Below are 72089 nucleotides of genomic sequence, written 5' to 3' on the forward strand. Positions count from 1 at the left end.
GGGGTAATATGGTACTATAAGCTCTCTAGTGGGGTAATATGGTACTATAAGCTCTCTAGTGGGGTAATATGGTACTATAAGCTCTCTAGTGGGGTAATATGGTACTATAAGCTCTCTAGTGGGGTAATATGGTACTATAAGCTCTCTAGTGGATAATATGGTACTATAAACTCTCTAGTGGGGTAATATGGTACTATAAGCTCTCTAGTGGGTAATATGAGCTCTCTAGTGGGGTAATATGGTACTATACGCTCTCTAGTGGGGTAATATGAGCTCTCTAGTGGGGTAATATGAGCTCTCTAGTGGGGTAATATGGTACTATACGCTCTCTAGTGGGGTAATATGAGCTCTCTAGTGGGGTAATATGGTACTATACGCTCTCTAGTGGGGTAATATGAGCTCTCTAGTGGGGTAATATGGTACTATAAGCTCTCTAGTGGGGTAATATGGTACTATAAGCTCTCTAGTGGGGTAATATGGTACTATAAGCTCTCTAGTGGGGTAATATGGTACTATAAACTCTATAGTGGGGTAATATGGTACTATAAACTCTCTAGTGGGGTAATGTACTATAAGCTCCTTAAGATATGATGGTGCATCACCAATTAAGGCTTTGTATTTTACATTTGATTCTTGATTTTATAGGGAGCCAGTGCAGCTAATGCAGGATTTCTTTTCTTAGTTTTTGTTAGTACACGAGCTGCAGCATTCTGGATCAAGAGAGATTTAAGAGACTTATTAGAGCAGCCTGATCATAAGGAGTTACAGTAACCTAGACTAGAAGTAACAAATGCGTGAACACATTTCTCTGAGACAAGATGTGCCTGATTTTTTAAATGTCATGTTGGTGAAAAAAGGCAGTCCTTGAAGTTATTTGTATTAGTTCAAACAGTCCTCTGAGAGAAAATATCTGAATCCGGTCTGCCAGCCAGCTCAAACGTAGGAGGGAAAACCAGACCAGGTCCACGAGAGTAAACAGCGGAAGCAAGCTAGCACCTTTAGCGTGCATGTGTTTGTCTCACGGCTACTAAATGACCGCCACACCCTGGAGCTGCATGACTCAATCCAAACCCCCGGACAATATAACAGGAGATGTGATAAGAATTTGCAGATAAAGCATTCGTGTGCCACATGTTAGTGTTCCAATAGTTATCATTGACATGCATTTGATGAAGTGCCATACGGCTCCAGAGAGAGGACGAGGACAAAGTGACCTTCTTCCATAGACAAACTGTCCGACACGTTTTCTTTTATTTGACAATACAGGACATCATTAAAGACTGGCACGCGACCAGAGTTCAACAGTTTGCTCTTTTGGCCTCAACACCTATTTTGTCACTTACAGCTTACAGTGAACATCATCAGAACGACCTGTAACTAAGATGCTGGACACATGAAATGAATGGGGCCGTTGAATGGGTTTGTTTGTCACCGACGTCAAGGCAACTCGGATTACTTGGACTGCGAGGATAACAATAAGGCACCCGCTCTGACAGCCTGCTGGTGAGCAGCGATGTCAATGATGATAGCACACATTGAAAGGTTCCACACAGACATTTGAACAATGTCAATACTTTTTTCTTCTTCACACGTTGTGCTTATGAATGCTTGTAACTCTGGGTTAGCAGAGTGACACAGCGTGAAGATGAATTATGAAATATGGATGTATCGTGTGCTGTCTCGGGAGATAATTCAGCACACAGCAGTTCAGGAGGCCCACAAATACAAACGACTCTTCACAACAAACATCATGTATGCATCTCCGGACAGTTACTTCAGGCTCTAGGTTCTATTGTTACCATTACATATCCACGTATTCACAGCAGCAGAACAAATCCCTTCGTTCCACGCCTCAGATCTGTCACTGAAAAACCAGGTCAGAGATCCTCAGAGTTCAGTAGGTAGATATTTCATCAATGCACTGTGGCATGTTTGGCAATGTCTGAAATAAGCTGGAAGTTGATGCCACCTAGTGGCTGCATCATAAACTGTTTCCCTGACAAGATGCACACGGGCCATCGGACTCTTCAGCGTCATGCCTCGGTGTAAATAAGTGAAACGAATGAAAAAAGGACGAATAAATAAGTGGCATGAATCAAAATGTAGTGGTATCGTCTAGTCTCGACTTAAATAGTGTATTCATAATAACTACCAGGTATAAAGGAGTGCAACAAAGCAGGAGGCTGTCTGGTACCTCATCCTCCATTGACGCAAATGGGAAATCTTCCTCTTCAACATGTTGTCTTTGTTAGCTCGCCTATCGACTATCCAGATTTGAACTCCGTCCACCCTCCAAGCTAGCTGCACACATCAGCCACAGGTTGACCCTCCAGATGCAACAAACAGGTTTCTTAACATAACACACCCTGAGAGAGGCTCATGGGGATTCTGTTACAACCCATGAGGGGTTGAGGGGGGGGGGCTATAAAATCGTCATCCCTCACAGATAGATAGATGTGTGCAGTGCCCCTTTAAAGAGTGTGAAAGTGCTTCTCTGTCCACTGAAACCCGAGCTGTTGAAAGTGGTTCGACTGGCTTTGTGTAGCTGGCACATTCTTAACCAGTGTCCTTAAACAACAACACAAGGATCTGTGATAATGCGGAAACTGTGAACATTGCATTTCCTTCTCAAATAGCAAATCCCGGAGTAAATTTCGCAAAGAAAGAAAAGAGGAATTGATCATTCCAGTCTTGGCTTGATTTGAGAGGGGAACTGGGGTAAAGTCAAAATGAAGGAGGGGCGCTTAGTCTAGACCGCTGAGCTGAGCAACAATAACACAGTCTCACTTCCACCGTCTAGTTGGCACTTTCTATCCCATCTGTTGTGTCTAAAAGCAATACAATACTCCCTCAAACGGGATATGACGACCCTGTGTTAAAACTACAAATATGGAAACGTCTCAGTTATACTTAGGGATCTATTTAAATATCTTTAGGCTTCGGAGATTCAAATATGCACGGAATCAAACATACAACAATAAATATGCAAATGGTCCAAGACTGAATAATGACAAAGCTTTCCCTGTTCCCAAGATCTAATGATAATCCCTCCTTCAGTGTGTACCACTGCAGTGGCCTACACATCATATCTGCATTGAAATTGAATGAGCCAATACAAATATTACACTTCAATAAGATTACAGAAAAGTTAATCTAATAAATTGTGAAAAAAAATCTTCCATTTCTTTAAACTGGACTCAGTGCTTTACTGTTCTTAGTCAAATCCCCACAGTGCAGAGCCGAGGGGTCCCTGGGCGGGTGCCTTGGGGTGCACCTGCCCCCTAGCCGTGGTCTGAGTCCCCAGCAGTGGGCATTGGGCAGGTCCCCTGTGCCAATGGTGTCTGGATATGGCAGTCACCGGCCTTCAGTCGGCCCCCGTCCCTTCAGTTCAACTCGTCTTATGTGGATCAATCTGCAACGTGGGCCAAACTCCACAAAGGAACTGGACAGAAAAATAAGTAAATGAATGAAGGAATGCATTTAAATCAAAGCTGCAGTGCATACAGTGGCTGCGGGTTGGACGTACCTTTACATTTGGTCTGTGCTTAAGGTAGGTTGACCGGATCTGCAGGCTAAAAAGAAGAGGAGCATTAGATTGTAAAACGAGTGAGCACGCCTCACGCGCCAACAGTGTAAATCCATGTTTGTCATAAATGGCATCACCTTGTCGTTTTATCCTATTAGACATTCATCGACATTTTTATAATTAGAATATGGATTCTTAAATGATGTCATTAATGTGTCTTGGAGGTCACCTTTCGTGACCACCTGATTCTCGTCAATTCATCCTTGAGTCTAAGTGGAAGTTTGTGCCAAATGTAAAGGTCCATCCTCCTTATGTTTAGGAGGAACAATCCCCCTGCAAACATGATTCCACAGCTGCCGCCGGCGCTTTGCCGTTAGACTCACGGCGGCTGTCTCCTGTTGCTGGAACGGGAGGGCTCACCTGAGAAGTATGTGCAGGTAGGACCCGAGGCCTGTGAAGATGTGCCACCAGGCATGGAACTGTGTCACGACTCCAACACCAGAGGGAAGCGTGTGTCTGCTGGTTCTGAGAGGCAGAAGAAAGTTCAATTAAAATGAATAACAAAAGAAAGAAAACTCCAAAAGTAGGGGATTGACCAGAAGAGGATGCTTATTAACTCTCTTTATAAATGTTTGTACTTTACAAATGCATGCAAACAGGACAACATGACTTGTCCTTGTGATGAGAAGATGATCAAATCTATTGTTATGATGTCACATAAAGGTCAATGTCACTGACTGAACATTTTACACACCGCTGCTGTTAAATGGATGGAAACTCAAATCAAGTATGTTAATAATAACAAGACCCGTGTTGTTTTTCTGCTGCAAACACACACTCACCTCAACGTGTCACAGAAGATGTTGTCAATGTTCCACAGCAGGAACCCCAACAGGAAGACTCCTAAGGAGGTGTAGCACAGCGGTCGGAGCCATGGGTACACCCTAACGTGGAAACAACAGACACAAAGAAGAAACCCTTTCGCTAGTTGTTGCTGCATTAAATATTAATGAGCAAGCATTCCTCTGATAAGGTAATGTTTTCCATTTGAAACGTCCTCTTGGCTAACTTACCATGTAACGATGAAGATAGATCGCATCACTAGGCAAGCTACTAGAGCGCCATACATGACCTAGAGGAAGAGACAGGTATTAGTGGAGAGGTGACCAGAAGAGGAACATTGAGATGCTAACATCAATGCTAACATTAACGCTAACGCAGTCTGCTAGCATAGCCTTTCCAATAAAAGCAAAGTTGTCTTTGTGTTACGACATCCAACAACTTTGTTTCTTTGAGTGTAATGGCCATTAAGACACTCCTCTTTATTAGAGCGGCAGACTTTTAGTCTTTTTACAGGATAGATTATTTGAACTATTTCTCCATCTTCAGGGGTAATAACCCTGAACACAAATCGGTGAAAGAAAAAAGAAAACACTGCACACAACTTTTTTGCACTCTCCTATTGTTTGTTATTGTTTGTTTATTTACACCTCACACACTTAATATACACATACATACAAACTTGCACTTTTGCACTTCTACTGTTTAAGTTTAAGTTTCATTTAATTCCTAAATTAACACTCTGTTCTTTCCTTTCATCCCAGCTATTTTATTTTATTAGTATTATTATTGTATATATCTTTCATCCCTGCTGTTTTGATATCTTATTCTCTGTCTGTAAATTGCTGCTACTCGACACCAAATTTCCCCTTAGGGATTAATAAAGTATATATTCATTCATTCAACTCGTGTTCACATTCAGGTCCTGAGCTGAACCGAGGGGCCACAAGTAGAGATGGCTTGATTACAGTAAAAACACAAGTCTGTACCTGCTACAGTCCACACATCCACATAAATGCTCTATGCTTCCAGTACACTCTCTATTAAAAAGCAGAACAATACTGATACTGATCCCTATGAGCCACCATAGTGATCAGTAAACAAAGTCAGTTCCAAAGATAAAACAAAGGCAGCTTAGTCACAGTGTCCCTACTGCTGTAAAGCAACACGTACACAATGGTAACCCTAAGCAGGCTGCGGGAATCCCGCAAGTGTCTGTCTTTAAAGGTTTATATGGTCAGGATTATGAGATTATGGAAGAATGTCTTCTTTATTTCAAAGAGTATGACACTCTGGGGACATGCCATTAACAGCACAAGCTTTAGCAGGTCCCTTCATTTTGCTGCTGTTATATTTGTTCCTTTTTGGATCTCTGAAAGCAGCACTGAGTTTGGAACATAGCATGTTTAACAAAAACCTCAAATGTTGCATCATTTCGGATACTTGCTTTGGTATGAAACGCTACTGTGTGTCATACAACCAGCGTGCTGCATGCAGCTTGTTGACACAAGGTAAAAGATGAGTGAAGGCACGCTCAGCCCTAAGAGCAAACAATGAGCCAGTTGAGCGTGAGGCTGAGCCCTCCCTTACCTGGTGGAAGACCGGCTCCTGCCACTGCAAGTACACCTGCAGACAGAAGCACAGGAACCACTCAAGAGGAGAGGATGATGGCCTGCTTTCTTTACATCGTGATTCGAGCCAAATGACCCTCGTTATAGTGGGAGTGGATACTCACCAGAGTGACTGAGACACTGAAGATGAACAGTAGTGCGATAGGAAATACACTGATGCTGTTCTCTTGTTTGAAACACTCATATCTGGGGGAAAAAGAAAGAAACAAATGTGATTATCTTACATGTTCGGCTGGAAATAAATAGAGCAAGTAATAACGGAAGGTTAAATGTGTAACCATGGTGCTGAGTAAAACAGGGAGGAGCGGCTTGTCACTAAAATGAGAATAGCTGGTTCACCTTCAAAGTCAGCTCACTTTAGTTAGCAGGTGCCACAGGGACTTAGCTTTGGTCTTATTCCTCAATAAATGATGTGTACACAAACAGCTGTAACGGTGCTGCTACCTTCTCCATCTCTGTGACGCTCTCTAACGTTTAGCGCACAACATACGCACTGATTTCAATTGAAAAAGGTCTTTAAAAAATACATGTTTCCATGCCAGGTCCTGGCCAGTGATGAAATGGACTCATGCCCAGTTTAGAATCAATAGCCACAAGAAGATGATACACGTCTTTCTTGGATTGGACAAAGTGACCAGGAAGGGATTCAGCGGTTCATTTTACAGCCACAAGCACAGAAAGTCTGTTCTCAGTGACAGTCAGCCACTGCTTCAACAGCAATGAATCCAAAAGGTTGAGCCACTTACAGGCAGTAGACAAAGACGCATGTACTGTAAATCATCGGCAACTCGTCCAGTAACTGCAAAGGATAATACAAAGAAAACACATGTTAGTATCACTCTAGGATTGCATGCCAGAACATGTTTGACCTCTTGAATCTATTACAAATATTTGAATTGATCAAAAAAGGCAAGATTCCCTTTTTTGCTGACATAATAATATTTGTATTCACGCTGTATCTCACCTGCATTTCATACAGCAGCGTCATGTGGAAGCACCAGGAACCAACACCGACAGCTGGGCGATGGACAGACAACCACACGAAACATCACATTTGAATATCAGGACGTTCTCGAGTGTACGCAGCGCAGTGTATACTGCACATCATATTCTATTGTCAATAACTACGACGTGGAAAGAAGAGCGAGTGAAACTTGTGATTTTAACGGACTAACCTGCCAGGCCGAGGAAAGAGCAGACGTAGCGAAACTCGAGGCCGTCTCGGTACGTCTGGATGGCCCCATAAATGGGAGGGAGGATCATAATCAGGTTGCTGACAGTGTTCCCTGTTCAAAAAGACAACAGAGACCAATTAGAGCTGGACGATATGACCTGTGTGACACTTGAACGCCTCTGAATTATCACCTCTGTGATTGGGCCACATGACAGCGGTGAGAGTTCAGTGAGACACATGCTGTGATCATCACAACATCTGCATACGTTACAGTATTGTAATTACAGTCTCTCTCTACATTGTTGTTCACAAACCTAAACCCTATTTATAGAGTTTGTGATCTAGTGAGTTAGTGATCTAATTGGTTACAAATGTTTTCACAGGTGCATTATGGGTGCAGGTGATTGATAATTGAGTGTGGTGTTTCAATGGCAGTCTCTAGCACACACACACACACACACATGAGTGTGCGCTAAAGATTACTGTGTGTAGTTATTTGCAAAAAGTGAATTTCAAACTTAGTGTAAAGCATAAACATGTGCTGACGGTCCAGAGAAGCTGGCCACTGGGTAGACTATATGAGTTATAATTGGGCCACAAGTACCAGTTTTTGAGTCTTGAGTCTTGAAAAAAACTGAGTAGTTTGAAAACTGCTGCTGCCACTCTGCCAGTGCTGGCTGGTGTTGACATGCCCTTTATCTGCATGTGTCTGATTATGGCCCACGGGTCGTTGCCAGTTCTTTTTTAAATGGGTGGACTTTGGTTACTGATAACAAATGCACACACCCTAAGAATACTCCAACATATGAGTGTTGTGTTTTTACACATTTCAATGACAACCACAAACATCTGAATGCAATGGGACGCCCCGTGAGAGAGGCTCTTTATGACGGGCCTCTGTGTCTCTGTTTCCTCCTGTGGCCGTGTGCTGATGTAGAGATAGTGCACAAAAACACACATGGAATGAGGATTAAACCCACAGCGGTGTCTCTGGTCTTTTCCCCCTGTGAACGATGCCACATTCCAGCCATTGTAACCTGAATCGACGTTTAAATGCCAATGCAGGGACAGCGCGTGCAAACAAAAGCTTCAACTGTCAGTCGCCTTGATGTGCTTGTGTTTTAGAAACAATGACACGCATGAACGCGGCGGGGCCGGACAACTAGTGGCCTCCAGTAAAAGCTATTAGGACAATAAAATGTAATGTACCATAACAAAGGCGTGACGTGGACGATATACACAGAAGATAAAAGAGCAATAAAATAACTAAACTCTGACCCACTTGGCTTCAGTTTACCTTGACTTCCTCAACATACAAGTGATTGTACTAAAAATAGATTACCTTCTATTCTACAATGAATATATATGAATTATGCACAATACAATCATATTTATTAGCTTAATGCCAATGTATTGTGGCAAGCATTCATTTAAATGTATTATAAATGAATACAAACACTGTCAGGACACATCTTTTGAATGCAAAGCCTATTCTCTTGATCTTCCTGAGCAATAATAAGTAACTTAAAATCATTATTTCCAGTGTGCTGTAGTTTGGCTCAATGCTGACAGAGACGTTTCTGGAACAGCTGACACGAACCATGTCTGAGATAATGGATCCTGAGGAACCCGTTTTTTCTTGTGGTTGTTGTTTTTAATCATGAGACTTTCCCGGCTGGTATGGAGCGAAATGCCCCATCAAGTGTGAACGCACCTCGGGAGGAGAAACGTCCCCAGACAACACGCTCAACCGTCGACAGACTTGAAAACACACGCGCGTGCCGGTGTGGACTAACTGACGTTCCCTGTGATGACGCGATGCAGGTGCAACGGACACCGCGCGCTCCTCTTTTCCCCGTTAGCTCTCGGTGGCGAAACGCCGTCCGCGCTAGTCCTAGCTAACGCGTAGCTTCGGCTACACTCGGTAACGGGCCGCTCCTATTGGCCGAGCGGCCCCTGGAAGCACGAAGCAGTCCATTGTTATCAACCTGCCGCCGCGGCAACTCTTCATGTGTCCGCTCCTCAGGGGCGGCGGTCCGGGCGGACGCGTCCGTCCGTCCGACCGACCCGAGAGATGCGGAGGCGGGGCAGACAATTCACAATTTTCCGTTGGGGGCCGGAGGCAGAACAACAATATGTCAATTGTATTTCACTTACAGAATTCCGCGATGTAAAAAGAGGCGACATAATTCTCCTCGCACCAGTCCAGCGTTGAGGTCGGCCGGCCCCAGTATCCTTGCCTGTCTGCCGAGGGAGCCATGATGGAAGAGGAGGAGGCGGTGGTGCTAACGGGTTAGTAGTCCCATCACCAGCGCGAGCTCTCCTCCTCCTCCTCTTCCTCCTCCTCCTCCTCCTCCTCCTCCTGAACAAAGTCCAGCACAACTGTTGTTACACAGACAGCCTTACAGATAGCAGCCTGCACACTGTGTGATTTAGCTCCACACAGTATCACTCTTTGTGCTCAGTATACAGTCAACAATCAACCTTGTGCAGCACACTAATTGTGCAAAATGATCATTTGAAGGACCCAAATGTTAAATGAAATACCCCTCCATGTTTGTGATGTGTATAGCATGTGTCCCATGGTGACATGTGATAATGATTATTATATGTGCATGACACAAATCGTGTACATTGGCAAACTGCAGCGGCCGAAACATAAAATAGTTTCACACACGCTCTTTATTGTCACATCAGCAATAATTTGACAGATTTTGCCAAGCAGCTTAGACAAAAGTGGAACACGGGCCAACACTCATTATGCAACATAGCAATAGAGTCAAGATAAACATGTCACAAGAACAGGATGTCGGTAATTAATCAGTAATTAAACAACAGGATATAAGACACACAAAAAGAGCAGATGACAGAGTCAGCTTGCTGCATTATGAAATGAAGGATGGCTTCAGGGTAAGCAGTCCTCCACTTCATGCACTTGTATCTTCCTCTGGCAGGTGGCTGGTGCACTTACAGCACTTCATTATAAGGAAGTTTGAAGCCTATACAGTAGCTCACACACCATACAGCTCCTCTCTTCCTCCAGCAGGCTGAGTCATCATTACAGAGCATTTAATAACATCTGAGTCTTTGTGCAGCTCTAGTAAAAACACGGTAAGTACCACGTTTAAGACGTTGATGCCGTATACAACTGTATATATATCCTCTTCCCATACAAATGAAGATAATTTACATTATTTTAAGGCACTCGTTGGAATGGTAGAGGTTTCCTACATTACAATGATCTCAAAGTCATAATAGTAAATATGTTTCTTATATAACAGGATTTGATAAAACATATTGCTGCACATGTTGCCTGATTCGGGTTCCTCTGAATAGTATTTCTGAAACAAGATAAAGGCCTCAAACTGTTCACTTCATGTCTGTCACAGTTCACCCTGTTTACGTTTTACACACATTATTTATACAATTCTCCAATGAATGTCGTATGATGGATTATAAATTATGAAATGTTCCCACCACATGAAAAACAATCATTGTTCTGATGTCATGAACCCAGATGTCCTCTAGGTGGTGTGATACACTAAATAAAGGTCCACTGATGCAACAATACAGGACATTCACTGATGAACAAATACTTTATAAGTGAAGCTATATATGAGTTATTGAACTAACGGTCAGGAGGTTGATGATGTGGCTTTTTACCCAGGGCCTCATTGGAGCAGCTGCTGGACCCATCTGGACGTACGCAAATATTTCTGTTTCGTCTAAACATGCACAGTTTACTGATTACGAGCCCATGTTTACCACGCAGTGTGTACCTTTACAACTCTCCCACATTCCTCGCCCTCGCTGGAATCGTAAGGCCAAGGCCAAGCTGCTCCTGCAGGCAGACACACCAAGAGGCCGACCGGTTCAAGGAGTCAGGGTCTTCTGTGACGGACGATGGCAGCGCCAGAGATCTAAAATGAAGATGACACTTGGGGGGTGTTTTTTTCCCACGCCTTTATTGCAAAAACTGTAACAGTCTGAAACAATTCATGTTTTGAAATTGTCACATTGTGCATGCACACATTGTTTTTTTTATTAAATCTAATAAAAAATGCTTTGGTTTGTTTGCCAGTGTAGGTCAGTGCATTCAGGGAGGATCAATAATAGGAAAACAGCAATGTACCTGGGTTCAAACTAAATGCTTGTCGTGGAAAGCAGTGCAAAGGATGGGCGACACAATTGTAAATATTCTCTGAGTTAAAAAATTAAAAGCAGCTGCTTGACAAACTGAAACATTGTGTTAAATAAACAACGAGCACCATCAAATCTCTGCAGAAGTAAGAGTGTTGTACACATTTTAAGACTTTAACAGAATTTCAGGGAAATCAAACTTAATGTAAGTCTTCAGTCCATATTGTGATCTGCCAATGCAAAATGAAAAAAAACAAAGATATCAAATATTCTTCAAGATAAAAAAGGAAGGGAGTGCACAACGCAAATTTATTGTGGAATGCTGTTGGCATGTGATGTTAAGGAATGCACTTTCATTTCCCGCCGCTCTCGGCATCCCGCAGTAGAAAATACACACACACACACACACACACACACACACAGCCAGGCTTTAGGTGAATGTGGTCACAGCTCATCTCTCATCTTATCGCCCTTCGGCCGGACCATCCTGCCCATGAACAGGATGGAGTTTGTCTTCTGGTCCTTCACGAGGAAGAGGAAAGGGTGGTCGGCGTAGAACAGTTTGGGGTTCTTCAGCTTGTCCGTGCTCAAGATGCTCATGTCCATTTCGTTGCCGTCGGTGTCCCACTCAATGGCGGAGGCGTGGAGCACGCTGGCCAGGTAGAGATCCTTCTTCCCGGACATTCTGGACAAGTCGGCTTTGGATTTGTTCACGGCCTCCGTCAGGCCCAGCTCCCCGAGGTGTTTCTGGACGGGGGGCAGATATTCAGAGTGTGTAAAAGAAGCTAGACGTTAAGACCGAGGTGCCCTTCTTTCGTGCCTCTTACCTGCAGGTTGTGACTGACTTCCATGCTGACTTTGGGCAGAGACACGGCCACCGCCGTCTGCTGCAGCTTGCCCAGCCACGTGTCCAGCTGCTTCTTGGTCAGCATCTTCTCCAGCCTCTGCAGAGGTTCCACCTGGTGGGGCATGATGAGCAGCACCGTGGACTTCTTGTGAGCCAGAGGCATGCTCAGGAGAGTTAACTTGTTGGTTTTGTCAGTGTAGAAGCCATAGAGGCCTGAGGAAGCAAAACAGGTGCATTACAAATATGAGCCATCTCCGTTGTGTGTTGGACTATAACAGACCATCCCATTCACTCTTACATCACTCTATGTAATAGGAACGTCATCACTGACAGTCAACAAGATTGTGTTTTCAGCAGAAAGCAGTGTTTTAGTTCCATGGTAGGAATTTGGGCATTATTTAGTTCATCTCGGATGTTTGACCTGCAATGGTATAGTGCGGGGTATTCAATTCAAATTCAACAGGGTCCAGTTCAAGAAGGTCCTCACAATGATGTCTAATTTGCGCTATAATTTAGTCCCATATGTCTGAAATAGACAATCAGCTGTAGTCAACAACTGTCAAATCAATAAAAGAAAGAAATTGAATAATATTTCATTTATTATCAGTTTTCAAATTGAACTGGATGACACAAGAATGATAAATAATCTATAATCTATTAATACATAAATGTAAAAGAAGGGATGAATTTAAGAATAACATTTTTAATATTAATATATCAAATTGTCTATGTTCTGTCAATATCTAAACTAAGGCCAGAAAAGCTGCGCCGGTTAAAACAGAAGTGTTCCCTCAAAATGTAATAACTCTCAATTATCTCTCGGTTTTAGGTCCAGGTCTGGATACAACGGCTACTGGTTCCTGACCCGGACCGCAGTCCGCCTATTAGTGACCCCTGTTCTAAGGAAAGGATGTTTGTTAAAGGCCACAAAAAACTGTATTAGTGAAACCATTGAGCGAAATTAAATTCCAAGGCTGGCTTTTTGGTTATTTGCATTATTACATGGTAAATGGGAAATGGACTTGTACTTTTCTAGTCTTTCGGCCACTCAAAGTGCTTCACCCACGCACACCCATTCATACACTGACTGATACCACCATGCAAGGTGCAGCCTGCCTATTAAGACTAACTAGCCATTCAAACCATCATAGGAATACGTATATTGTAAATGAGTGCAGTAGGATGACGCATGTTTGTACGCCGACCACGAAATTAGCGTCGCACAAACTGTCTCCATCTACCTGTGCGGTGCATCATCTGCACAGAAATGGTGAAGCTGTTGGGCAACATGAATCCACGGTTGTCCACCATCTTATGATGGAACTGCTCATCCCAGTGAGCTGTGAGAAACAAAGAAAAACTATTAATTCTAAGAGCGTTTCACGAAAGAACACTGCAGGTGCACAGGTGGTATGCGGAGCGGACTCACGTTTGAAAAACATGGCGTTGACGATCATCGCCCCGTCGGTCTGCTCCACCTCCTTGGTGACCTCGGGCAGTTTGCCATCGGTAGACTTGGCCGCCCACTCGTTGATGGAGCTCACGGCGCTCTTCTTGTCTCTGAAGTTGATCTTGGAGTGGTCACAGTTGTAGTGCTTCTTGCTGCTCTTGACAAACTCCTCCACGAAGGTGACGGAGCTGGGTCCGTACAGCCGGCTGCTGATCTTCCAGGTGACATTGCGGGTCTTCGGGTCGCTCACCTCGGCCAGGAGCTCGGCCAGACCGGAGTGCAGCTGCTCGTCTTTGACTTTCGCCGCATTCAGGAGGGTTTTTACCTGAGAGGCCGTGGAGGCTTTGCCCCCGAGAGCCACCAGACCCAGAGAGGAGGCCACGACGACGGGGGAGATGAGGATGTTTTCCAAACCTTTTTCCTTGGCCATGTTTTGGTAGAGCTTGAAAGCCAGCTTGGCGCTGTTGTCAGCCAGGATGGTGGCGTGGTTACTCAGGACCTGGTCTGGAGAGGCCGAGGTGGCAGCGGTAGCTGAGGAGGCCAGGAGGACCAGGGCTGCCAGGTCAGTCACCCACATGGTGTCCCGCTTCAGAGGAAACCTACGAGGACACGAAGACAAGCGTCAGTCATTCATGTCATGTGCTGACCTCAGAGCGGTCATTCAAAATGATTATTTATCGTCTTTCACCCGGATGAAATCACACATCGAGATATCGTGATACACAATTGCATCGTCCAAATTGATAATAATTGATCAGATCAGACCAGCTCAAATTCCTGAGAATCTTAACTAAATGATAAAATACTCATCCATGAGTCAAGTATTTAGTTTACACAGGAGTTTACAAACCCATGTGGTTATTTAATAAAGATTTGATTTACTAGAAAACATGGTGTATCGTGAAATATATTGTTATCGAGATATACAATGATGGATTTTAGACGATGTTGGCCATACTGCCCTAGCCTAAGAAGATAGAAAACTCTTGTCTGGGGTGATGTATGTTCTGTTTTAGACAAATCTCATTCTCCTCACTTTTCCAAACTCGGGGAGCCCATTTGGTGGATTATTTAGGGTTTAGTCTGCAGGGAAGCTGTGAGGTCTCTCCCAGTAGACCTCAAGGAGAGACTTACATAACAGCCACGTAGACAGCTGCAGGATGCAACTAAGCCAAACATGTTGGCCAGCCTCGTCTGAGTTTCTTCACGCCATGGCAACACAAAAGATTTAGGATTATGAAAATGATATAGAGAGGAATATGTGTGGTTGATGCTGATTGGTTCCTCGCGGTGTGGAAGAAGTGACCACGTGCTGACGCACACTCGGCCAATGTCAGCTTTTTATTCCAGTCCACGTATATAGAGAACTCAGAAGAGGGTTTGTGCACGTGGCCAGTTAGGGTTAAAGTAAAAATCCTCACAGATGAATTGGTATCAGCCTCTAAATAAAATGCAATAAGGAAACCACCTAAAAGAGAAGAATGACACACACACAAGGAGTCTCCTCTCAGCAGCTCATGGACATGTTTCTACAGGCTCGCAGAGAAAGAGATGTCTGACCGAGATCTGTGCCTGGGAGAGGTCACTTTTAACAGGCGGAGAGTTTTTGTCTACATCATTCTTCAAATGCTCTGTCGTTGCATGTTTAAAGTACTACTTGACGATGAATCTTTAGTTAGCACAGAATAAATACAGACGTATCAAACGCTGATGCGGTGATCTAAGAAGCATTTGTAAAGTAACACTGCTGTGACCTTTTGAAGTCGTCTCTCTCTCTGACCCGGTGACTAACATTGGTACATTTGGTTTGGATGTCGTTTCGTCCACGTCCTTCAGGACCTTTAGTAGATCCTTAACCAGTTTGAGACTTTGATGAATGATTGATGGGAAACTATCTTATAGTCTTCCAAAGTCTTTTATTTTGGAAAACGTCAGTGTAAAATGTAGACTAAGATAAACAAAATGTCACAGTTTCAATCAGTTTAAAAGTTGCAGTCAACTCTCATTCTTTTCTAACTTTAAGGAAACATATTCCACTTTTTTTCTTATACTTTAATAAGAAAATAACTTGGATACAACACACTGCTTGATTCTGCAACAGAATCTGAAAGCGCTTATTACAGATCTGACTGTGTGGCCTCTTTTCACATGCCTGGGCATTTCCCACCAGTGGAACTCTCCCTTCCCCCTCTTTCTCTCTCCCAGTACTTTGTGTCTTACCTTGTTTGGTTTTCAATAATTCAGCAGCTTCTCCCCGAGCTTGCTTACAAACAGATCCCCCGGCGCTGATCCGCTCTATGTGAAGTCAATGTATGTAATGGTTGGAATCAGAGGTATCTGAGACAGCTGCAGGAATGTCCATGCCCAGTTCACAGAGCATTAACATCTCTGCACTGGGATCTTTCTCCCAGGCCGGTCCCGCCCACAGTATTCAGGACAGAAGAATGTTCCCCCTCCAGGTCCTAAAGCCCTCAGACAGCTACCAGTCAGTGACCCATAATAAAGTTACCCCTCATTACTTACTGATTATGGTTGCACTGAAATACCTGATAGTTCCCTCTTCGGTATCTAGGACAACTCACAATAGAGTCATATTTGTTATGCAAAGTTGGTATTACTTTTGGTTTTCTTTGGGATATTTGTACTTAATAAAATGGAGCTATTCCATTAGAAAAGTTGACATGCTTTTACATTCCTACTTTTATTGTGGTTTCACTTCTGAACTCATCTACGAGGCAAAACAAACTTTTCAGGTTGTGAAAAATGCACGAAACTCGGTGTTACTCAGTGTTAGCATGAATGATCTTTATTTCTACTCTGCCAGTGTTTTTACCTTTTGTTTTCCGTGCCCCGTCCTGAAATTGCCCCTCTCTGACCCTGACACTTGACCTGAGGCAATGCAGGGGTTTAGCACATAGATGGATTACTGAAGGGGCCCACTGGGCACAGGCACAGGGGCCCACATGTCAGGGCCCTCCTTGACCTGAATGCATCTCAAAGAGACACATACCAACCAGGAAGAAACTCAAAATGACCACAAAGACACATTAAACGACTAGAAACCCACTATAAAGAGATGCAAAACAGCTGCAAAGAGACACAAAACCCAAAGAGGCTAAACAACCTGCTCCTGTGTAGAGGTGGTGGACCTTTGGCATGTCTGTGCCCAGGGGCCCATGAGGGAGCCAGAATCCCTCCAGAACTTCCACTATTTAAATGTGTACTTGGCATTGCTGTGGCTCCCCTTCACATTGGTTGTCATAGTGTTTGGTAATGTCGTCACATTTCTTTGACACTTTTTCCCAGGAAAGAGCGACAGTCCAAGGCTGTTTAGAGACGGACACAAACGAGCTGCATGCAGTACATGCAATGTATCAGAATGACAGAAATGCATCCGTTAAGAATCAGTCCAGTCCGTTCAGTCGGCCGTGTGTAGAGCGTTTTCCCTGTAAATGTTTCCTTCTCTTCTTCCTGGTGTCATGTCCCCTCCCTGCTTGGGAGTGGTGTGTGTTGATGTGGGTCAGGCAGCAGGAAGTCACAGTAGGAGCGGATGCATGTCCGCTGTAACGCGGCCCTGTTCTCCAGAGCTACTGGCAGCTGGTGTTGTGTACTTTAGAAGAACGTTCGAATGAATGAAATCCAGTCGTATTTACAATCCAGATATGATGTGGTTTAAGTCAGTTCAACAAAACACCTCGTTCTATTCTAGCAAATCAAATCAGTAAACCTGGTATGGTGTCCCTGTACTGTATTGTGTTGTAACTACAGTACATGTGTCGCACTTTAAAGGAGTTTATTTCCCACCGGTCTCGACACCCACTATACCCACTATGCTTTGGCACACTTTGTATCTACTGTTTCCCACATTATTAGGTGCTCTTGTCATGCTGTGTCTCATACTGTTCTGTTGCTTGCACATCATTCATTACATGCAAAGTGATCCAGTTGTCATATTCTGCTATGACTCATGGACTAACATGGTTATTGATTTATTTACAAGTTCCAGGTGTTCGCAGGTAATCGGTGCTTTTTGTACCAATTGTTTTGAGAAACACACTTGAGATGTGCAAGAAAGCGAACATCTTTTTTTTTTAATCCATAGTCTGCGTTCTTAATGCACATTCCAGTCCACTTCCTGTCTGTGACAATGTTGTGATGCATCTGTTTACAGGACTGTATTGTCCAAACACTAAAGGGCTACACGCTTACTAAGAAACAAGTTCTGTGATGTGTGTTTGAGACATCCTCGTTTGGTGTGTATTCATTTCTGATTGGTATTGAACACGTTTGGATTTTACTTGGATGCTGTGTCGTCCTTCTGCCTTTGTATTCATCATGTTTCCTCACGACTTCCTCTCTCCGGCGTGTCTCCCCATGAATGGACCGAAGGGTCCAGTGTTTCCATGCAGTGTTTATTTATGTTATTGATTCTCTCACATTCATTCGCTGCATCCCGTTTGGGCCTCGCATCATTCCTCCTTTTCATGAACCGGTCATTTTAATTCAATCAAATCTTCATTTTAGGGTAAAGCAGAGTGTGGCTCCATTTCTCTGAGTCCTGAGAACTGGAATACCGAGATGAACAGATTCATTTCTCATGTCCATGATATTATGTTGAGCTTTAGAAGCCAGAGAGGGACCAACAGTCCGGTTGGGACAGACGCCCTCTGCTGGCGGAAGTAGATAAATACTGACTCGTCAGCTGAGCAGTAGCAGTACTTCCTGAGGCCACTAGAGGTCAACGAAGAGCTAACAATGAAGGCAGGAAGCAAAACGGCAGTATACTGTCGATACTAGTGCTGATGCTAGGTTTCTGCCACTATCCTTTATTGTCCATAGAGCTGTTCCAATCACTGCAGCTTTATTGTTAGAATAAATAAAAAGTAAAACAAAAAAAAGTACTTTGAGGCCAAATAGAAAATAGTGCTAATCTGATTTGCTATATGCAGAATCCAGTTTAATCCAAACTGGCTTTAGCAAACTGGCATATCATGCTGCATTACGTTTTGTAACAAATGCAGGCTCACGCGTTCACCAGTGTGTTTTATGTGAGTCAGACAAGCTGCACCTACTTTGATCTCCAGCCTTTTATCCTTCATCATATAGCAACACTGGTCTATAAATTGGTTTCTCTTACATGTCCCCAGGGTGAGCTCAGAGCTTGGAATGGGCTGCTGCAACATGTCAATACCATACGCCCTTCCTTCAATACCATAATAAAGATCTTCTGCAAAGCGCCCTGAAGGAAACATGTGGTCTTTTTCCATAATCCATGACTCAAGTGGAATGTGCCATGGATATCATCGCTATGGTCTGTGTGCCGGTCTTCTTTTAACATGTTCCCATGTGTAGCCTTTATGTTCTAACATGTGAAATTAAAATATGCCGAGTCGTTTGAGTCTCTGGAATAAGATGTCTCGTATCTAAACGGGACATTCCAGGCTAAATAAATAAAGGATCAAATGAACATTTAAATATTATCATCATCATACTTGATTTACACAAATGGCTTTATCGTAGTTCAGCTGTGATGAGTTGAATAACATACATACATGTCATATGGATTGACTCATTATCCAGTCCACATGCCTCTCCTGACATGAGACGCCTTCGCAGGACCAGCATGCATCTCTTCCGCGAGAGAACTTCTAGTCGAGGGCCCCGTCACTGTCACCGCTTAATTGTTTGGGATTAACGGGATCTGACGTAATTATCCCAGGGCCATGGGGTTAATCTCTGACTGCTGGGCCTGGAATAGATCTCTGAGGCTACCAGACGCTCCTCTACCTCCTTGCCAGGTGTTGTACAGGCTCCTGTACGGTCCGGTACAAGCGCTCAGTTCAACGGTTAGTGGCACTAAACTGACGGGAGGAGCACAGCACTGGTATGCTCAAGCCCCATCAGGGTTCAAAGATGCCTCTAACCCGATATGTTGAGAGCGTCGTATGACTACAGCCTGGTGAAAACATGTCTACCCTCATGTCGGCCCCCATGGAAACTCTCCGTCACAGCAAAACCATCCAAACCTCCGCCCTCGTAGTCCTATCTGGTACATTCCAGGAAACACTAACATTTCCTAGAGATGGGGACAATGCCAACGCTCCATGGCGTCTTCAACCCGCCCACCCCCACCCCTGCAGAGAAGTTTAATTAAATTATTTCTCTCTCATCCTTCTGTGACCTCTCCCTCCTGACATCTTCACACTTCAAACTGGCAACATACTCAATTTAACCCTCGAAACACCTCTCAACTCCAGTACGTGACACATATTGCGTCCACAATGGAACAGACCACGGCTGGAGACGGACAGCAGGAAGAGGTACACACCTCGGCTCCGCCCATGTATCTTCTCATGCCTCTTCTCTCCTCCTCTTCCTCTCGTTCTTGATATTGAAAAAGAAGTACCAGTTGAAACACAGGGTTCATACACATTTTGACCAATGGATTTCCATGACTTTTCCATGACTTTAAACCAAATTTACATGACCAAACATTTTGTGAAATCCCGGTGTATACATGAAAAAGTGAGAAAATGTAGTATTTAAACTAACAATGAGAATTCCAAAGCATACAGTATGAATGACACAAATGAACGAGAGACAATAGTTTGATTAAAAGAATAAACATTCATGTTTATTATTTCTCAAAATATAAGCAGGCATATGCTGTATATACCGCGTATGCCTGCTTATATTTTGAGCGTCTTACTTTTATCAGCGTAAATGAACGACATGAACATATGAATATATCACATTTCCATGACTTTTCCAAAACGTTTGGGTTTACATTTTTTTCAAGGACTTTCCCAGGCCTGGAAATAACCATTTTAGCTCGCGCTCCGACTGCTAAGTGATCTAATTGGTTCCAGGTGTGTTTACAGGTGTTGCATTCTGGGTAAAGGTGACACGATTGAGTGTAGTATTCAGTGTTAAGCAACCAACACATGCAAACTTTTGAAATAAAAGTAATTAGCCATTTGTTACAACTTGTATAAAGGGTGCTTTATTATATAAATACAGACTGAAACGTTTATATATATATATATTTTCTTATAGAACCCTCATTCCCCGCTGCGGTCCTTCTACCTGCGACAGACTCGTGCACGCTATAAAAAGTCCCGGTAAACAGGACGTCGTCCCGCGGCTGTCCTCTCACTTTTTTCGTGGGCGGAGTGTTTTTTGCAGCGTGCGCCACAGCTCCACCCACACCGTGCCTGACGGATTACAGCTTTTTGAACTCTTTCTGTGACCGCTGAAGGTACGTCTTTACTCACGGGGAAACTATCCGGTAACAGTTGTCGAACCGGGAAGCAGTGAGTTAACCCGTTAAAGTCGCCGTTCTCCGCCGCGGCGCACCGGAGGCTGATGAGCGGCGCCGCGCAAAGTCACTTCACAGACTTCTGTGAATCCGTAAACTGTGAGGAGAGGACAGTATGTCATCATCCACGGAGATAACTGATTAACCGACAGCTTCCTCGCGTGCCCGACACTGTCCGGGATAAAAAAAAAGAAAGGCAAATAAAAGAGAGGGCTGCCGTGGAGGTAAGGTTCGTGTTTGTGCGCACTTTGTCGGATTATCTTCCTATAATCTGAGTTACTGCCACTTGGCTCTGTGGTGTGTTTAGTGACCAGCTGAGTGGTCTGCCCTCACTGTCGGCGTGTTTTCTTTTCTTTTTTCATATACATGTGACATACATCATTTTTATATTTTCATTCAGGTCTTGTGAAGACCCTCTTTCCTAACTTTAAATGCTGCTGCGTCCATTGCAGCACTGGTCTAATCTGTGACCCGTACTGTCGGCTTTAGTGTGACCGATGTGACGGATTAAAGGCAGCACACGGATGACTACACTGTCCATGTGTTCTCTGGCTGCTTGACAGTTGTGAAACCAGTGAAGCCGCTTCTGTCTGCTGGAGCGGCTTCACTGACACCTGCTGCGGAACCGAGCGCTCGTTTCAGACACGGACCAGCAGCCGCGACTCAGATTGGGCCAGGGGCGTAAAGTAGGAGGCGAGGAGGGGGGGCAATGACTCCTTTACCCATAATGCTGCGTTCACACCAAAAGAGTTGAGAATTTTCGCAACGCTTTTTCGCCTGAGTTTACTCGCTCAACTTTATGTGGTAAATTCGCCTTTTTGCTTTTTCACGGTGGAAAAACAGTTTCCTTTTCCGCCATCCACCATTGAAATAACCACTAGTTCTACTTTATACTTGTTGTGGAAGTCCCACAAACGTCGGAACATCAAATGTTTCTGGGTCAGGGTAGGAAATTTACTTTTTTTTTTTTTTTTTAGGGGGCAATTGCCCCCACCGACTGAAATCCAGGGGCACTTTTTGAAACTTGTGAAATAACGTTTAACCGTTGTTCATCATAATAATAATAATAATAATAATAATAATAATAATAATAATAATAATAATAAAGATACTTATTTAAAGATGTTTTATTGCGACGATCACAACACTCCAATCTCAGAAACGCTGGATCCTCATTTCGCCTACACTTACAGTCACAGGTCTGATCAAGGAGCGCTCCATTTAAAAAAAATAAAAACGTTCCTCGCGCACACGTAACATCAGTAAAGGCGGAAATCAAAAACATTGGCAACTGGACCGGGTCATATAGGCTGCAATATTTGCATTATTAAATAATAATAATAATAATTTCAATTTATATAGCGCTTTTCTAGATACACAAAGACGCTTTACATTATGGACAAGAGACGATGACAAACGGAACAGAACAAAAATGAAAGACAAAACAAACAAACAGGACATTTTTGTGACAAAGAAAGAAAGGAAAGAAAACTGGAGAAGCTGAGGGTCACAGTGGAGGATGGGTGCAGGGTTTTAGCAGGTGAAAGCGAGTTGGAAGAGGTGTGTTTTGAGGGCTTGCTTGAATGATGGTAGGGTGGGAGCCTGACGGATGTGGATGGGGAGAGCGTTCCAGAGGGGGGGGTGCTTCCAGCCCTCCTCCAGGCAGACCAGCAGCAGTGGCAGTGATGATGGGCGGAGCTTCTCAACGCTGATTGGCTTTCGCAACTCGGCGACGCTTTTTCGCCTCATTTGCGCCGCCCTGCGGAGAATTTGCGTCTGTGCATTGACTTTGCATGTAATCTACTCGCGCGCATAATTCGCAACGCTTTTGGTGTGAACGCAGCGTAAATCCGCCGTTGTTTCTCGGACCACGGCCATCATCACCTGTAAAGTTTCATGACTGCATTTTAAACGGTTGTGATGCTGTCGCCGTGTCAGAATCTGTCCACAGACGGACGTATAAACCACTTCAGGGCCATGATTACTTACAGACTCGCAAGATGAAATATCATTGTTACTGTCTTGGCTTGTAACAAGAAATGGTGACCTGAACACATACTGAACTGGATTATTTTGATCATTCATACAACTTTTGGATAATGAGACTTTATTTGCTGGCATGGTGACCACCGAACTAAGGAGGTAGATGGAGGTTCTCTGGTTACTTAAAACATGACAGAAACTAATGCATTGTTTGTCGTGTGTTTCTTGAAGTCGTCGACAAACAAGTGATGACGTCACCATCTTTTGCGAAGCAAATTAATCAAGCTTTAATCACAATGGTCTTGTGTTTTTTTTTCTTTTTTTTCTCCCAAATCTGATTCGGAGAAGGTTTATCCGACTTCCAATTTTTCTCCCCATCTGTACCCCCGGCCTTCCTGCGGCGACAGATATCACCTTCCGTAAATCAGGTCTCCTCCGACCCGGCAGGTGCTGCCCGGCCAACGGTCGCAGCGTCCCATTCCCAAGCTGAAGCCCATGTCGTACGGAGACTTGACGGTTCCGGAGAACATGCATTTATACAAGCTCAAAAAGCAGCTTTGTTTCCAGCTCGCGCCCCCACACCACCACCCCACCCACCCGGGTAATGGATGCGTGGCACTAATGGAAAGTCTATTTATGGCGAAATCCACTGACAGATTAAGGATACTATTAATGCATGCATATGTAAAATTCATGAAGTGAGTGAACGATGGAAGCCTGGAATGAGGCGACAGTGACCGAGATACAAAGGCTAATAATAGACTCTTATGACAGTGTCTCTGCGGCAATCGGTCGGCTGAGATTTAGCGGATTATAATGCATCATCATTTAATGAGCACATGAATCTAACTTCCGCCGACAACTATGACGCAGCGAGGGGCCCTGGAGGCGCGCTGACGGTGACCAGGTTACTTGGCAGGAAGGTGAGGAGAGTAGTAAAGTCCTCTCATGTAAGTGGCAGGTTCCTAAGTGGGAACTGGTCTGAAGCCAGCGGAATGAGAGCCAGAAACGACGGCAAAAGCAAAATGCAAAAGAATAGCACTTTCCACCTGAGGCTCAACAGCCCAGTTGCGACAGCTGACTCCTTGCAGTCCATACACAGGTTCCACAAACAACGTTGGACTTCTGCTTCTGCTAATGCGTATTTTCATCTGGTAAATGCAGGTCCCTGAAAACTCTCATTCATTGAGGTCAAAAGCGTCAGCGTCTAGCTTTCTCAGAACTGTCTGTGTGCGGTTGCTCGCAGTGGTTTGACTGTAAATAGATCGTGTGTTGGAAGACATTCCTTCAAAGGCAAAGGATTTATGTTACACACATGGATTTATGTAGTTTATGCTACACACATGTCTGTCAAGTGTTCATCGAAGTCCTGGATCTCTTTTGATGATTTGTCTTTGTTATCTGCACGTCTTCGCTCTATTGAAAACAGGGCGATATTGAGAACATTTTTACACAATGAGATTTTTGATAAATTATCTTCAGGGTAAAGGCAAATAATAGAACAGCTACAACAGAAAATTACATCAAACCAGCAAAATCACACAAGCCATATTACGATATCCAAAATCTAAGATGATATCCAGTCTCGTATCACAATATTGATGTATGAATATATTGCCCAACCCTTACCAAAACCATCTATCATGGTATTAACTCTGACTACCTGTACATTATTTCCCTGTAATCCACATTAGGGATGGCTTTTTCCCCGTTCTTCCAGATTACGCCCAAAAATAGGCGAATATAGGAAGACCACTGCATCCTGTACCAGACATCATTGATGTGCAGTTATTTTCAGTTATCTCCGTACAGGAGCTTGAAATCACACAGCAATAGAGGAGTGAAGCGTCTCAACCCTTACTGGGCCTAGTTTACCTCATGCTATCCGCAATACTGTGACGATAGCGCCATGGTAAAAAAAAACAACACAATGACACAATAGGCCGACCTGGCTGGAACAGGGCCCCGGTGATTTCAGCTCCAGTTGGCCCTTGTTTTGAGGATGGGGTCAGGATGTGAATGCTGGGAATCTGCCAACTCCTCTGAATCTGGGAGAAGGCTCCCTCGGGCCCGGGAGTTCTCATATAATAACCAGTCGACAGTGAAAGAATGCAGATCTGCAAGGCGGCTGCGTAACAATTTCCCCCTCCTTGAAGATCGTTGTATAGAAGGTTAGCACTGAATCCTACATGAAAGGTCACGCTGGTCCCCGGAGAATACCTGAAAAGGAAGCAGAGCTCAAGTACTATACAGCCTGAGACACAAACAATACCCAATTGTACTGTAGTTTAATGGATCACATAGACACTGAGCCAGATAGGAGCCAAGTAGAGCTTTATGTTTTAAAGCAGTATTTGTATTTTAGCAGTTTCTGTCCGTCAGCAAAAAGAGGCGGTTTATAAAGTACAGTGTATAAAATGACTGCACAAAGTCCACCTCTAGTCCTCAATCTTTGCTGCCAGTGTTTCAAACACCGACCAACTGGAGAGAAGAATATTGGTCAGAATAGTCATTTTCAGTTTTTAAATAATCCAGTGATACTAATAGTAACACAGCAATGCTCCCAACACTTTCATTTGAGAACATTGATAAAGCTATGCTGTATGAAGGAGAAAGCCCAGATTGCTGATTTCAACCAATATTTGATATTTCATGCACTTCTATATCTTCAGCTTCTTTTGATAAATCTGATGTGAATCAGGTTTGTATCACTATTTACCTTCTTTTTTTTTATCTCTAAAAATGGAAAGTGACATGGAAACAGAGTGTTGGCTGTACGCAGACACAGATTTCGCCTGGTCCTCCTGTCATGTAGTAATTCCTGTGCACCGCGATAAGGACAAAGGAGCAGTTTGTTTTGTTAAGGACTGTTCACCAGGAAACACGCCCTTATCTGCCTCCATCGGACTGGGACATTGCCGGTCATTGCCGCCTTTTATCAAAAAAGATACATGGTAAAATGCTACACATTTTATTTCAGACAATACTGCCTCCTCGGCACTATTGTCAGTCCGCCATGTAACCCAACCATAAATACAATTCATTAACTTAACAAGACTAAAAGTCTACAGCCATGCTAGCAGCGCTGTGAGGCAACACATGGGTGGGGATGGCCCATTATTCCGATACCCCAATAGTTCTAAAAAGGCCCCATTGTTACCCCAAAAACAAACGGCCTTTGTGCTAAAGGCCCATTGCTCTGACGATGCACCAAACATGGCTAATTATTCATCAACTTCATGTAGATGGTTGTGGGCAATGTTGTGGCAATATAGGATTTAAGTCATGACACCACTCTGCATTTTCTTACTTGCGCTCGTTTGGTTGGTTGGTTAGGTTTAGGCATGAGGAGTGAGATTAGTCGCGTTTAGGGTAAGACTATCAGGGTAAGCCTATCAGAGGCAGAGTAGGATGGGTCATGTCATTGCAATCGTAAGAAGAAGAAGAAATATTGCAGCCGGTTAAGGATGTCATTCTGCATGAAAATTAGCCATGTGCTACTGTGTGTGGGCTTTCAGTCCAATGGGACATTTTTGGGGGAATAATGGTGTCGAAACAATGACATGACACAACCTTGGCACCGCAACTACTATAAGCATGCTAACGTGCTTACTGTGACAATGCTTACACACTGATATCTAGGCTATATTTACCAGGTTCCTCACCGTACTTGAGATTGTTGGCATGCTAGCATTTACAAGACGTTGTTGGGTATTTACAGGTGTCTGGTTGTACACCAAAATATTGGACAGATTGAAACATTGGCTTGAAGCTGGCGCTAATGTGTCTATAGGAATTTGTCCGGACCAAAGAGGTGGATTGTCATCTACAGTATAAAGCCATGCTACAAAAAAATCTTTGAAAGTCCACATTTTCTCAGGAACTGTCACTCTCCCAGGGCACCGAGGTTTTCTAAACAGAAAGGCCCTGCTCGCACACGTGCTCAGACTGGGAGCGTGTCCCCGGTGTCTAGCTTTATTTTTAGACTTGATACAAACAACCCATACTGTAGGTTACATGATCTACTATTGTGCCGTTCCATAACTTCCGAAATGACGTTGAGAAAAGTAAAAACAAGACCAATAAGGGTCAGGCACAGCACCGTGTCTTCCAGAGAGCCATGGAAAAAAAAATAAAAAATTCTGTGCCAAGACATTTTTACCTGCCACCAAGACAACAAGCTTTTTTTTTTTTTTTTTTTTTGCTCTTTTTTTTTCAGAATTGAGTTTGAGGTCAACACGATGACGCCATCTCACTCTTTTCTCTTTTACCGACTATTCTTATTGTGAAGGCTCAACGATGCCTGTTTTCCACATTTCCACAGTCATAAATCCCGAGACGATAAAGATTGACTCAGTGACTGTAAACCATATACCATATTATTATGTCAGTCCCAGACATGACTCACTATTGAAAAGTGTGTTGACTTCCTCCACCAGGTGTTGTTACTTCCATCAAGAACCAGGACCGTCAACATGTTCAGTGTTTTGTGAAAATATACCTCAGCAACATGACGTGACATGGCGTGTTGATGAAAGACGTAATTGTACGCACAAAGACTGAGCTACTGATTCGAAAGCTTGCTTTAGTAACCCTTTGATTTTCCCCAGGGTTCCCAGTCCTGTGTGGGATGTTAACGGACTGGTGTCGCGTTGAGGCTGAAGGAGCATGGTGAAACACCAACCTTTGCAGGTCTATGAGAAACAGGTCTTTGTGTCCTTTGTCACTGGGATCTATGGTTGCCGCTGGAAACGCTACCAGCGTTCCCAAGACGACAGCTCCAGGGTAAGTCTGATCATTAAGTATGAGTCACGATAATGTACAGTAGTTCAAATGTTATTTGCTTGGTATACTAATGCATTACTTTCTATTCCTGTAGCAACCTTTATGTTGTATTGCTGATGGGTGATCACATCATGGCTCTTTGATGAAAGCTGGTTACTGTTGGGGTGGGCTATTTTAGTCCCAATACAATACTTATTTAAATACCTTACTTTGAGAATGGTCAACGTGTTTTTCTACTAAACCATTCCATTGAACAAAAGTTCGCCGTTCTGCTCTTTTGCTACTTGTTACCTCCATTGTCCCAACCATCGGCCATCGGTCTCACATCGATTTATCCTCTGGGGGAAATGACCAATATTTTAGGTGTTTCGGTGTAGCCAGGACCAAGACTTCCTCTTCTGTGCAACAGTACTTGTTTCCAGTCCTATTAGCAAATGAAGTTGAGGCACAATGTCCAAGACTATACCGTAATAGACGGGTTACAAGCCGCTACTACTTTCGGTGGTTGTCCCCACTGTGGGAAGCTAGCGCTGCTGCTAGCTTCCCACCGCTGCTGCTACTGCCCGCGTCCCCTCTGCCCGAGTCGGACGTCGAGCCGGGGCTGGTCCCGCTACCTTCGGTGGTTGTCGAGGAACTAGCGAGAGCTAGCGGAAGTTAGCACGGAACTAGCAGTAGTGCTAGCTGGCTACAACGGGGAACTAGCGGGGACACCCACCGAACGTAGTAGCGGCTTGTAACCCGACTTTTACGGTATTTATTTAGTTTGGAGCCAATTAGCCTAGCTAATAGCTAATGCGTTCCCAGATTTCATTTGGGCTAATGCTTTACGCCACACAGACTATTTACCTGCATGTCACCAAATCTTGCTTAAGCGTGATTGGTCGATACCACCCAGGAAACCATGGAACGCTTCCGAGACCAAGATCTTGTCACGTTGCCTCCATATTCTTCATTTGTATGCAGATATCCGTATAAAGAAGATTAGTCCTGAAGTGATGTCATCTTTCAACTGCTTATTACACTTGGGCTGTCGTAGCTGTAATAGGCATGAAGAGTGTAGTTATTAAGATGATCATAGGTGCTTCAGCCACAGTAGTTAAGGTGCATCTGCTGTTTTAGTTGTAACCTTTCTTACAACTCAGTCACCACATCTCCGGGGAGGTGAAACAGAAATGTGTACCGCTTCATGAAGGAAATGCAAGTCGCAGTCCTCTCGGTTGTAATAAGAACAAGACACATGATGCCATATGGTAACGGAGTATACATCTATGATACAGCTTCGTCCAAACAGATATCCTTATCTCTAGTTCCACGTATGCTACATGTATGCAGGGATCTTTTTGATTTATGTTTGGAAAGTAGATTGAGTTTGTCCCTTATCTCACTGTACATAATGTACAGTGAGATAAGGGACACAATCCTGCTGACACTGCGCTGAAACCTGATCGCACCTCAGGAATAAATGAGCTATTTTCCATTTTGTGGTTCTGAAGGGCAGAAAATAGGTCAGGCTTTGTGAAAGGCAACACAAAACAGTACCGCAACGTGCATTCAGTCATTTAGATTATGGCATGTGGGGCTCCTATTATGCCCCTGAAAATAGAATCCTGTTGATTTAGAAAATATTTTTTTACCATAACAAGATGTAGGGCAGTGAAGAGCCAAAACTCAAATTATTGTCAAAAACACAAAAAACTGATCCCAGCCTAATCTCTTTTTGTATCTATCTTCTGTGTTTGTAAAGTATCTCATTAATTTGTAGCTTCACTTTAGCAACTCATTAGATAGTTTAGGAATTATCACGCTGAAAAGAGATTTACATTTGAAAGGTTATTTCCAAGACTAATCCATTAGAATCCAATTTTTTTTCTTCTCTTTTTTTTGCTGAATTCCTATGTGACTTCTAGACCAGGCCTTAGTAACTGGGGAAAACGATCCTCACAATGAAGCAAGTAGCAGAAACAGTGCAGTGTTTGGATGTGTAAAGCAGAGCCAGACGCCCAGCTGTGTTGGACACCCACTGGGCAGCCGCAGCCACTGCTGCTGGACGTCGTCTTCATCACAAAGAGCCAGCGGCTCGGCCGTAAATTAGTCCATTTACTGAATGTGTGAGGCGGGCACTGATGATGTGCTGACCAAATGGGGAAAATACAAGCGCACAGCTGCCCCTTTCCCCTCCATTTACACAGATTAACACACACAGTGTATTGGCACTGAAGCAGAGGGGTTAGCATTCATGCACTGAAATGCTGTTTGTTTACACTGCAACACAGTGATGTGTGGCTGATTTTGTCACCCAGGACAGTCTTTTATTAGGAAGGACAGATTACTACCTCAGTGCTTCTTCGGGTTTCAGACTTAACTCTCTCTTCGACATCATCAGCGCACTCTGCTTCTACTTTATGACCGTTTTTTAAAGCTGCCTCAATCAATATATGTATTAACGTATGATCACATGACTACGTTTAATTTTAACCCCTCGGAGAATACAGCTTTTCTTTTTACTCGCGCTTGAGCCTCCGCAGACGGCCTGCGATCTCCGAGCATGAACGGAGATTGTTATGCTCTCTGGTGTTTCGTAGAATTCTGCGGCGAACAACGCAGACACAAGACAACCAGTGTAACTCATAGATGTGCCCGTAGACTGCAGGTGTAACCGGCAAAAAAAGCCTAAACCAAATTAAACAATGCCTGGGAGGGAATGTAATGATTTGCAAACTCGTATCACATATTCATGGACTACTTTATTGCCTTTTGTACTAGCCCTGTATAGAGACACACTTAGTATTACATGCATTATAACGAAACAACGGTTGAATATCCTGTAAATAATTACATTTGGCTGCAAAATATTGACTCAAATGAAGTCTTTTGAGTCAATATTGAATACTTGTTTTTTTAGCCAACTCTGCAGGTCCCGCTTGTCTGGGTCAAGAGCTTCGAATCCACACACAGTTTGAGTTGACAAAGCAATCGAGCCAACTGATAGCCAATTAGCGCTGGAGCGAGACTAACTGTCAGCCAATCAGCGCCAGGGGCGGGTCTAACGCCGTTATCCAGCTGTGCGCCGTAGACTTTGTGTCTTAACATCGGCCGACTTTGTAGTTTGTTTATACCAGTGGCTACGGATGTGTGTGACTAACACTGCCGCGTCCTCATCAGTGCCAGTAAATCTAACGGCGACGCCATTCTCAACTGAGTTTGACTGGGGTCTGTGCCCTATAGATGTTGTTAAGCACGTCAAAAATATTTCGCTTCTGTGCACCAACATTTATTTTTTCAAAGGTTTTACAAAAACACCGGTGGCTGACTTGTTCGACCGTGTGAACATAGCCTCCCTACATGTCCAAAGAATGCCTCTTAGACCCGAATAATATCTAATGTCTCAATGGCAAAATGCTCCATTTGGAATGAGGCCTAAGGATGAGGCCAGAATATGATGTTCCCATAAGCCATGTCAAATTCTGAATACTGTCATATCCAGAATAATAGTGGAATACAAGTGCATTTATCTAACTTACTCCTTTATGTTGAGTCACCCTTTGTTCTCCCATTGCACATGTCCATTTGTAACTCATACCTTACTTTTGCACACCTGCATACACCCAGGTGTACTTGCTTTATCAGGGTCCACGTACCTCTGGCACTGACCTCGTCTGTACAGTATTAATCAGCAGAGGGAAGACTGAGGGGGAGGTTCAAGTCAGCACCTAGATCAGGATTTATGAGCGCTGTCTGAGGTTGTGCACCAGCAGTTCTAATTGGAGAGATGGAGAGACCTTTGAAGGCCATATAGCACTCAGGAGAAAGTGTTGAATATCACGCAGCACGGGTTGTACGGCACAGCGAGAGTGGCCTGCTCAGGGTCGGAATAAGTGGAATGGAGGGAACTACCACACTCTGGACGAGTGGATGAAATGTAGTAAATGTGTTTCGTACTCTACTGACCCGCACAGATATGTCATTTTGTAGATCCCCTCCGACTCTCACGCTTTACTTGCAGAAAACCTTAGAATAACCAGAGCGGGATCATAAGAGACAAACATTTTTGGGTTGGTGGTAAATTGAAATCACTATGTTTCTCAGAGTTCATAAAAGTCGCTTATATTTAGGACGCCCTTCCACTGTTTGGTGCACGAGGTAAATTGTGACTTCGGCTCAGTGCCTCAGGGCCGAATACAGTCACCTGTGACCTCCAGGTCCCTGCTCTACCAGTTTAAAAACAGCCACTGGTACTTGTCATACCTCTACTGCCATGTTGTTACTGGCTGCAGCGGGTTAGAAGGCCTTGCCTGGTGCATGCCCTCTTGGCAAGAAGTGAAACCTCTCACTAGTCTCTCTGTGCCGACTCAACTGCTTCATCGGTGCAGCCATATGCTCTTTACCTGCACACACATCTCATTAGCTCCCAGCCTCTTACATAAGCCAGGCAAGGTGTGGCACAAAGCTGATCACTGCTCATCAAGATTTGTTGAAGGCCTATCATACTTTACACCACCCCTCACATGGCATTAGCTCCTAATCCTGTTAACTACTGAAGGGACGAGTCCTTGAGTGCTGCACAAGCTCTCCTCTGTACTTTTGTTCCACATGTCCTGCCGGTAGACTGTACAGGGCGGGCCAGAAAACATGTATGAGTAGCTGGAAGGGAGAGCGCAGACCTCCACCAAGGCCGTTTCATGAGTTAATAAAAAATGTGTGTAACTGCAGCATTATTTGGATCTGATTCAATGGGTTCTTTCTCGGCTCAGGCTCCACCCTTCCACCAAATGTCATGAAAATCGGGCCAGTAGTTTTTCCATAATCCCAAAAATAGTAGAACTGGGTACACTACTCCACCCGAGGAAGGATATAGTCATCATGACTGACGAGTCACAAAAGGGTTCCAAAATCCAAGGAGGCGTCTGATTTGAAAAGGGATCTCTGGGAAGTGCAGCGCAAAGACACCATAGTGATGGTCACACGTCATTGCATACATATCATCTAAGATCTTATCAAAAACAAGCAAAAGTAATCATTTTATTAATGCAAGAGGCTGAGAAACGCTCTGCTGGAGATCCTAAAAGGGTCTGACGTTATAACGTTTGAATATAATTTGACTATGAGCAAAATTCAAGTTGATTGTGTGGTAACTTTTTCAGCCAAGCTAAAGAAAATACTCTATATCCTTCTATTTGGAGGCAGCACAAACAACATGTGAGCACCACATTGACATTTTGTCCCCCCATTAAGTTGTTATGGTTAACAAGTTAGTCTAATATTCACTCTCCTTTTAAGCTCTGGTTGTAACAGATGGAAAAATCCACTTCTGAAAAGTGAAGCCAGGTGTCTTAAAGCTGCATTCTCTCTCCTGACCACCAGGGGGGGTGACTCCTCTGGTTGTATAGAAGTCTATATAAATTACTCTACTTCTCTCTTCATGTATTCCCTCAGTAAACATTGTAAACATGAGTTTATGTCTCAATCTCTAGTTTCAAGTCTTCTTCAATACAGCATGATGTTCATTTAGTAAATTATGGTCATTTAGAGTCAAACAGATCATAAAGCAGAGTATGCTTTAGGGCGGGGCTTGCTGTGATTGACAGGTCTCTACCACAGCGTTGCGAGTGTTGCCTGTTAGTCTGCTTGCTGTTTGTTGCTGAGCGTGTAGCGCAGAGCAAACGTCATGCTCTCATGAAGTAGTAGTAGAACATGAAGTTGTGTGTGAGTGTGAGATAACTGTTGCTTGTGCTTTCCTTCTCAGTGGGAGTGTACATGGTTCTTCATCTTGTGCACTTCTTTCCTCCTGCTTCTCTTTTGGGCCTACTTCTGGTTGGTGGCTCAAAATGATTTCAACGAGTTCAACTGGTGAGTCGGTTGTGACTGTAAGCTTTTAGTGCCCAGCGTATCTGATGAGGATGAAACCAATTCAGATGATGTGGCGAACAGCAGGGTGCTGACCTTATGGCTCTGGGGCGGCAACCAGACAACACATGTATTTAGAAACTTTACGGAGAACTAAAACCTCACCTGTTGCCTCTCCAGGTTGGTATACAACCGCTCTGGAGAATGGAGGGACGAGACCATCCCCATCCTCGCATCCACCACCGTGGGATTCAGCTACATCACATTCTTATTGGTAACGGTTCCACCCCTAGATGTTAGCAAACTCGTTTATTGCTCAGTCACGATAAAACTGACTGAATGCAGCTTCTCTTTTCAGATCTTAGCACTTTTCCATATATCCTTGGGCCAGCAGCTAAACCTCTACTGGGTCCACAAGGTGCTGTGATTTACTTCTCACATGTTTGCCATGGATTTGCTCCACGGCTCCTTCTAAAATATAAACCTCGTTGTCTCCACAGATAGGAGTGTTGGCTACGTTGCTCACCACGATCTCCGGCGTCATCTCCGTCGATGACATTTGGGGAGATGAGTGGGACATCCTGCTGGTTTCCCTGCAGGTTGGTCCACAATCAGAAGGACATGGCCGTGCAATAGCTGCATGATGTTTTTGTTGTCTTTTACTTCTCCACTTTTGGACAAATGTTACATACAGTATGCACAGTGTAACAGTGAGTTAAAGGGAGGTGTAATAATGACCGCAGTTTCCATGAAACAGCATCCATTAATCCTTTTGATTGAAGGATTTGGTGTATTTTTTGTTCAGAAATGGTACAAAAAAGAGTTGTGAAAGGACAAAATATCTTGCTTTCTTGTCTGCTATCACAATCTTTTCTTTCTTAATTTCATTATTAAGTAACAAGTAACAGTTTTACTGGTTGTTACTTACTTTTTTTGGGAGGGGGTTTCAAGCTTAAAGGAATAGTTTAACAATTTGTAAACACTTTTTTTGCATTGTTACCAGGCGTTAAATGAACCTACAGGAAGTAAGTTAGCTTAGCATAAAGCACTGCTCTCGGGTCGAGAAGTAGTCCTGGCCCATGACGCCTTGTGGTGCGCTTTTATGGGGTCGGTTGGCAGATTTTCTTTATTCCTTCATTCAGAACCAGACCAGCTGTTTTAACTCTTTATGCTAAGCTAAATTAACCAGCTGCTGGATGTAGTTTATTTAACAGGCCATAAGAGTGCTATCAGTCAGTCTGTTTTGGTCATCTAAATCTCTCTGTCCAAACTGATGTTTTGTTAAAACTAAACTTCGGCTCTTAAATATTGAAAGACTACTGTGTGGTGTTTTCGCGATAACACTTCCAGGCTGGAAATGTCTATTTCATCACTGGAAGTGAATTAATGTCACCAACAGCAACACATGATCAAAGACCTACAACTATATTTACTCTATTCCTTCTGCAAGAAGAGCTCCGATCATTTCTGACCCATTTCTGATGTGTATTTATTATCTGAAAGTTGTCCTCTGTTGTACTCTTTCTAATAAGTGACCAGCAATTAACAGCAGTGTTCTCCACTTGTGTTTTGTTACCAGTCCACGGCACCTTTCCTGCACATTGGAGCCCTGGTGACCGTCACAGCTATCAGCTGGTTGGTAGCTGGATATGTGGTCCGCAGAGAGCGATCCAGTGAGTGTTGACTAGCGTTTCTGTTTTTTGTTTTTTTTGTTTTTTTTTGGGCTTTTGTATCCGTTGTGGTCTCGAGACAGGTCTACGGCGGTCTTGGAATGGACCATAACTTGTCTCGGCCTCAGACAAAGAGGATTCTGTATTTTTATTTTTTATAAAAAGACTGATCAAGACCACAACTGAAGGGATCCACTAAACTGATTACAACTACATTGCTTGACTAATTTGATTGTCATCAGTACTGTGATTGCTCATAGGAAACTTCACACGCATCAAATTCACCTCCTGTAATGCCTTTTTGATTATCTAATCAAGACATTTCTCATGCTACACACACATATACAGTATATATGGCAATATAAGAGGTTTTTCTGTTTTGGGAATGTGGATCTTTCAGATCAGTTCCTCATTTTATCTGAGTAATGGTGATAATGTTTTGATGCACTCTGGTCCTGGGCCTGACTCGGTCTTTACGACCACCCTGATACAGAGTTACGAGGACTGGTGGCCCTTTCCCTTTCCATAACGCTGTGTAAACCCCCTCACTCCTCCCTCCTCAGATTTCCAGGTGATGATGCTGCTGCTCTACGTGGTCATCCTCCTGGCTGTGTATTTGGCGCCGCTCACATTCACCTGCCCCTGCATCATGGACCGCCACAGCCTCAGACCGCGACCAGACATCATCGGTCGACGGGGAGCTCCGATGGTGAGTGGGTGCTCGGCCACACCTCCCAGTCTGATCCACTTCATTGCTCTGAGAGAGAACACGTCGCTGCAGAGGCCTGTCAGGTGTCCCCTTTTTCATAGGTGCATAATCCTGCTCATGGATCACTGGATGTTGTTTTTATCTTCATCAGTCCGGAGACTGAGCGCGTGCAGGGCTCTGCACTAATCTAGTACTTCACACGGCAGAGTGGTCTGCAGCTACACAACCACACTGCACTGTCATTCCACAGCTGGGCAAGCACACACTGTTCCACATGACTAGCTGTAAACACATGCTCAGAGATGTTAAAGGGACACACACACACACACACACACACACACAGACACTCAGTCTGTCCACACAAATGTTAGGAAACACATGTAGGCTACATACATAGTGATGGACAGAGGTTTTATACATGCATTTAACATTACATGCATGTTTTATTAGGCTACATTTCTGTCATAATTTAGAGTTACTGCGTTGGATATGAAGAGGTAGTATTGTAGCACATTGATTATGCTGATTCTCTCTTTGACAATGTTTAACTTTAAATCCTGATGAAATAAATGTACTTTTTTTGCATGGCAAAGAACAACAACTGTAACTTTTAGGTTTCACTTTTGATAATTTCCCACAAATGTGTTTTCAATAAATGCCGCCTAAAACTATGTTTTTATTCATCACCTGGAACTAAGAATCTGTGTGTTTTCGTTAGCGTAGAATAAGCCCTTCTTCACGGAGGATTGAGCGAAGGGGCATTCAGTTGTTTGTTCTTGTAACGTTCTCTTGCATCTCATTTCTGCTCTAGCTGGCCCCAGAAAACACCATGGTGTCCTTTAACAGAGCCCTGCAGTATGGAGCCAGCTCCCTGGAGGCAGACGTCACTATCAGGTTATTCACCACATGAAGCCTTTTTAATCCCACGTTATCTATCTTTTAATGAACTGAAGCTCCATATATAGATCCCACAGCTGAGCTATAAGTTGTTTGGTAGAAACTTTGACATTTAATGAGAGAGATGCACATAAATATTGCCATTTGAGGTCGTTATCAACACATTCCACCTCTGCTTTTGATGTGTTTTTTTAGTGAGCTGCTGTTTTGATGTTGGGTTATTATAAAACATTTTTTTTTTTTTTTTACCAAAGTATATTCTAAATCATAATTTCTGACCATTGTGTCTCCTCCAGTGTGGATGGTTTTCCCTTCCTTATGCGGGACCGCACGTTGAAACGAACCACAGACGTCCGTAAGGTCTTTCCAGGCCGACAGTATGAAGACGCCTCTTTCTTCAACTGGACGGAGATTCGCTCTCTAAACGCAGGCCAGTGGTTTTTAGAGGTACGGAAAGAGTTTCCCCTTAAATCAGCCCACCTTATTCACCAGGTTCTGTTTCCACAAAAGTCCTTCAGGAATATCAAATGTTTTAGTTTTTAGGGAGTCCTGGAGGAATTATGGAAGGAGAATAAATTGTCCGTAAGGACCGTTTTGGTTAGATTGTATTTAGGATATGATGCAAAGACATGAACATAACAGTCTGCAAATGCTTCGGTTCAAAATGAAACCAAACTTTTCTCTGGTTGTCAGTTTTTGTGCTCGGACAAAGGTCAAAACGTGTCCTTTAGCAGACTACGTAAGGCTTGTTTTTAGCCTCGCTGATCGCCGGACATGTTACTGAAGCAGTTGTTGATCTCTTTCTCTATTGGTGGTCTTTGAGCATCCTGCCCTAAATGAGCACAAACAGATATTCGGCTGATTCGCCACGACTGAACGCATGATCTCCTCTCAGGCGTATTGCCTGGCGGACACAACAATGTTTGTTCTGGAGATGATTTCTTCTGCTGAATAGTGATGCAAAGACGTAAAAATAAAAAAATGTACTGTCTAAAAAAAAAATAGAACTAACAAATAAGCTTCATACCTAATTGATCAAATTCTAACAGAAGAATATATTGTATACAGAAGAACAGCATGTGTTCCTCTTCTCCAGAGTGACCCCTACTGGACAGTAGAGAGCCTCACAGCGAGGGACCGCAGCAGAATAGGCAACCAGACGGTCTGCAGTCTGGTGGAAATGCTGCGTCTGGCGGCCAGGGCCAACGGCTCGGCACTGCTCAACGTCCGCAGGCCTCCTCCAGAGCACCCGCGCTACCGGAGCTGGTTCATGGACACGCTGTGGGCTGTGCAGAAAGCGGGGATTTCCCAGAAGAGGGTGAGGACTGTAGGTCACTCCATAATCCACCTTTTGATTGCTTGAAGGCGCTGCTTGTAGTACTGTTGAGTTGAGCACACAAACGACCGATGAACAGTTCCCAACATTATATTGATACTTTAAAAGTAGCACCTTCTTTTTTTTTATGCCATGAAAGTGCAACATCTCTGGATATGAGGCGGCATTCTGTCTGACCAGGGTCTGTCCATGTCATATGTGTTTGTGCCAGGTGACGTGGACCCCCGACACGGACAGGGGGCGGGTGCGAGGGCTTCAGCAGAGCGTAAACGAGAAGCTGTCGGTGGAGGAGATAAGGCGGAGGGGAATAACCAGCCTGACCCTCCACTACAGCAAGGCCAGCCACAAAGACCTACAGTAAGCATGCACCGCCAGGCAGCGGGACCGTGATGGAGAGAACGGGGAGCTTTGTTTGTTGCTGAAAGAAAGAACATTAAAAAGACCACTTTGTTGTCCTTTTGACTTAATCCTCATAAAATGAATATTGACATTTAAGAATAACTGTGATGCAACGTCGTCATATTTCTGAACCAGTATGGGAACAAGTTTAAGTCATATCTCCTCAGCAAAAGAGATGTGATATTAGATTGAGTTGCATTGTGGGTAATGCAGGCGCTAAGTTTTGACAATGAAAAAGAATGAGTGGAACAAAAAAGACTATCTTTGGTTCTGCTACATGCATTTTTCTTCTTCTTCTAATTCTCCATCATGAATCTGACAAAATGGTAAAAAAAAAAAAAAAAGACCCCACAAGTTTTCCACAGATTTTGTTTCAAATATTGTTAAACTCTGATTGGTGAATTGAAATGTTCAACGTCACCTTTTTCTCAGGTGATCCTCATCTACCTGAAAGATGGAGAGAAGAGACAAAACTGAAAAAAAAACTGAGAAAATAAAGCCCCATTACCCATGAGCCCGTTTTAGACTTCTCTTTTATACTGAACCAAACAACGGCAGCGTGTGATTTTTAGATCAGATAGATGGATCATCCCGGTGCTGGTGTGTACGGTTCTGCCTTGTGGATAAAATATGGTACCACAGCCCCTTTTCCCTAACCCTAAGGTTTCAGTGGTGTTCGCACCTTTTATCGGCGATGCGGAATACAAGCATAACAGTTGTAATGGGGCTTTACTAACAAACTGATAAGAAAATACGTTTTGGGGCCTTTAATGCATATGTTGTAATGCATAAACAACATGCGTGTATGACTGGTGTACTTTGCAGTCATATGGGACACAACACTGTTTACTGTAGGCTTCACAGTGCATGCTTTTCTGACGCACGAAACACAGTGGAAGGAGCAAAGGATTTAAAAGGGAGACGACCTTTTCTCCTCAGTGCTGACATGGTTGTTTTTCTTCTTCTTTCCCCAGGGAGTATCTGGCCAATAATGTGAGTGTGACTGTCTACCCAGTGAATGAGCCCTGGCTCTACTCCATCCTGTGGTGTAGCGGGGTGCCTTCTGTGTCCTCCGATGCCCCACAAGTCCTCCGAAAGGTGCCTTACCCCATCTGGCTCATGGTAAACAGCTCTCCTCTCCCTGTCTCTCATCTGACGACACACAGACAAGGACACAGACAGACAAGGTCACACAGAGACGAGAGGACAGAGACTGACGAGGGCCCAGCGAGACTCGAGGGCAAGGACGCAGAGAAATGATCGGGAACAACAAGACCCTGGGAAAAGAATGTGAGACAAGGGCAGGGATCTGAAGTAAGAAGCAGCTGTCTAGACTGCTTTTGTGCACTCGGGGCCTTGTGTTAGCGGCTTCAGACGACACGCATGTTAATGGTGACCTCCGGTGGCGTTGACTGGGAACTGCCCTGCTCTTCCCTTCTCTTGCAGAGTCGGAACGCTTACAGCTTCATCTGGATCACCTCCGATCTGGTCTCCATCGCCTTAGTCATAGGGATTTTCTGTTTCCAGAAGTAAGTGCAGTGGTCATGTTGAAGGTCACAAGCGTACATCGACTACGGAACACTCCCTCTTTCAGAAAGAAGGAAAAAAAACTGGTATCAAACGGACATTTTGATCATATTTATTTTCCACGCGTCACTGCATTTAGTTTAAAGCACTAACATGAAACATGTATTTACTTTATGGTACGTAATTGGTGCAGATAGTTTGGGTTTAATTTGTTACAATACAATGTAATGCAGTTGCATTTGTGGAACACACAGTATTGAAACCTTCCATTCACCATCATCAATGTCACGCTTATTCTGAATAATTCACTGAACCGCTGCTTCTATTGGAACTATTGGTTTTAAATTAGAAAACAAGCTCCTGTCACAGAATCAGAAATCATGAATTTTTCACCATTCAGTATCTTATTTTTATATAAGACTGAGTATAATTTAACATTTTGATCTGCTTTAGGAAACACAGTACATGTTGTATTTCTCTTAAGCTTATTATCTATTTTAACTTTAGTGTTTCTCTGAACAAATATCATCTAAATGTTTCCAGGAGCAGCGCATCTCTGAATATATAAAAAGTAGTGTTGTGTGAAAGGGACTCTTCTGATGTTAGCAGTGTGGTTTTAAGAGGTGCTGCTCCATAGTCGGCGTATCACTACAGTAGATGGAGTTTGTAGAAACGGACAAAATAATGTACTGCTGTGCTCATCGGGATGAGTTTGAAGTATAACACAAACTAACGGATTGTTTCTGTCACTGGAGTCCAATGAATGCTGATCGCAACGTCACAGTTAAGGTGACAGCAACAGACCATCCAGTAAAAAGATAGTTTTCAGTAGTAAAGATGTCTGGGCAGCTAACGGCTATTGTCATTATATAATTGAGTCTTTTCTTGATTTCTCAATTAGTTGTTTGGTCTGCAGCATGCCAGATCTTTTGTATTTATGTGATGTAGAAAGTGTTGAGTAAGACACCATATTGAGCTAATATAGCTAATCATAGAAACAAGTGCAAGCTAACTTCCTGTTGTAGCCGGCGCTTTACCGTTTGTCGTTGATAATTACAACTCAAGCAGCAAACTATTTGAAAAATATACAGTATATGCTCCTTAGAAATGTCTTAATAAGACCAAGAGTATCCAGCCAGCAGCAGTGCTAATGTTTATGTACCTTGTTCACTAATTTAGCATAGCGTGTTAGCCCGCTAACAGTAGCTCATAAGATCATAACTCATAAGATACGTCCACAGCAGTACATTGCTTTGGTCCTGTGCTGGTGCTCCTGTCTGTCTCTCCAGCCTCCAGCTACTGCAGTGATACGCTGACTGGAGAAGAACCTCATGCAAGCACACAGCAGAACATCAGCACTGTCCCTTTAAGGTGTTGACAGCGTTCCTGTGACTGCAGTGTCAACACCAGCCTCCGAGTGCAACTGTTCTTTCTAATTCTTTTATCTATTGTCGGTCTCTTTCCTGTGTCTTTTGTCTTCTGGCTGTCTCCGCGTTTCTCCTCCACGCTATAACCTGTCCTGTTCCTCTGTCTCTCTCTGACATTTGTACTTTGTCCTGTGCTCTGCATGCAACCTCTCCTCCGCTGCCCCCCTGGCATCTGTCAGCTATCATATGATCAGGTAACTGCTGCGGCTGCTTCGGCCTTTGTTTCTGCCTCCTTGTCTGTCCTACTTGTGCGTTCTCTGCCCGAGGCCTCAAGCCGATTTCCTTCCTCTTGTTTACCAATGTGCATTGAGTGTATGTGTACTCGTACTGTAAAGGCCAGGTCTGGACATAATAATCATTGCATTGTTTGATGTAATGGACTCATTGCCCCTGCATGCTTGTGACGGTGTGTATCTGTGTGTGTGCTGCCCCAGGTGGAGGATGAGAGGGATGCAGACTTATAACCCAGAGCAGATCATGCTGAGCGCCGTGGCGCGGCGAACCAGTCGGGACGTCAACGTCATGAAGGAGAAGCTCATATTCTCAGGTGCAGCTTTGACTACATTTACTTCTGGAAACGGATGTCAACTGAACACAACAAAACATGTGTGAAATGCAGCTATGCGACTTTAAGGTTCTTTATTTGCACATTTGCACTTACATTTAGCCTTTTTTATAGAATTATAGCCATTGTCAACCAGTGTTTTCCATTTTATTATATGACACGGTCAAGTAAAATACCCACACTTGCAGCCTCGGCCTATCTGTGTGTGCGCATTCACACTTGTCTGGGCTGTCACTATCGGATTTTCACTCCATCAATATTTTGAAAGAAAAGAAAAATATATGATGCCATCAGTCAAATTCATCTTAATCTTTTTTGGCAAATGCATTACACTCAATGTGTGTATGGAGGTAGAGAGAGTATGTAACTGTACAAAAGCATCTTTAAGAGGCATTGGATTATTTATATGATGGTTTATATGTTTATAATTGACATGATATAAATATTTCATTTTTTTTAAATACCATGGTTATCGTTAATAACAGTTCAGCACAACACGCCTACCCACACTTATTCTTATAATACTCAATCTGAAATTGAGTTCTCAGGCTTTTATTGTGAAAAGTAAGAACAGAAGGAGTGATCTGGTCTGCTGCCTTTGTTGTAAGGAGTAGTGAGCGTTCTCTCCGTGTTTGGACTCCAAAGCCTCTGTCGTAGGATGTTTCATTAGAAGTAGGGTCATTTTCTCATAGACTCCTATACTATCAGACTTCTTTCTTCAACCAGAGGTGTCGCCCCCTGATGGACATTCGAGAGAATGCAGGTTTAAGGCCCTTTTGATGCTTTTACTTGCAGTGCAAAAACTCCAGTTCAGAAAAAAACATTTATCACAAAACAATATTTGTGTAGAAGTACTCATGACAAAAACAGTCTGAAAAAGAAATATGGACTTAAATAAATTGCACGATCAAAACTCCCCTGGTTTGTAAACGCCGTTAGGGGTGCCGAAAATTGAAAATTTCTAAATTCTTCACTGAGCGGCTTTTAGTTGGAGTGTAAATAGTGCACCTATTTTCATTGAGGTATGGTGGGACAGTATATACAGTTCTAAATGCCAGCTGTGAAGGCAATCCAACTCAATCCCTCCCAGATAAATGGTGTATATATATATATCAACGTGTTGAATGTGTTCATTAAAGCGTCATCCGTCTTCTCCCTGTCATCTGTTTCAGAACTCAACAATGGGCTGAGCAGCACAGAGGAGCTGTGTCTGTACCCCGAGAACGGTTATGCCACGTACTCTCATGAAGACCTCGGTCACTGAATGAACACAGGCGACAGCTGGACGTCTGATTTCAGCGCTCGACTGACTGGACCTTGTTTTGTGATCAGAAGGAGAAGCGGCACAGCTGGGGATCCGATCTGTTGGTCAACTGCTGGAGTTATGACGGCACGGATACCAACTTGTATCTAAAGTGTTTGGCCTATTGATTTATCAGTTTTTAAAATAACACATTATTCACTTTCTAATGTGTTCTATGTAATTTATGTATGTAATATCATTTTGTATGTATTTTCTTTCCGTAATACTGCCAGCATTTTCCATGAAAATAGTTCACCACTTACCTTTAACATTGCTGTCGAGTCTTTTTCGTGTTTTCAGTATTATAAATTTGTTAAAAAAATCTTCACTGGGACAACATGTGTGTGTCCATGTCGGTTCACTTCAGGGGTCAGGGGTCAGCTGACCAGTGACCAAACGTATCCTGATGAGCCGGGTGTTATTTCCTCCCGAACTGAATCCGTTGACCAGGTGAGCCTGGGATTTGTGCTGCGCAAAACCTTATTTAAATCATTATTATGAATCCTTTAAAAACATTGTATCAACATTATTACCAGATGCATTTGGTGATGTGAGAGGTGATTGGGCCAAAATCCATTTGACGACGACGAGAAAAAAAAATCTGTGTGCTTGAGTGACCTTTTAAGCGAATATGGGCTCTAATGTTGTATTTTTTTTTCATGTATTTCACTGTTTTATAACGGAGGTGTAGTGTTCTGTATTATAAACTGTTGTAAATATGAGTTGTTTTTATTCTGTTTTTCAATGGTTTGGACATATCAATTGTATATTTTCTGTTTTCATGTATTACCATTGTGACTGATGTCCAGAATAGGGACTACAAAACCTTTTAATGGGAGGGTATTTGGGGGTATTGTGAGCATATTGTGATGAATGTTTTTTTCTGTCATGCCACGATTGATTTAGTCATATTAGCTATTACATCTTTCACGTGACTGCCTTTTTGTTAACTTAATGGACTGGTAGTATAGCGTTGAATATTTAGTGTAGTCTTTTAGTTAAATAAAAGGGGTACAACTTTCTAGTTATAGCGACACCTCTACAGGCGCAGACATGTCGGCTGTTCAATAAAAGTGATCTTTTCTCTTTGAAAAATATGCGCTTTGTCTTTTGTAAGAAATAAATCTCAAAAGTAACTTTTCAAAATGAAAATAAAAAATTGTGGATTCTTTAACAGTAGTTCAGTAAACTGAGCAGCTTAACTTGCATGCATCCTACCAGTAGGTTTTGGTTTGGGGCCGAATAAAGCTAATGACATTCCCATCAGCCTCAGCTATAGCTTTGACGAGCTACTGTTAGCGGGCTAACACGCTATGCTAAATTAGTGAACAAGGTACATAAACATTAGCACTGCTGCTGGCTGAATACTCTTGGTCTTATTAAGACATTTCTAAGGAGCATATTCTGTATATTTTTCAAATAGTTTGCTGCTTGAGTTGTAATTATCAACGACAAACGGTAAAGCGCCGGCTACAACAGGAAGTTAGCTTGCACTTGTTTCTATGATTAGCTATATTAGCTCAATATGGTGTCTTACTCAACACTTTCTACATCACATAAATACAAAAGATCTGGCATGCTGCAGACCAAACAACTAATTGAGAAATCAAGAAAAGACTCAATTAATTATATAATGACAATAGCCGTTAGCTGCCCAGACATCTTTACTACTGAAAACTATCTTTTTACTGGATGGTCTGTTGCTGTCACCTTAACTGTGACGTTGCGATCAGCATTTATACATTTCATGATGATTCTCTCTGAAGTCTGTTCTCAACCACAGTAAATGTATAATTACACTAAAAAATAACACATAATACATCTATTAATTCAGGAAACAAATGAAAATATTTCCATTTTTAGACCGGCATACGGTAGTGGAGTTGAGGCTTAGCAGTGTTAAAGGCTCAGCACGGCTGTTTTATTGTATGTGATGAGAAATGACGCCGTTTCAAGTCATAGAAAAACAGGATTTTATTCACAAGTCGTCTCAAAAGCAGCATAAGGAATAAACAGAAAGCAAATTATTCTCACGAAGCTGCCGTCTCAGCTGGCAGCGGGTACTCTGAGATAAAGTGCAGGTCTGTGTCCTCGGGGCTGTCAGACGGCATGTGGCAGCCGGAGTCTCTTGGGCAGTTGTTGGTATCCGTCTTTGTGTTTTCGCCGGGGGTCTCGGCCCCCTGATTGGCCTTGTTCTCCAACTGACTGTCAGCTGTGAAGCAGAGAAGAAGGGTTGGTTGGATGTTCGGTCCCCGAGTTGAATAGATGAGCAGTAAGTAATCCCTTACAGCTATTATTCCTGTGCATCAGGGCTCAGCGGCCTATCTGTGTGCTGCTCTATTCTCAGCTACACTCTTTGGGGTGATCCTGTTATCTTTAACCTCTTTAGCTGTGGCCCGGATACCCTCCCAGTCTTATCTGCTTGTCCCTTTTTCCTTTCTGGATCTAAGCGTCTCAGCGAATCATCTTACGGTCTTATCATGTCACAAAATGTGCGTGATGACACTCCTGTTCCTGCGTTCCCCATTACTCACGGCGCAGTTGCTGCAGGGAGCGGACAGCCGTGAGCAGCCGAAGCCGGTGCTCTGGATCCGTCACATTCAGCTCCGTCAGGTGATGCTCCCTCAGCCTCATCAAGTCCAACACTGTTTGGTAACCGTTCAGCTGTAGGGACGGGAAATGCTCCTGAGAAAGTGGGGGATACAAAATAAACCATTCAGAAGCTGGTATGGAAGATGAGTTTTGCTGCATCGAACTCTCAAAGTCAAAGTACCTCCATACTGAGGCGCCTCAACACTTCCTGGACGGTTGATTTCTGTCTCAGTCTGCGGCTTTGTGTCTCTGTGTGCGCATGAGGACTCTCCTCTGTCAGCACATCCACATAAATGAACTTGAAGTTTCCCGTTCTGCCGTTCAGCATGCCGGTCCATATTCCCATGGAGGGCTTGGCAATGATGTCGATCACATCTCCCACCTGGATAAAAGTTTACTTTTAGTTCCATTGCCTTTATTAGAGCACGTTCAAAACACATGAAATCTCACACAGAGAAGAGATGCTTTGCACCAGATTAGCTATAGATACTTTCCATTGGTTACTACTAATACAAGGAACACAAATACAAGATCAAAATGAAATTACTACAAAATGGTTTATTGCTTTCATATTTCTGTTCGCAGCCACAAAGACGAAATAGAGTAAAATGCTGATATTTTGAGGTAATATGACCATTAAGACTATTTTTCGGACTATTTTTCTTTCTTTCTTTTCATTCCTCTACTTTTCTTTCTTCTTACCGGTCACTCCGCTGCACACTTCATATCTAAACACTCATGCCACTTAACATACACTTTAACTTAAACACACGTGTCACATTAACATACACTTACATTAACGTTATCTGTTTGTCCGAGCACTTTATCTTATACTTGATTTAAATATCATTGCACTGTTGTTGTCGTTGATTGTTGATTGTCTTGTCTAACGTCATGTCTAATGTATGCACCTTCCGCCTAGAAAAAATCCTTGTTTGTGTAAATATTCCTGGCAAATAAACGGTTTCTGATTCTGATTCTGAATCTGACTAATTGATGGTATTCTGTGTTGCAGTATAAACTATGCATAGAGCAAGTTACCTGTAATGTAATGTAATGTGGTATGAAAGTTTAGTGGTATAATAACGAGTATAACAATCTAGAAAGAGGAGAAAGTCCACTAATGGGGAGTTGGAAGGGTGGATGGGTCCAACAATCACAGGACTTTCAACCAGGAGACATTTTGGAGTTGATGTTTTTAGATGAGTTTTCCGTACTTATGTGACTTTTACCCAACCATGATGTTTTTCTTCAACCTAACGAAGTGGGTTTTGCAAGTGGCCGTTATTAAAATGTGCATGTTGTGACGAATAAATCAACTCTTACCTCGAGTTTGAGGGATTCGGTGTCATACGGACTCGGCATGAAGTCCGTATGGACGGTTGCTCGGCCACAGAGCGGTCGTGTGCACAGCAGGTCGTCCTCCAGCCGCAGACTGTCTCTGTTACTGGAGCAGCCTGACCCACTGGTGACTCCACCTGGGGAACAGCACACCAACAATGAAGAGGTCGCTATTTGTCTAAGTGAGCTCGCCACGCGTCAATAATTAGTTGTTTGATTTGTCAGAGGTTGGTGTCGCTCCACAAATGAGTGCATCTACATGGCAGTAACGGGACACCTGAGTGAACAAGCAAAGGTTGCATAATTCATCAAGTGGTGGTGGGAAGAAAGGTCTTGACTGGGCCTGAAGGTGCTTACTTGAGGAGCTTTGTCCACTGTTGAGGCTGTAGAGGCTTTCCAGAGAGTTACTGGGCCGCCCGTGTCCTTTACTAAATGGTCGCCGACCAGCTTTCCTCTTCTCGGCTTCATTTTTCTGCGTGTTCCCAGCCTGCACAGTAAAAAAAACACACCACGAGTCACATTTTTTATCCGGCCTTATATGCTTTATGTTCCCTGCCATCCGTCATCTTCCACTTCAGGCAAACAAAAGAGGAAGCTAACCAACCAGAGAGCTGAGTCAGGGCCCAAAGCTGCCGTGTTTGATTCCTCATGCGACGGAGCGGCTCAATGTTCCGGTTCTGGGACACGCAGCTCCTCTGGCAAGCAAAACACTTAATCCTGCAAGGGTTGCCTGGCTTTTTATAGCTGAGACCTACAGGAGGTGTGTGGCGGGAATAATCCCCAGCTACCTGTGTTCAGCTTTTAACTTCCTCTTCCTGTACGGGGACCATGTTTGCATCAGCATCACCATCCGTGTGCGGCTTCTGGAGTTGGGGGTCGTGGATGGGCTGCACTTAAACTGCACAGGCATGCAGCTTATGAAACATATGATCTGATTTGATTGGGTTCTAGACAGTCAGGCAGGATCTTGTCAAGCGAGGGATGTCTGGGACTGCGTGCTGCATGCGTAAACCTGCGTTTTTCTAAAAGTAGCCTCAACAGTGTCGAGGACAACTTAACCAGCGACATATACACTCTGATCACATGTAACACAGTCACGGCCAGTGAACTGACATATTATGTCATGTAGTATATATATATATATATATATATATATATATATATAAATATATTATCGGATATGACCTCTTTCTCTGGGAATAGTCTAAGCAAGTTACATGAGGCCCTTTCCCCAGCAGCCATGTGGACGTGTCCTCACAGGGTAAACACAGGTGTGAATAATGTCGTGCCTTATGGCTCTGTTCCATGGAGGCATTCATTCATTCATTAATGTGATCATCTGTGTTCATCCTGCTATGACATGCCAAAAGGTCTGCTGGGAAAGGTGCCTGGAATGGTAAAAAAAACAAAACATGTGCTTAATAGAAATAACTAATGTCGCCAGTGATGACAATAAGCAATGAATTCCTATTTATCACTGTTAAGACTTAGTAAGTATTTAATAATCATAATTAATCATCTATCTGATGAGGGTACAAAACACACTGGCAGTCATATGCAAATACATGTTAATAGTACTGAATGACAAACAGCTGGCATGCCTACTATATGATCAGATATTTTGGAAAACGTAGACGTAGAAAAATAACAAACTAGAGCAGGGCCTGGCGGTCGTTCGCCTCATCACTTCATTCATGGTTCAGCTTAGCATGAATCTATAGATGGCCTACAGGAGTTTGTGCTTTCTCTGATTGTGTTTCACACCCTTATTCTTCCTATTATGAATTGCAAACGTCCGTAATGTGGGTCGCTGGATGTCATTTTACGTCTTCAAAGGAAGAAACAAAGACATTTGACGAGCTCTGCAGTTTCCTCTCACTACATACAGCCGGTTCAACTTCCTCCTGCATTTGCCGCACAGCCCCATGAGCTTTTATTTAGTGAGTAAATCACTGTCTTTGGGGTGTTTCCACTGTGACTTGTGTCCATATTGTTGTGTGACACATCATTTGTTTTTTAACCAGGTCAACCAGATAAGGCGGCAGAGCGCGTCGCATCTGTCAGTCCCCTGTTCTGCGTCAAGCGCTGCTTTTAACAGATCTCGTGTCAAAAATGTAAAAGCGGCCCTTTGATTGATAGTTTGCGGTGTGGCAGGCAGGTGTGTGGCTGACAGCTGTCTGCTTGGAAACAGATGTTTCATTAGGCGCGAACCACAGCAAACGCATGGTGCCACGATCCCAAAAGCGGTCGCATTAATACAAGCTGTGCAGAGTGCGTGACATACAGTGATGGATGGCGGCGTTTGCTCCGCCGAGGCCTCCGCGTGCTTCCTGCCGCCGTGGGAGAAGGTCTCCGCCTCGCTCCTCTGCAGCCTTGGTGTGCTCGGGTCGCCTTTCTGCTCCTGCGTTGGCTTTGGAAACAAAGCACACTGTGAATACACGGCCACTCTGTGCATTAAAATCTGATTTACATGGTGCGGAGGACGTTCCCAGATGGAGGATGTCACTCTTACCGCAGCGCCTCCATTATCCGATGGCTTGGTTAGAGGGGAGGGCTGTGTGGAAGCGTCAAATCTCCCCAATATGGTCAACTGTTTGGGCGAGAGAGCGATTAACATGTGTGTTTTCCTGGTGACAGATGGGCACATTATCAGCCTGTGTGTGTGTGTGTGTGTGTGTGACCCCACAACACAAACAGTTTGTGTTTATTCCCTGTTCATGATCTGTGTTCTGAATTAGGTTAAACCTTGGCAGCTACGGAGTTGTGTGTCTTTTAAATCAAAATACTCAGGCTTATATTTGAGTGATATTGTCGCGCTGATCTTGTGTGAAGATCTTTTTCCTTCCTATGAGCCGCTAATGGGAGACCGGGAGTCATTATTGTTTGCCATTAGCTTCAGTTTAGCGGCCCACAGAGCATCTGTTACACTAACTCTTGGCTCATTCCCAACATTGACCGTTAGTGAACTGATATTTTACTATGACTCATATTTACTCTGACCTGCCTAATGAGAGTTTGCCGTTTTGGTGGTATTATTAAATATATATGACACAAATATATAACACATTAGCTGTGCTTACGGAGGGCGAACAGGAAACTAACCGTTAATATGTCCTGAATACTTGATACGCAATAAAAAAGCATTAGCTGGAAGTTTCAATTACAGTTCAGTTGGTCTAAATGTTCCCCAAAGAGCTCTGAGGTGCAATTAGAAAGTCAGGCCATGCAAAGCCAACTTTAATGATACTTCAGAGATCCTCTGGGAGCAGGCTGCAGCAACAGAGGGACGTCCTATACGGAGCTTCATGTTGGTTCGCCTTTATTCGTTTGAACACCCAGGTCAGACGTCAGGAAATGTGTTGGTCTGCTCTATTCCACCAAACCTCAACAGGAAGAACGGTTGACATTGAAATAAAGATTTGTAGCAGAACCAGATGGAGTGAAAGGCTCAAGGAACAATAACCTCCACCATGTTTCAAGAGGAAGCCACTTAAAGGGCCAGTGTAGCATTTAGGGGGATTTATCAGTATAAATGGAATATACATATTTTTTTGTATAATCATCTGAAATGAAGAATGAGTGTGTTATTGTTGGATTAGAATGAGCCCTTCAAAGTTAACACCGTTCTCACATCTGTCTGTTAAGTATACTGCAAGGCAATAGCAAGCAAGCCGCCGCTTAGCTTAGCTTAGCATAAAGATTGGAATTTTCTTTGTCTAAGGGTAACAAAATCCATCTGCCGACCTACCATTTCCCAATAGATCCAACTATTCCTTTTAAGATGCTAGATTTTGTGGTTCATTTAGTTGATCTCATTTCCTGGCGGTGATGTCACTGAGGTATGTCTTACCGTGTTCTGCGGGAGCGGCCGATCCGTGATGGAGCGCATCATTTCCGGAGGAGACAGATCAGACTGTTTGCTGTCCAGTTCCTGGATCAAACTCTCAAAGCGGTCCCACTCCGTCGTCCGGGGCAGCGACAACGTGCCGCCGCACACCGACGGCTCGTGTCGGGGTTGTCGACAGGTGTGGTAGAAGGGAGGCCAGGGCTGCGGACACTCAAACGGGTTCCACTGATAGTGTCCAAGCTGTGGACTCCAAAGCCCTTCCTCCTCTGAATCTTCATGGACGTCTCTGGTCCGCTGCTGTTGCCGCTGTGGTGATGGCGTCGCCGTGGAGGGCTGGTCCTCTGCTCTCTTCCCCAGGCCGATGCAGGTTAGCACTGGATTGTTGTTACTCGACACATCTGCCAAGTGAAGATTAGCAGAAGGTATTGATTCAACGCAGCTTCCTGAGCAGGTTGAAGAGCATCATCCGCAATGACTCACCGCTATTCTCCGAGGTCCTCTTCCCTCTCCCAGCTCCACTCTGATGGGCCTTCTTTGTTTGCAGCAGGTTCTGTAGCCTCTTTAGTCTTCCTGTGGTGTGTATTGATTCTGCTGTGTCAGCTGCAGTTTCACCGCCCTGCAATAAAGAAACAATATGAGCCTTCAATGCACTGAACACACATTCAGCACTAACTGCATGTAATGGAGAAGAAAAACTAACTCAGTAAGATGCTGCTTACACATCGGTTCATCAGTATTAAAGGAGACACATCATTTCCAGCTTCATATTTGGGTTTCTACTAGAACATGTTTACATGTTAATGTAAAAAAAAAAAACATTATATGTCTCGTACTGTCTCTCTGATATTTTGTATTCAATCTCTCTCAGAATCGCACTGTGCCTGTCACTTTAAGGCTCCTCCCCCAAAAAGCCCAGTCTGATATATAAACAGCTTATTCTATGGTAATGAAAACACAACGATGCCTATTATTAGGTGAATATACAGGGAAGGAAACATGCTGAATTATATTATATTCCATTTCTGCCAATAGATCCCTTTTATTGCTACATACTGATCCTTTAGTTTCTCTGTGGATTGAGCATTTTGATATTTGCGCAGTATCTAAATTGCACCTAGACAGGCTTTATAATTTAAAAAAAAGACACTCTCACTTTCTACAATATGGGATCTTTAACAATTTGACACTTTAACTTTTCAAACTTTTCAAGTTTGTTTTGGCTGATGACCTCTCTGTACGTTTACCTCAGTAAGATTTTGAGTGCAGTACTTGTACGTGAGTATTTCCTATTTCCACCACTAAAATATTGCATGCCTTAACATTTAACAATGATGGCAGAGCTAAACCTTCAGAAACACGCTGTGTTCCCTGTCCATGCTCAGACAAAAAGTCACCTTATCACACTGGCACCGCCCTATCATGTTGTTCTCTCCGTGGAGGAGATTGCTGTCCTGTCCCCCTCTCAACTATCAGCCGCTGGCATGAAAAGCACCAAACAGTACAAAATCCAGAAGAACACAGGGCAGATATAAAAGGGCCTTATAAGAGGAGATCCAAGATTACGAAGCAGATCAAAGTGAACTGGGGATCTGATTTGGCTGACTTACAAACGACCTCCCTGCTATAGATTCAGTTTTCCCCTCTGCAACTCCTATACCACACGAGCACCAAGCGAGCTAACTTTGAAGCATCGGTCAGATTACTCTCCTCACGCATTGAAACAAAGGTAGATTTTTATTTAGATAATATAGAGTGTCTGTTCTACGCTCTTCTATATCATCGTACTCTAGCCCTTTGGAGGGTTCAGCCTGCCCTAAGAGGACAGTGCTGTGGTCTTACCTGAGCGGGTGCATCGGTCTGCGTCCCGTGAGAGTTCAGCTCCTTCTCTCGGTCGTCTGGTGTCAACATGCCGCTCGGACACGGAGCGTTACACATCTCTGTAGGGTCAATCCACACAGGTCAGACCATGCCTCCATGTGTGCAGGCGTGAGTGAGTGAGTGTACACCTCTCTGTCTGTCCACCGCGAATTGATCATATCTCTCAAAACACTTTAATTGTTTTATTTTGATACTACCATTGACTGTATGCTGACTCCTCACTCTTGGACGGTGTGTTTGGCTAACTGCTAACAAGCTAACGGCACGACCCGTCTCAACACTGCTATATCTCTGCAACTCAGTCAGCTTTGGGAGTTTAATATAGTTTTTTGGCAAGATTATAATATGTGTATTATGGCAAGATTGTATGAAGTGTATTCTACTACAACTTTGAGGCGATTGCTTGCATACATGGTTGCTTGATGTTGAGTTTGAATGTGTGTTTTACCACATGTTACAGCTCATTTTATAGTAGTTTTGCACGGTGTGTTTAGTACTCGCTAGCGGAACTACCAGGACACACTGCTGTACTTCTCTACGCGGGCAGACAGTTTGATGAGTTTAAATTTGTATTTAGTAAGATTGTATGATGTGTTTTTGACTCAATTGCAGCCAATTTATGACTAGACTGGGGGGTTAACCAACTGTGGGCTGTGTTCATTCATTCACACCATCAGCAGTGGTCGCTGCAGACACTCCTGGCGGAGATCTGCGGAGTGCACCTTTCTAGTTCATATAACATATAAATGACATCAGCATTGATCCTTCAGCTGTCGTACACGAGGCATTCTCTGATATGCTACAACTGTTTCTTTACTCTAGTTTCCATCTTCAGTGCACCATGGTGTGTTAGTAGAAGCACTTTGTTTTTGATGTCTTTACCTCTGCTGTGATGAAAAAGGTCCTTCTTGTATCCTGAGGACATCCAGCAGGTACAGCTCCTGTCTTTGTCTGCAACAAACAAGGTGGAGCGGAGGGAAAAGCAGTTGACAAGTGCTCTCATTGTAACCGCATCCAGGAAGGTTCAACATAATGTGAGATCAATATGAGCCTGAAGTTACTTCTGCATAAAGCCTGAAAGAAAATCATTGAAAATATGAACTTCATGGAGTGTGAACATTTTGTACCAACCTAATGTTTCATCGTTCGAGGGTAATGTCGGCGTACATGACCTAAAATGACAAATGATAATGACATATATTGTAATTTCCTCATGGGAAATAAGTTCATTCCGATGAGTAAAAATACAAACAAAAATAGAAAAAATCTAAAGAAATGCCTTCTTTAAAAATATCCATGAGCTAACAAAACTCACATACCTTCTGTTATTCCTCTTTACTTTTATTGAACTCTGAGGTCGGCCCTTGGGGGAACAAAGACAGACACATCTTACAGGATGGCAAAATCAGAACGAAAGAAATAATTGGATGCACAAGCATTTAGTCAGCTGATGTGGACACTGGTACTGTTGTAGCTGAGACGTGTTTACCCAAGCTGGCAGAGACACTAGTGAATGGGAAAAAGGTAAATACCCTTGTATAGCACTTCTCTAGTCTTCCGACCACTCAAATGATGTCATCATTCACCCATTCACACACTGATGGGAGGGGCTACCATGCCAGATGCCACCTGCCCATCAGAGCATGAACTAATCATTCAAACCCATTCATACCAATGCCGGAGCAATTTGAGGCTACATGACCAAGGACACACCGGGCCTTGAACCACCGATCCTCTGAGCGAAGGGCGACCCTGCTCTATCACCGAGCCACAGTCGCCCCCGTATAGGCAGAACTATATCAGGAACTATTGGGTGGAAATGTGGTACAAACATCCAGGAAGCCTTTTTATTTGGCATTCTAGGCAACCATCACGCTAACATGCTATCACGGTAAACATTACAGCTTAGCATCAGCGTGTTAGAGTGTCATTTAGTTCAGAGAGCCTCACAGAACGCTGTCAGTACTGTTTCCTTTGCTGTGCAGAATCCAGCAACGCACAATAATATGGGAAGAGAAGATTCTCGTCTTAGAGAGGGGATCTGTAACCATGAGCGTGACTCATCATCACCACTGCTGCAGCTCTTTGTGGCTCTCTTACTGGTTTCCAGAGGTTGACCCCTGGTTGTGCAGAGCAGCCTTTCATCCGGCACCACACAGACACTCTTTGTGCAGCCAGTAAGTGATCATCTGAGCAGTGTCACAAGCCTCCAAACGCCAATTTCCAATTGATTTGAATGTTTAGAGTGTTGAGTCTGAATGAAACATATAGATAATAAACTTACGGAGCCGATGGCTGGATCTGAGCCGCCCCATTCCAGCTTATTACACCTGTGGAGAGAAGGGCTGCACTGGTACTTGGGCGGGACTTCCTTGGGTGTTTGTCCGTAGGGCGGTTCATACATGCTTTCTGTGGAGCCGTCCTGAGAGAAAGGAGAACACAGTCTGCATGGTGACAGAAGCCAGCTTAAGTACTACAGCACACTGATTGGCTGCGTTCAAACGTTCCCACTAAAAGTCTCCTGTTGCTGAGGATCAACTAGACTAGAGGATGCAATGCAAAATCAATTGAAAGCTTTACATCAAGGAGAGACGAGCAGGTCGTCTAATCTAACCGCCCGGCAGCTACACTGGTGTAATTATTCTGCGTTCGCAGCTTGTCACTCAAAAATGCTCAATCATTGTTCAATGCACTTTTGTTTTTCATTTCATCCGTCTGAAGGTGTACGGGTCAGCAGTCTGGCCCTGTGAGGAGGAGATGCTGGATGATGTATTATTTAAGAAGTAATGAAGCTTAGTGGAGGTCGGTTCTCTCTCTCTTACAGACATCAGCTGGTCCTTCACTCTTTCAGTTCAACCACAGATTTTGCCACGATCTCTGTGAGCGAATCACATCGTTACTGTCAAACTTTTAAACTTTTTCCTTTCTGCTGCGTCCATCCACATCTCCCTTCATCCCTTCATCCTTCTCCTCCACCACCAATCACCATCGCCTCTATGTGAAATGATTGGTTTGTGTCATGGAAAGAAGTTTACAACACACATGTGTTTAAGGCTCTTCTGATATATGATATTTGAGTGGGCTAAATATTTTTTTTCCATGCTGATTTTCACATATTATGAAAATATTTGATACACATATTATATTTACACCGTTTTTCAGATCCGTTATGTAACCGCTGACATAAATCTGTCACGGTTTGTGTTTTCCAGGTGAGCAGAACTTCTCCTGTTGTGACATTGTGTCCCGGTTGTGTTGCTCTAGAGGAGTTACCTGAGAGTAAAGCCCCAAAGCCCTGAGTGGAAGAGGAGTAAGTGTATTAACAGCCGCAGCTATAAATTGCCTCCAATAATCAAATTGAACGCATGCGGCCACGTGAAATCAGAATCAATAACTTCTTTTAAATCACTTCTTAAAACCCATTTTTATAGAAATGCTTTTAAGTGATGTCGTCCTTTTATGATTTATTATGCAGTTCTTTTGTTCCCCTGTTTTTGTTTGTATATTTAATTTATGTGTTTGTTTGTTTTCTACTCCATTTGCTCTTTTTGGTTATTAGTTGGGTTTTGTTGTATTCATTGCCTTTATGGTATGGTTCTTTTTGTTTACCGGTATTTAAGTTATGTGTATGCTTTGCTTCTCTGTAGAGAACTTTGTAAACTTTGTTTTTAAAGGTGCTATATGAATAAAGTTATTATTATTAGTAGTATTATTAACTCATAAGAAATTAAAGAATTAGTACTTGTGCACACGAGGCAGAGTTAGAAAGCTGTTACATTGCTGGAGAATGTGTCACATGGACAGGATTACCATTACAAAATAAAATAATGAACAAATAAAAGTAGGTTATATATTACAGCTGTATTGTGTCTAATGCGAGACAACGCAGGAGGCTCCATAAGGGACACGATGAGTCTGAAGAGGGAGACTAGTGGTCTGTCCCGGTCCCTGGAGACCTCCAGGTCCTTCAACAACAACAACATCACATCTCCCACAGCGGGACGCTCCGGCTGCGGGGAACCAAAACAAGCTTCTCCGGATACAATCCTTAAAACAGTAACATAATGAAAAGATATATCTCACCAGTGTGAAGCAGAACAGGTTCATGTCTGAAGGTCCGTGCCAGAAGAGACAATGGAGCCAAGTGGAGACAAGCTGCCGCGCTGTGGCCTCTCTGGGGTGCGTAAAAACACACTTTCACGCACCGCCACCCTCCCGCTCAAACGAGCACACACACACACACACCATGTGACGCAGAGGCGCTCGCAGCCCCCCCCCCCCCCCCCCCCCCTCCCCCTTCAGGCCTATAATCCTAGTTTCAAATCCCTCGCGTAATCCAATAGACGCGGTGAGCCTCACTGTCCAACACGGGAGAGAAACAACAAGACAATGACGGCCATGTGTCCAGAGCGATCACGACCTGCAGGAGATCAGCAGAGGCCAGACTCCTGGTGGAGCACTACTTTGCATCCAAACAATACACGTCCCCTGAGGCTTGGTCCCACATGTCTGCACGTATGGAGCCAAGGTGTCATAATGCAGCTCCTAATCAGTCCAGGAATACTTTTAATCCTCCAGCCTCACTGCTTCTGGTTGGACAGGTGCAGCTAATGCATGGCAGCATATATAGGAAGACTGGGGGAAAAAACATCAATGAGACATGACGTCATCCCACAGTTGTACAGTGATGCTGCAGAAACGTGTGTCAGTGTGAGTGAGTGGTACAGTCCCATAGATCTGTCAATGCAAAGCTCTCAGCTCTCAGTTATTCTTGACTTCTGAAAGCAACAATATCTCCATCATTATCGGTAATCTCTTCTTGAAAAAGCCCCCCATGTCTGTCCCGGTCCAGTCGTCGTCTCCTCCTCCCGCTGTCTGTCTCCTTGCCTCTCATGCAGATGAAGACCTTTCATGTTGTTGTGATCGGAGCTCGGCTACAGAATTGGGTCAGAGAATGAGAGCCATATTTCTGTGCTAATAAGAAGCACAGAGGCTAACAGTGACACTCACATTTGCATCTCTGTGTTCACCGCAGCGAGGATTTATTTTTAATTTACATGCATGGATGTCAATCAAATCTCACATTTCCATTCGTGAGATTAAAGGGCTTTATTGCATTGCGCTTTCAAAGACTCAAAAAGGATGATTTTTCTTCAAAGGGAAAAATGGAAGCTGCAGTGGCTGAGATACCTGGACTCATGGTCTGTGTGTGTGTGTGTGTGTGTGTGTGTGTGTGTGTGTGTGTGTGTGTGTGATCATTTTTCAGACTCTGGAGAGCTTGTTCGCCGAGTCTTTTTTCAACCTTTTCCAGCAATGCACCTCACGGAGTGGCCCTTTAAGGATACCTCTGAAATTAAATTAGCACATGCATTCTTCTCCAACAGATTTCCATATTATAGTTTTTAAATGATTATTTCTCATATGCTGATATAGATGCATCCAAACTCTTTGTGGACGTATTAGTTGTGTGTGTTTTTTGTCAATGGTCAGTTCACTGAGAGGGAAAGACTCTGCAGGAAGGCCCTGCATGCACCACACTCACCCAGTCACACACTGGTATGACTGGAAGCGACCCAGTACAACCACAGTCTGATCTGCTGAACACTGAGGGGATTAAATGCTTTGCTCAAGGGCACCTCAGCAGTAGCAGGGCTGCAACCTCTACCGTTCACTTAATCCCACCATACACACACTGGGTCATATGGCTTCCCTCACAGTCCTCTAAGTAGCTATTAGTGCTGCAGCGCATGGACATGCTCATGCTATGGATGAACATCTATCTGTCATGCTGCTGCAGAACATCTGTCCCAGTCTGAGCTCAGCTTCTGTGACACAGAGCTCATGTGGAAGTCCTGCGCTGTTGTTGCACATTTAGTGTTGGGGAATCTTTTTGAAAAAAACCCTGCTGACATCGGTGAAAATGATTAAATAAAGATAAACTGAAGATGAGCAACGCTTGTGGACTGGCACCACCTCGAGCACCTTTAGCATTTTGAGCGTCACCATCTTGTATTTTTTTTTTACAACCAAACGCTGAACATTTTTAGGTGACAAACATGTTACAATTAATTTTCACGAACTGAAAACACTGTGAAAAGGTTAAAGTTCAATGCTCTAAAAGCGTCCCCTGCTTTATGGTCGGTTTGACTCTAAATGAACATCATGCTGTATTGAAGAAGACTTGAAACTAGAGATTGAGACATAAACTCATGTTTACAATGTTTACTGAGGGAATAAATCAAGAGAAGTAGAGTCATTGATATATACTTCTATACAACCAGAGGAGTCGCCCCCTGGTGGTCAGGAGAGAGAATGCAGCTTGAAGACATGAAGCATATACTTCTATACAACCAGCGGAGTCGCCCTCTGGTGGTCAAGAGAGAGAATGCAGCTTTAAGACATGAAGCATATGTTTCTATACAACCAGAGGAGTCGCCCTCTGGTGGTCAGGAGAGAGAATGCAGCTTTAAGACATGAAGCATATGTTTCTATACAACCAGAGGAGTCGCCCTCTGGTGGTCAGGAGAGAGAATGCAGCTTTAAGACATGAAGCATATGCTTCTATACAACCAGAGGAGTCGCCCTCTGGTGGTCAGGAGAGAGAATGCAGCTTTAAGACATGAAGCATATGCTTCTATACAACCAGAGGAGTCGCCCTCTGGTGGTCAAGAGAGAGAATGCAGCTTTAACACATAGAGAGAGGATGCAGGTTAAAGACATGAAGCATATACTTCTATACAACCAGAGGAGTCGCCCTCTGGTGGTCAAGAGAGAGAATGCAGCTTTAAGACATGAAGCATATACTTCTATACAACCAGAGGAGTCGCCCTCTGGTGGTCAGGAGAGAGAATGCAGCTTTAACACATAGAGAGAGGATGCAGGTTAAAGACATGAAGCATATACTTCTATACAACCAGAGGAGTCGCCCTCTGGTGGTCAAGAGAGAGAATGCAGCTTTAAGACATGAAGCATATACTTCTATACAACCAGAGGAGTCGCCCTCTGGTGGTCAGGAGAGAGAATGCAGCTTTAACACATAGAGAGAGGATGCAGGTTAAAGACATGAAGCATATACTTCTATACAACCAGAGGAGTCGCCTTCTGGTGGTCAGGAGAGAGAATGCAGCTTTAAGACATGAAGCATATGTTTCTATACAACCAGAGGAGTCGCCCTCTGGTGGTCAGGAGAGAGAATGCAGCTTTAAGACATGAAGCATATGCTTCTATACAACCAGAGGAGTCGCCCTCTGGTGGTCAAGAGAGAGAATGCAGCTTTAACACATAGAGAGAGGATGCAGATTAAAGACATGAAGCATATACTTCTATACAACCAGAGGAGTCGCCCTCTGGTGGTCAAGAGAGAGAATGCAGCTTTAAGACATGAAGCATATACTTCTATACAACCAGAGGAGTCGCCCTCTGGTGGTCAGGAGAGAGAATGCAGCTTTAACACATAGAGAGAGGATGCAGGTTAAAGACATGAAGCATATACTTCTATACAACCAGAGGAGTCGCCCCCTGGTGGTCAGGAGAGAGAATGCAGGTTAAAGACACTTCTGGATTCTAGATTAGGTCCAATTTATTTATTCATCTTTAAAAAATTAAATAAAACAAATTATATGTAATCTATGTTAACAACGTTTTTATTTCTATCATTTTTGTCCAAAAGTAAATACTTATTTTTTCCTTGGTTGGTAAATGATGATTGATCATAATTCACACTATGTGGTCAGTGGAGAAAAATACAGTATTTTGTATTCAGTGCCCAAAGAAGATTAGATAAGATAATCCTTTATTAGTCCCGCAGTGGGGAAATTACAGGATTTCCCCACAAGAAAACCAATAACCTTCGGGTTGAACAGTGAGCCTCTGTGCTGCCTCTACTGGACAATACAACCTTTCAGACTCAGCCGGCCTCACGTTATTCCTTCAATGCTTCGACCTAAAAGATATTCTCTGTTGTCCAGATGAGACTGAAGCACTTTTCATGAGCTATTATCAATGTTTTAGCTTTTCTTTTAGAAAAGCTTTTTCTTTTTCAGAGACAGCCAGGGAGCCTTGAAGCACCAAATAATGAAATAATTTCCCATAACTGATATAAAATTGGCACTTATAACGAGCAAAAACCCAATAATGTAATAACTTGACCAATAACGTAATAAAAGGGCCTCGTTGATATTGTAATAACATATTGATTATGTATTACCTTTCAAACAGGTCTTTTTTCCCCCTCAAACACACGGACATAATCAATTTGACGGAAAATGTAAAGTGTGCAAATATACAAATTGGAGATATTGGAGAGTCTGGATTGCCTACTAATATTTTAAAGTGATTTAATGTATGATAAAGCAAAGTCGAGGCTTTATTGATTTGATATTTACAACAGAAGGCGAGTGGCCCGTTGTTATCAGGCACAGAAATGCCTCTCAGTGAGGGATGGACTGAGTGGTCCATTAGAGCAGAGTGGATCTCAGACCCCATCAGAAGATGTTTAACGCTGCACAAGATGGCTAACGTTACACAAGAGAGCCATGAATAATATCACATTATTATATTATATTAAGGGTTGGAATGTTATTAAAATATCAGTCAGGATATCTTATTACATTCTCGATTAAAGTTATTACATTATTGGGTTTTACTACATTTTCGATCAGGTTAAGTACAAATTTGATGACATTATCAGACGTTATTTCATTTTTGGGACCTTTCAAACACAGTATGAGAGATAATATGAGGCCTCAGGTCTAAATGCTGTCATTCGCTGTGTAGCCTAATTAAACAAGGACTAGTGATCCTCTTCTGCCACATGTGTGACATGTCTAGAGGCTCATTGCTTTGATCTTGAGCGTTGCATCAAATGATGTCCTTATTATGGGAGAAGAATGTGTTTAATATTTGGATTGAATAATGAATCTGTTTGAGGTATACATTTGTATCTAGTGTTCAAATGATGTTAACGTAATGCTGATACGGCAAACGGGTTAACAAGAGGATTTAAAAGCGACTCTTCCCGTCGCCGACCCCGACGTTGACCTCCTGTCGTGTTCTCTTGAAGTCTCACAAAGCGTGGAGCAACGCTGCCTGTTCCACTTGGCTCCTGCAGGTGGCAGTGTCACACCTACTGATTTCCCAGCGGCCCTGAGCTCATCCCATCTGTCATTAGCGCTCAGCTCCACGTCTCACAGTGATGTCAATGAGAAGTGCACGGGCCTTCTTTATTTTTTAGCGTCATCTTCCATAATCTTAAATATTCTACATGTGTTTCTTTAAATTATTGCATATCCCTCACACTTGTAATGAGTTACAGTATGCAAGCCTCTACATTTTGAGTCTTGGAGGAATGAGAGTCATGGGATCTTATATTAGTTGCATCAATTTTATACAACGCAGCAACAGTCCTTCTTGAAAAGTTTAATTAAATGCCGTAATTCTTCTTCTGACAGTCTGAATGTAATATGATTCATCATCTGCCGTTATATGCCTTCCACTGTGTGTAATTATGATATTAAATCACAGTTATACCTTGCTGCTGCTGCAGGTAGAGTCTGACCTCTGCTCATAGAGATGTCCGTCCAAACGGAGGACGGAGACCGCACCTTTGACCCTCCTCCCAACCTCCCGTTTACCCAGCATTCCTGCGCCGACCTCCGACCCCAGGACGTGCAGAATCTCAGCCCAGAGGCTACGACCCCGGCGTCCTTTATTGCGACCTTTTGACCTTTCGACACCTCACCCCCCTCAGTCAAAAAGTGAAACAGTTCGTCCCCTCGGAATAAATGACCTCTCCTCCCCCTCGTCCGGCCAAAGGTATGTGAGCACGTTGACCCCGCTCGACCTTTCATTAGCTCTTCCTTTTATTACACGGCTTCCTCCCCTGCTGCCTCGTCAGCACGTCACGGGGGAGGGGAGCGGAATGAGAAAGAGGAGGGAAGCAGAAGAAAGCCGAAAAAGAGAGCTGTGGAGGCGAAGAGAGAGAGAGAGAGAGAGAGAGAGAGAGATAGGGATGTGAAACGAGGGCAGCAGATAGAGCCGGGGGAAGATAGATTGGCAGCATCTGCTGCGTGGACTGAAATGTCACCTTTAAATGGCTTCCCCGTCCTTGTTGCCCAGACCTCCCTATCTGATCTCCATTCTCCTTGGGAGTTGTAGTTCTGATGACTTACGTATGGCACAAAACAGATCTCTTATAAAAAATAATAGCGCGGCTCTCAGAGATAAGCTCTCAGCGAGAGAGAGAGAGGGAGAGAAAAAAAAACACATTTTCTCCCGCCTCCTGTGGCTCTGTGAGTTCTCCTGAAATTGACCATTTGAATGTTAAGTCAAAGGTCACTGTGCCATGTCTGAATACCATAATTGGATTTTTGAGGCTCGCCGATGTGCCGAGTGCTTATATACCGGGTGATGCAGCTCCTCGCCCCAACAACTGTAATTCACATCTTCCCTGTTTGGCTCCCGCTGGATGTGAAACCTGCTTTGTTGAACACTGCCGGTGCGGTGAGCACATTTAGCTTAGCTACGGCTGAGTAACTTAATCGGGCGGATGTTGTTTTTAAATGCAGCGAAGGGGGTTTAGCTTTGATGATCTCAGTGCGAAAAGAAAAGAAATCCCCCCCAAAAATAAAAACAAAAATAGAAGAACACTTATTGTGTATTTCATACAAATCTCATGCAGCTAAATCCGCCCCCAAGGCAAGAACAGCACATCCACATCTGGAAGGTGGCAGATCTTGTTTACTGTCACTTGACATGAGATGCAGTTGACATGTGTAAGAGATATGTCTGTTTGTGTGTGTGTGTGTGTGTGTGGGGGGGGATCCGCTGCGTTTTGGGGCTAAAGCCAGATCATGCTGACATTGTCTCCATGTGGTGGCTCGCCACAGGGCACAGCGGTGCCACACTTGATGTCGTTCCTATCTTAAATGTCACTCTCAGTAAAGCCCGTCACCATCTACTGGCTCGCGTCCCCGGGGCCACATTCACCCTTCAACCTTACAGTAATGTAGCAAAGAGGAGAGGGCAGCCAGACCTCGTCTCCGGCCCTCAAAGGCTGCTGTTTACCGCTCTTTTACATAATCCACTGTGTCACTGGAGGTCGTTAAACTCAAAGATGCACTGGAAACTATATAATGAGGCTCGGCAGGACCTGTGCTAGCATCGCCGCGCGGGGATCCGGTGCACAGATGATGCGAGCTCGCCGCTCACACCGTTGGCCCTTACGTGACCTTTGATCTGGCGTGACCCAGGGGTCACGAGCTACCCTTTCATTCCCACTGGTGTGGTGACATCAGGCTAATTACACACACACCGTGTTGTCTGTGAGAGTCGTAAAAAGTCAGGTGACCAAACCCTGTAATGCTGGTGCACTAGTGCTGATGAATAAGGGCAGCAGTGGGCGTGTACCAGCCTTCACTTCATAGCGATACAATAAAAATGGAGCGAGCAGAATTTAGGTTGACTTAAGTTGATTAATTAAAGTCCGGACGATGAATGTATTTTTAACCTTTGGACAGCCGAGCTCACACAGAGTGAAAATGTGGCAGGACAAAAGGCTTTTAGCCTAATGGTTAATCAATACATTCATAAAAACAATGGATTAAATAACTACGTGTAACGAGGAAATGGTCGCTTGAAGCGATGTCCGAGACTCATCAGCTGACTCTTGTTCTCCTCAGCGCTTCATAGCGATATCGGGTCAGCGCTCTGGTTCCCTCTCGCTTCATGACGTCGTTTACGACGGCGGCTAAAATACACGACTCACTTATTCCACATCTGTTGGATGCGAAAGAGTCAACTTAAAAGGTGATAATATGTCAATGGGTTCTCAGCTTTGTTACTGCTGCCCCCAAGCGGCCCAAATAATAATAAATAAGATAGTTATTGCAGGTTTCGGCTCGGCTCACGTGCGGCACCAATCCGTTGCTTTCATTCTGTGCAGATCTCTCAGCGGATCGCCATAGCGACACCCCGATTAAGTGTCAAGACATGGTTTTCAATGTGACACTCGCTGGATCCTTTCATCGGCAACCCAACCGGAGGAAGATCTGCAGATATATATAATAAATATATATACGTCTGTTTCTGATGAGGTGCTAAATTATGATGCGTATTCTCTATATATGGGATTTTAATTGAAATCTTAATACCCAAAAAATACACCTCCTGTGTAAGAACAGAGCATCATGATGTATGGCCACAAGTTACAACACCTATGTCAAAGAAATGCATCTTTCGGAGCAGATTATCTCTTCTGACAATGCTCTTAATGATAGAATGGTAGTAAATATTCAAACTGTTCTTAATTATCAGACACGCCCAGAAATACATCGTTCTCTTTTCCTCAGTCGATATCTTTCCCTAAGCAGGCAGACGGGGATTTGGGAGTTTACTTTTCGCCGCAAAACTCAAATCAGAAGAGTTTCTGTGTTTTCATTTGAGGCCTGAAAGCGGCCCTGTGCTCTGCAGCGGCACCGCTCAGCCACCACTTTATCAAAAGGCACAATAATGAATCGCTTCCTCACAACAGCTAAATATAGAACGCAATGAAAGCGGTGTCAAAAAACAAACAAACGCAAAATAGATAATCCATTTGTGACCCATTTCTGTCCCTGTGTGAGCTTCATTGTTTGGAATAATAATAATGATATAAAAAAAATGCTCTCCCCAGGCACCTAAATATCTACAAAGCCCCAGTCTCTGACAAAGGGTTTGTCACTGAGGGACCATGAGGAAATTAGGACTCCTGAAAAAGAGGCTTGTACAACAGCCACCCTCCTTTAAAAAAAAGAAAAGACAGAGAGGAGCTGTCGCTCGTTATACCACCGGTGTGATCCCGCTTCTAATTTTGAGATTCCCACCCCTACGTGTGCATTCAAGCGCGTGAAGCCGAGAGCATTAGTGCTGCCTCTCTGATCGCACGGCGGCACAGGGAGGACGTCGTCACCATGTGTGTTCTTTAATAGGATGGCGAAATAAACCCGTTTTCTGGTCAGCAATTACCCATTCTTCTGGCCCGGTGGAAATTAGGAGGAGCTGCAGAAAAGAGGCTTTGAAGGCCGGGAGGAGCTGAGGAGGGGAGGACATAGATCTCAAATGAAGTCCTGCTTCTTTTTTATTCATCAGCTGTGCCAATTCCACTAAATAACCCCCGTCTGAACTGGACTGCCCTCCGTGTTTCGACTCGAGTTCTCTCTCATCTCATCTCCTCATTCCACGTGATGTCGTGTTATCAAATGTGTTTGCTGGCTTTGTGTTTTCTATAGCGGTTATGCTGCTGGCAGGCGAGGTAATCAAACACCTTTCTCTCAAGGCAAACCACAGAACACATCATCGGCTCAGACAAAACACAGGATTATGACTCCGGGCAAGTGGACAAATCGTTTCACCATTCGGGGAGGAGTTTCAAAGAGACTTCATCTTCAGGGCGACGATTGCAGCAGTAAAGAAAGGAAGGGGTTTTCAATCACACACACCAGTATGGGGGCGCTGCTGGTGCCAACTGTATGCAGGGGTGTGAGGTAGTTAAGACGGGCCCCGGTGCACGCTCGTCACTATGAAGCACACACACACACACACACACACACACACACAGCATTGTATTTCCTGGTTACAAGATCAAATAAAGACTTGACATCGGACAATATTCAAGTCCGTATTACCCAGAAATCCTCATTACATATACTGTATATAGTATACATAAGAAAATGAGAAATGATTCCTTCAATTAAATATTTTTTTTCTAGTTTATTTATACATTTTCTTCCCCACACCAGCACAGACTCATGTAGTTGTTTAAGACGTTCTTCATGTTCGGGATGTTTTTTTGGAGCTCGTCACGGTGAAACGTTGTGTCATAGTGACCTTTGTTACCCAGAGGCTGGAAGGAGAGGTATACGTTATTTTAAAGGTTACATTTCTACGCAAATACCTGTGGACATTGGCTAACATTAGCCTGAGATTGCTAGCACATCACGTCAGCACTGCTATGCTACGCTAGCTACAGCAGGTGTATTGAATGTGTACACATGCCGCTTTAGCTTTTTAATGATTAGAACAGTGAATAGAGACCAATGGACTCTACAGGAACACGTTGTTACTTAACTTCATGGTTAAGCGGCGTCTGGACCTCCAGGTGATGAGGCGGTTCACTTTTACACTGTGGTCTGTAGCTTTAGCTTCTATCTGTATCTTCTGCTTCTCTCTGAAATCGCTTCATCTTTTTTTTTTATATAAATGTGATAACATTTCTTCATGGAGTGCAGTTAGTGACCGTGTGGGCTCCGTGGTTTCTGACAGTTTGACATAGCAGCAGCAGCGGCCCTCTTTTTATAGCAACCGCACTGCCTGTACCGCCTACATTCACGCCCCTGACTGTATGGACCCAGTAGATGTGATGTATGTCACTCGTACAGCGTTTGGATGGAGGTTGTCCATAACGGTGAAGGTGGAGTGCACAGAGAGGCCTCAGGGGGAGGTGATGCCGCCTGACATCTTCCTCAGAGGTGTTTTAGGCAACAAATAGCAGGTCTGTCTGCTGTCAGCCTGCAGGCCACCTGGGGGGGTCAAGCCTGACACTCTGTGTCCTGACAGCACAAGCAACCCCAGAATGCATCGCGAGCCGTCACGGCCGATGAGGAGAAATCCCTCTTGCTCCTTAAGGTGCAATGAAAGGTCAGGAGACCGGTATCACTGGGAGAATTACTCACCGCGCCGCCCCCCCCCCCTTGACATCAACAGAGAGCCGACCCGCGGGGAGCGAGAAAGCGAAGCGAGGGGGAGAGAACAGGTGGAGTGTTGGAGAGCGGTGGCATATAGGAGGTGAGGGAGTAATGAGTGGAAGGGGGGGAGATGGGATGACAGGGTCAGGGGGAGGCGGAGAGGCAGGTTGAGGTAATGGGCTATGGGGACTGCGTATGTGTGTCCTGGCGTTTTTAAATCTCAGTGTGTGTGCGTGTGTGTGTGTGTGTGTGTGTGTGGTTGGAGCTGAGGCGATGGGGGGGGGAGTCGTTGAAGACGTCTTGCCCTTGCAGCACTTCATCACATTCAGTTTTTTATCCACGCTTCCTGAACTTCCACTGCCTTTTCCGCTCCAGTTGGCCCCTCAGCGGACAATGCGATCAGAGTGTCCCTGCATGTGCATTATGCAGGCGCGCTCCGGCCTATAGTTAAGATGTCAATGGTGCGTGCACCTCCCCAAGGTCAACGCGCTAATGACAAATCTCCAGGGACAACAGTGATTATCAAATGGCCAAATGCAAAGCAAGCCAAAGTGCAATTTTTTTTCTCTCCCATGCCTACGTTGACAAAATATCTGATTGCGTCCTTTTCCTTTTGGCTTGAGAGAGACTCCTCCCCCCTCCCTCCCTCAGAAGTCTTACTCGGGGACGACAATCACCGATACTGGTAGCCTGTCAGTCGTAGTCAGGGTCTGCCACATTTGAATTCTGGGCCCATCTTCATACATCCCGTCTAATAGCTTTCTTTTTCCATCAGGGCTGTCTCACTATCTGACATAATGTAGTTATGCACATTCACTCAGTATTCACCAAAGCGCACTCTACCTGACTGCTACGGCTGCGCGGCGTTCCCTGCAGCCTGCCCGCACATAACGGGGATTTAAACACGCCAGCACTTGGTATTTGAACTGCTCCAGAGTCTGAATATCGCCGAGGAGAGCTGAGTGGAGGATTGAGAGTGATCAGCGGTGAGACAGTGGCTGTGCCGCTCGCTGAGTGTTTCTGATTTTTTTTAAGGTCACCCTCACTAGAGCCAAAAGGGCACATCAATTTTAGAGCCCTCATGAGGAGGCGCCGCGTCTCCTCCTCGATCACTCAGCCCCCCGTGGAGAAACGACATCTGAAGGTGCATTTGATTTGTGTGAAGCCCCGGTGCCGCGCATGATCGGAATAAAGAAAAATAAACAGACGCAACCTGGGTAAACAGATGGATAGCACCTCGACATGTGGCGCCAGACAGCTTCGGGAGAAGGCGTAACAACTGGAAGGCGACTGATTAGCAACTTGGCAGTTGTCAAAAACAATATGGTGCTTTGTGAGTCACAACAAAACATGCATTTCCATAATATATTGTTTGTATAATATCAAATAAAGCATGTTCAAATAGAAGCCAGGGATGTAACTGAAGAGATGAACCTCTCCCGGCCCAAATACTCCCCGTGAGAGTTCAGAGCAACAAGTTCAGCTGCCTGAAGCATAAACAAGATTGTGTTTTCTTTTTACAAAGAGAGAAAGGAAACCAACGGGTCACGAACCGGGAACCAACCTTCTGAACCTCATCTGACTATTCAAAGAGAGGTGTGTATTGGCATAACGTCTAATTGGCCTCGACATGACCTCCCTTCCTTCAAAAGAAAAAGAAGAAAAAAGGTCAAACAGAGTGTGAAGCCGCTCGACATCCGCATCCAGAAAGGCACTTTTTTGGAAAGCGTTGCAAGGGCAAAAAAACAATGAGGCGTTCATCCCTGAGACAGCTTCAGGGAACCGCAGCGAGTGGGAGGAGAGTGAAAAGATAACATCACCACACAGACAAGGAGAGGGAGAGAGCAGGAGGAGATCAGGGTGACCCTGCGCCACTCAGGAACATGTTCTGCCTATAAGCTAAAGGAGAAGCCTAAAATCTGCCACTGACTAATCTCTCCGCTGTCAACATCCTGGCCTTGGCGGTGACCACGTTCCCGCAGAACGGGGCCACGCCGCTCTCAAAGCGGCCTGACATGGTTGCTGCATGTTTTGGCTAAATGCTGAGCGGAGTCTCTCTGAGCGGACAGCAGAGAATAAATATACACCTGCTCTAAGCCTCCGTACAGTCAGAGGTTGTTAGAGAAACCACAGGCTGAAGAATCCTCCAAACTCAGAGTGGATGTGTTTTCCATGTCGGTGCCAAAGTGGAGGAGAGGTGTGGGGGGGGGTTGAGGAAGCACACGAGCAAAAAACATCACAGCAGATGGTGTCTTGCTTTGATATATGTCAGGTTTAATGGAGGCAACACAAAGTCTTTACTTAAAGTGAGCGCGCCTGATCAGGATGTGCATTAGTCTGTGGTCACGGGGAGAAACGCTTCAGCTCGTCCCCAATAAATGGGCGTAGACGTTAAAAGCTGAGAGCAGCGCAGGAACATCGACACAAGGAAGAGTGCAACGTTTTAGCAAGAGCAGCAAAAAGTAGGGACAGTTTAGGGACTTTCATTTTCTGTTCCTCGCAATTAGCACAAAGCTAACCGAAGCACACGGAGGCCCAAACTAACATGCGGAAGATAATGTCGGTTGCTTTAGTGGACATGAGAGGTTAAAATGAAAAAAGGGGGCAACGTTATAACATGCTAGTGGCTCTGGTGGTGATGAAAAGACCAATTCTTTTAGGTAATCCAATTCGTGTCGTTTATTTGCCACGAGTGAACCGACTCATGAGCATCAGTTCACAACAAGTTCACCCGACTCTTATGTGCACGAATGTGCAGTGACTCGCTCCTGCTTGGGAACCAAGTTGAGTCATTCCAAAAGAACGATTTGTTCATAAAGCTAACATCAGGCTCCACTTATGGCAATGAAATATCTCAACGACTATTCAATAAATTGCCATTTTAAATTGACCTATGGCCGAGGATGAAGCCCGCTAACTTTGGCTTTGAGTCCTGGCTAATGGATGGATTGACTTGAAATCTGGTCAATACATTCATGTTCTCTGACTCTGAATGATCAACTTTAGAACTGATTGTGTTTTTGGTCCATGGCATTGAAATTCTGCATTTTAATTTGCATTTGATTATCTTGAATGCCCTTTTCATCCCACTTCTTACAGCAGCTATTGCATATGTATTCTCTGGCTAAAAGCAATATTTTACCATGTCTGATAAGTATATTAAAAGCGAACTCTCTCCCAAAACATAACCTCGTACACTTCATAGTTCGCAGCTGCAGAACCCTCCCTTTCTGCTCCTATGCAAACTAATAAAGCTACTAAAGCTGAAGCCAGGGCAGCTTAAAATGGATAACCCCACCAGAAATGACTGGCCCGTATTGACCCCATACATAAACAACGTGGGTGCTGAGACCTGGGGACATGCTGGAATCTGTCTGGTTAGGATTTAATGCGGCGGCCATCCCTCCTTTGTCTGACCCTTCTGAAACACTGCTGACCTCTCCCTCAGGTCCTTTGTTAGTACAGCGGCTCTTCAGTGTATGCAGTCATTTGCATTTTAGAATTGTTAAACAAATACCCACCCATGGCTCCTTCTCCCTGCCACCCACTGTGACCCTCCACCCACTCTCCTCAGAAGGCAGCCAAAGGTAATAGCAGGCATACGGTGAAGGCTGCGCCAAATGTTGGCCGGAGCGAGAGGGGTCAGATGCCGAATAATTTGTGTAAGTGCGTGGAAGAAAATATTTAAAGAAAAGGGATACAAGTTTCATCAACATGCAAAACGCTCCTCAGCTTGATGGTGAATGACTTCATTCAAACCGTTCTGTTTAATTTATTAAATGGCTTACTGCACCATTTTGTGGACGCGGGGCTGTAAAACTATTGCGTTATCGAGCGGGAGGCCGTGTGGTCCCGACTTGACATTGTCTCCGCACGCGCTGGCCGGTGATGTCAGAGGCAAGGGAGGCATATTTTTGCCACTTTGGCATTTTGGAAATGTGGTGCGACCAGGGCTGTCAGAGCCTGAGCGCGTGGGACTGCGGATCAATAGCCAGCTATTGGGTAGACAGTGGCGGTGTGCTGCAGTGCAATCTGGGAGTTTCCTCTGGGGAGGAATAGGTCACGAAGGGTGCGGAGCGTCGGGCTGCTCGTGTTGTTTAAGATGGGAGCACAGGCCGGCGCTGTGTGTTTGTGTTGCAGCTGCTGATGCGTGAAATGGAACTCAGGTAGCTGGGCGGGCCTCGGGCCCTTCGCTGTATCTTCCGCCAAGTGATTACTTTACTCCATTGATTTTTCTCCCTCCTCCACTGATCTGAGAAGATCACTGGAAATAGAGAGAAGAGAGAACGAGGGAGGGAAAAGAGAGCGGGAGAGAGAGCGGAGGAACCATTGATTGACCT

The 72089-nt window shown here is 44.0% G+C and overlaps 3 protein-coding genes across 3 annotated transcripts; 1 reads left to right on the forward strand and 2 right to left on the reverse strand.

The window, feature by feature from the left end:
* Positions 1-3388: 3388 nt before the first annotated feature.
* Positions 3389-9431, reverse strand: acer3 (alkaline ceramidase 3; the record flags this gene model as incomplete). The annotated part of the gene is made up of 11 exons (XM_079214057.1): positions 3389-3442; positions 3527-3572; positions 3947-4051; positions 4369-4470; positions 4600-4658; positions 5957-5992; positions 6102-6183; positions 6744-6796; positions 6962-7014; positions 7173-7283; positions 9329-9431. The coding sequence occupies 11 exons, from the start codon at positions 9429-9431 to the stop codon at positions 3389-3391; spliced, it is 804 nt and encodes a 267-aa protein (XP_079070183.1).
* A 1694-nt stretch (positions 9432-11125) lies between these two features.
* serpinh1a (serpin peptidase inhibitor, clade H (heat shock protein 47), member 1a) lies at positions 11126-15891 on the reverse strand. The gene is made up of 5 exons (XM_079234876.1): positions 15829-15891; positions 13588-14207; positions 13400-13498; positions 12139-12371; positions 11126-12058 (listed from the first exon to the last, which is right to left on the reverse strand). The coding sequence occupies exons 2-5, from the start codon at positions 14183-14185 to the stop codon at positions 11756-11758; spliced, it is 1233 nt and encodes a 410-aa protein (XP_079091002.1). The 5' UTR covers positions 14186-14207; positions 15829-15891; the 3' UTR covers positions 11126-11755.
* A 5222-nt stretch (positions 15892-21113) lies between these two features.
* On the forward strand, positions 21114-43694 carry gdpd5a (glycerophosphodiester phosphodiesterase domain containing 5a). The gene is made up of 17 exons (XM_079214132.1): positions 21114-21150; positions 27520-27694; positions 33438-33541; positions 33719-33812; positions 33897-33956; positions 34039-34137; positions 35118-35211; positions 35772-35917; positions 36729-36811; positions 37111-37261; positions 37911-38132; positions 38362-38507; positions 39524-39671; positions 39996-40078; positions 41683-41697; positions 41938-42050; positions 43241-43694. The coding sequence occupies exons 2-17, from the start codon at positions 27578-27580 to the stop codon at positions 43330-43332; spliced, it is 1767 nt and encodes a 588-aa protein (XP_079070258.1). The 5' UTR covers positions 21114-21150; positions 27520-27577; the 3' UTR covers positions 43333-43694.
* Positions 43695-72089: the final 28395 nt, after the last annotated feature.

Source organism: Taurulus bubalis (assembly GCF_910589615.1).
Source record: "Taurulus bubalis genome assembly, chromosome: 2".
NCBI classification, from domain to species: domain Eukaryota; kingdom Metazoa; phylum Chordata; class Actinopteri; order Perciformes; family Cottidae; genus Taurulus; species Taurulus bubalis.

Bases quoted from the DNA above. Each gene is read 5' to 3' on its own strand.
- serpinh1a (XM_079234876.1), bottom strand. From the start codon at position 14,185: ATGTGGGTGACTGACCTGGCAGCCCTGGTCCTCCTGGCCTCCTCAGCT. The intron at 12,372-13,399 runs GTAGATGGAGAC...TTGCTTCCTCAG, and splicing joins GCAGATGATGCACCGCACAG to GCCTCTATGGCTTCTACACT. The intron at 12,059-12,138 runs GTAAGAGGCACG...CCCCCCGTCCAG, and splicing joins AAGTCAGTCACAACCTGCAG to AAACACCTCGGGGAGCTGGG.
- gdpd5a (XM_079214132.1), top strand. From the start codon at position 27,578: ATGGTGAAACACCAACCTTTGCAGGTCTATGAGAAACAGGTCTTTGTG. The intron at 27,695-33,437 runs GTAAGTCTGATC...TTTCCTTCTCAG, and splicing joins CCCAAGACGACAGCTCCAGG to TGGGAGTGTACATGGTTCTT. The intron at 33,542-33,718 runs GTGAGTCGGTTG...TTGCCTCTCCAG, and splicing joins GATTTCAACGAGTTCAACTG to GTTGGTATACAACCGCTCTG.